This window comes from Salvelinus namaycush, chromosome 30 (genome assembly GCF_016432855.1).
Source record: "Salvelinus namaycush isolate Seneca chromosome 30, SaNama_1.0, whole genome shotgun sequence".
NCBI lineage: Eukaryota > Metazoa > Chordata > Actinopteri > Salmoniformes > Salmonidae > Salvelinus > Salvelinus namaycush.
Genome location: NC_052336.1, coordinates 16,231,689 through 16,295,165, shown reverse-complemented (window position 1 = coordinate 16,295,165; position 63,477 = coordinate 16,231,689). Strand labels below are relative to the sequence as shown.

Genomic DNA, 63,477 nt, shown 5'->3' with positions numbered 1-63,477 from the left:
CTGTTCCCAAAACGTCTTGCCTGTGTCTGTGCTCGCAAAGGTCTCCCCGAAAAGCTCCTTCACGGTCAAATTATTTTGTGGAGGAGATGCGTCTGAGTCTGCTCCTGTCGGCTCTGTGGCTTGACCCTGCAGAAAAAATGACTTGATCTATTAAACTAACTAATTATTTGTTTACATATTTCATAGAACTATAATTGTGGCAATAACATTTAATAAAACCATTATTATTCCAAATAAAAAATGGATGATTCTAATAGCACTAGCATAGACTAAGATCAGACTACAGTATATTTATTATTTAAGTAATTCACTCTTATTTTTATTTGACCTCTTCAGTGGCCACAGTCTCAGTGGTGAGATCACTGTATGTCCTCCGGTGTAGGGCAGGGTCTAGGAGAGACAGGGACTTGAACAGACAGGGACTTGAACAGACAGGGACTTGAACAGACAAAGACTTGAACAGACAGGGACTTGAACAGACAGGGACTTGAACACACAGGGACTTGAACAGACAGGGACTTGAACAGACAGGGACTTGAACACACAGGGACTTGAACAGACAGGGACTTGAACAGACAGGGACTTGAACAGACAGGAACCTGAACAGACAGGGACTTGAACAGACAGGGACTTGAACAGACAGGGACTTGAACCTTGGATCCAGTGCAGTAGCTCTATGAAGGTAGTCCTGTACATTAGGGGGGTATCTGGGGTTCAGGTCCTCTCTAATGGCAGCCTTGACATCTCTAGTGAGGGTGCCGTCTTCCTCACTTGAGGGGTTTGAGCACCTGGAGGACCTCTGCCACCTTCACGTCATCATCAGACAAGGTGACAATGTCTTTATTTTTTTTCCAGGGTCTTGTCTGTCAGTGCAGAGTATACAGCTGCCTGCTGCTCATGATAGCTTTCCAACATGTCAGAAGTGGAGTTCCATCTTGTTGTGACATGGTGTATGAGCTTGTGGGTCGGTAGCTGTAACATTTCTTGCTTGGTCTTAAGCACATGAGCGGCTGTTGTGCTTCGGTGGAAAAAGGAAACCACCTTCCTGATTCTCCCAAGGAGGCGGTCCATCTGGTTCACTGAGATTCCCCTTTGGGATGCTAAATTGATCACATGTGCAAAGCAAGCTATCTGTGGCCCCAGTCCAGCCTCTATCACTACATTTACTTGGTTCTTGGCATTATCTGTGGTGGTTGGGATATTGCTATTGGGACTCTCTAGCTTCCACTCTGCTACTGCTCCTACCTGCTCCTAGCAGTACCTGCGCCAGATTTGTGCCTGTGTGACTCTCATAGAGGGGGCGTGTCTGTAGCACCAGACTTCACATCTCCCACTCCTCTGTGGTGTAGTGAGCAGTCACAGTCACGTAGCTTTCCGTTGCCCTGGAGGACCACCCGTCTGTGGTGTAGTGAGCAGTCACAGTCACGTAGCTTTCTGTTACCCTGGAGGACCACCCGTCTGTGGTGTAGTGAGCAGTCACAGTCACGTAGCTTTCCGTTGCCCTGGAGGACCACCCGTCTGTGGTGTAGTGAGCAGTCACAGTCACATAGCTTTCCGTTGCCCTGGAGGACCACCCGTCTGTGGTGTAGTGAGCAGTCACAGTCACGTAGCTTTCCGTTGCCCTGGAGGACCACCCGTCTGTGGTGTAGTGAGCAGTCACAGTCACGTAGCTTTCCGTTGCCCTGGAGGACCACCCGTCTGTGGTGAGGCCAACAGATGATGCCTTGGATAATTCATCGACAATTTTGATCTGTTCTTGTTCATAAAGATCTGGCATGATCTTCATACTAAAGTGGGTGTGCCAGGGGATTTCCTAGCGTGGCTCAAGCACTTTCACCATATTTTAAACTCTTTGTTTTCCACAACAGTATGGCCTCATGTCTGCAGCGATAAACGTCCCAATAGATTTGGTGATGGCTTTAACCCGGTCTGATTCTGCAGCAAAGGGCTGCTCAAATGTCGCGGTGAGAACACTTGGTGAGAACCCTGACACACCAGGGTGATGATGCTTTAAATGTGTGGCCACGCTCAATGTATTTCCATGATCATACGGCTTTCTTGTGGCACAATGCCTACACACCGTAATGGTGTTGTCCACCACCCTTCTTCCGTCATCATATTTGACAGGGAAGCCAAAATGCTCCAATACATGAGACTTAAATGAAGCGGGAGGCTTTTCCAGTTCTTCAGCTCCTCCGCTAGCCATGGCTGTCACTGCTCTTTTTTCTTCTTTGCTTTTTGCTACGCGAGCATCCAGGATTGATTTGTTGGGATTCAACAGGCCCCATTCACGTGAACAGTACACACAACTACTTTTTTTAAATCATCACATCGACCTTCAGGCTTCAGAGTAAAACACAGCACACATCTGTCTTGTCTTTATCTTTTCACTGTAACTCTGCATCGAGATTTAGGGAATTATTACTTTAAAAAGTAACAGTGGCAGTAAAACTGTATTTCACACTATGATGGTTAAACTTTGCAATTGATCTGCGGTTGACATGCATGCCGAACTGTGGGGGGTGATCCGTATGGATCGCGGATCAACTACAGTCCGTTACACCACTAGTAAGAGGGGAGGTGAGGGGAGGGTGAGAGGGGAGGCGAGAGGAGGGTGAGAGGAGAGGCGACGAGAGGTTGAGGCGCGTTGGTATTTTGCTTCAATGACTGCAGGAGTCTGTTCCCGCTGCTGCCTGTAATTGCTTTTTAATTGGCAATTTAGATTCATGGCTCCATCAGAGAGGCGTAAATGAGCGCCCTCCCATACGTGGGGTCTCCCACCCCTCACCAGGGGGCTGCCAGGGCCCAGGCTTACACAGAGGGGGCAGCCTGGGTGTGAGGGTGTGTGTGATACACTGTGCCTGTGTGGCTAAATCAAAATATCCGTATCAGATTGTTTTTGTTGCACAGTGTGAGTCTGAGAAATAAGGGTCACATTTTTGGGGTGAAGCCTCCAGCAGGGCTAAAGGTCAGGGAAAGATGGTGTGTGTGGGGGTGGGGGGGTCATCCTGTCAGCCCAGCACACAAACAGCAAGAGTAGAGTCCTCCATCATCATTAGAGAGGCCCCTTAGTGACACACATACACACAGCCCAGTAGCAGCAGACACCGTGCAGTGAGTCTTTTGTCTCTCAGCCTGTGTTTGTCAGACAGTAATCTCTATTCATTTCTGTTCTGCCTCCTGTCTGCCAGTAAAGTCATCCCAACAGCTCATCAATAGTCTGTGTTGTACTGGCTGATTGCTTCTGTTCTAGTGTAGGATGGTTTAGCAGGCTCTGATAACTGGTGTTGTCTCTCATATAGAGAGTAGGAGAGAGAGAGAGAAAGAGGAGAGGGGGGGCGGAGGTCGACAGAGGGAGAGGAGTAGAGAGAGGTCTGTGGCTCAGAGGGTGTCAGTGCTCTGTGCTCTAACCCTGCTCCTGTGGACTCCTGTGGACTCTGCAGCCCGGTTTTTGGGGAGGAGGATTGGGTGAGGGGGGTGAATGTTATCCTCCACTCAGACAAAAGACACAGGATGCACAGTCAACCATCCTCTCAACACACACACACACACACACACACACACACATACACACACACACACACACACACACGCAGGTTGTAGACAGGCGCAACGGGAACCTCTTTTATTTTTGATTTGTTTTGGCCCAAGATGCATCTGCTAGCCTCTGAGACTTGACCAAGTCTGTGCGTGTGTGTGGGTGCATCCGTGAGTGTGTGTGTGTGTGTAAACAACCTGAGGAGGAGAGAGCACCCAGTCAATAGCAATAGTGTAACTTGGCCACCAGAGGGCATGTTATATTCTATTTTATATACTGTTTCTTTCTTGTTTTAGATACAGTATAACAGCCATTGTACTATAATATAGAGGAATCATTTAGACTCTTTTGACTCATCACATACTCTGCTGCTACTGCTGTTACCTGTTACCTAGTCACTTTACCCCTACCTATATGTACAGTTGAAGTCAGAAGTTTACTTACACTCCAACAATGGTTTACAGTCAAATTATTTCACTTATAATTCACTCTATCACTATTCCAGTGGGTCAGAACACTAAGTTGACTGTGCCTTTAAACAGCTTGGGAAATTCCAGAAAATGATGTCATGGCTTTAGAAGCTTCTGATAGGCCAATTGACATCATTTGAGTCAATTGGAGGTGTACCTGTGGATGTATTTCAAGGCCTACCTTCAAACGCAGTGCCTCTTTGCTTGACATCATGGGAAAATCAAAAGAAATCAGCCAAGACCTCAGAAAAAATTATAGACCTCCACAAGTCTGGTTCATCCTTTGGAGCAATTTCCAAACGCCTGAAGGTACCACGTTCATCTGTACAAACAATAGTACGCAAGTATAAACACCATGGGACCATGCAGCCGTCATACCGCTCAGGAAGGAGACGTGTTCTGTCTCCTAGAGATGAACCTCATTTGGTGCGAAAAGTGCAAATCAATCCCAGAACAACAGCAAAGGACCTTGTGAAGATGCTGGAGGAAACAGGTACAAAAGTATCTATGTCCACAATAAAACAAATCCTATATTGACATAACCTGAAAGGCCGCTCAGCAAGGAAGAAGCCACTGCTCCAAAACCGCCATAAAAAAAGTCGGACAACGGTTTACAACTGCACATGGGGACATAGACCGTACTTTTTGGAGAAAGTCCTCTGGTCTGATGAAACAAAAATAGAACTGTTTGGCCATAATGACCATTGTTATGTTTGGGGAAAAAGGGGGAGGCTTGCAAGCCGAAGAACACCATCCCAACCGTGAAGCACGGGGGTAGCAGCATCATGTTGTGGGGGTGCTTTGCTGCAGGAGGGACTGGTGCACTTCACAAAATAGATGGCTTCATGAGGAAGGAAAATGATGTGGATATATTGTACATAAACTTCTGAGCCACTGGAATTGTGATATAGTGAATTATAAGTGAAATAATCTGTCTGTAAACAATTGTTGGAAAAATTACTTGTGTCATGCACAAAGTAGATGTCTTAACCGACTTGCCAAAACTATAGTTTGTTAACAAGAAATTTGTGTAGTGGTTGAAAAACGAGTTTTAATGACTCCAACCTAAGTGTATGTAAACTTCTGACTTTAACTGTGAATCAAATAATAATTTTGAAAGGAGACATTTTAAAATACCAGTTTCAGCTTTTGCTGCCTGTTATCAACACTATTCAGGCTCACATTAAAACAATGAAAAGACATTCTTCCCAACACTCTGTGGGGTCATGATTGAATGGAGATGCATCAGAACAGCCGGATGAGAGGCAGAGAAAACACACAAAGCCTCTTTTCCTGGTGGCTCTCTAACAGATGTTGTTTAAAAATAGACGCTGCCATTTCACGGTGGTGACTAGCGAGGAGACAGACAGACAGGCAGGCACTGCCACACCAACGTAGCGTAGCCTCTCTCCTTGATTTACAGGGATATTAGGGGCTAGGCGTGGCTAGCTCTGTTCTCTCTGTGCTAATACGTAATATGGCGCTCAGTGGGAGAGGGGGGAGATGGGCTCTGTGTGGGTGCGCGTGCGTGTGCGTGTGCGTGTGTGTGTGTGTGTGTGTGTGTGTGTGTGTGTGTGTGTGTGTGTGTGTGTGTGTGTGTGTGTGTGTGTGTCAGCAAGCGAGGGCGAGATGGGCTAAATGTCAGCAGCCCTGCCACAAATAACAGTAGAGTGCCTGCTAATAGGCAGGTCTGTACTGTCTCCAGACAGCCACCGTTTACTGCTCCATGGATAGAGATGAAGGAAGAGAGGGAGGGAGGAAGCAGAGGAAGAGAGAGGGTTGAAGAAGGAGGGTGGAGGAGGATGGAGGGGGAGTGGGATGGAGGAGGAGGCAGAAGAAGAGAGAGGGTTGAAGAAGGAGGGTGGAGGAGGATGGAGGGGGAGCGGGATGGAGGAGGAGGCAGAGGAAGAGAGAGGGTTGAAGAAGGAGGGTGGAGGAGGATGGAGGGGGAGCGGGATGGAGGAGGAGGCAGAGGAAGAGAGAGGGTTGAAGAAGGAGGGTGGAGGAGGATGGAGGGGGAGTGGGATGGAGGAGGAGGCAGAAGAAGAGAGAGGGTTGAAGAAGGAGGGTGGAGGAGGATGGAGGGGGAGCGGGATGGAGGAGGAGGCAGAGGAAGAGAGAGGGTTGAAGAAGGAGGGTGGAGGAGGATGGAGGGGGAGCGGGATGGAGGAGGAGGCAGAGGAAGAGAGAGGGTTGAAGAAGGAGGGTGGAGGAGGATGGAGGGGGAGCGGGATGGAGGAGGAGGCAGAAGAAGAGAGAGGGTTGAAGAAGGAGGGTGGAGGAGGATGGAGGGGAGTGGGATGGAGGCGTCTTGCGTTTTCCTGGCCTCTCTGATTTTGAGTTCTTTTGACATATCTGAACCACTTTTCCAGTTGGCTGCTCATCGGGGAGGGAGAGCCCACCTCCCTGACGCTAACACAGCCATTAGGGCAGGAGGGGGGACTGGGGAAACGGGGCTTGGCGTGGGGGTTTGGGGCGAGGGACAGGGGCCACTGTGCCTGGCTGATCAGTGAAGCATGTTTAACAACGAGGGGCAAACATTAGAGGCATTTAATATGAACTGTTAGTGCGTCAGTGTCACCCCAGGTCATTGGCTGGGAGAGGGGGTGGGGGTAAGGGTTTGAAGGGGGGAGCATAATGGGACAGGTGGTAGGGGTAAATGGGACTAAATGGGTTGTGTTTTCTCAGTGACAGTGGAAAGAGACACACACACACACACTCACACACATACTGTACACACACACAAACATACAATACACACACAGTGATGTAGAAAAGCCTACCTCTATTCCCAGGGATCCTTGGGGTTAATTTAGCAGGACAGCTTCCTACCTCCTTCCCCTGCCTTTGTAAGTGTTTTAATGGCAACAGTACCCTAGCTCTCACCTCTCCTATTATCTGGTGTGTGGGGAGAGGAGGGTGCAGAAGAGAGGGAATAACCACTCTCTCATCCCTGGACATTCTCTACCATCGCCCTCTACCTACCTCTTTCTACCCCCTTCCTTCTCCCTCTTCTGTTTCTATCCAAGATCCCTTGAACCCAGCCACTCACATGGTGCTTTTCTCCATACCCTGGACTAAATGCTGCTCTTCTCCCTCTCTCCATACCCTGGACTAAATGCTGCTCTTCTCCCTCTCTCCATACCCTGGACTAAATGCTGCTCTTTTCCCTCTCTCCATACCCTGGACTAAATACTGTTCTTCTCCCTCTCTCCATACCCTGGACTAAATACTGTTCTTCTCCCTCTCCCTCTCTCCATACCCTGGACTAAATACTGTTCTTCTCCCTCTCTCCATACCCTGGACTAAATACTGTTCTTCTCCCTCTCTCCATACCCTGGACTAAATGCTGCTCTTTTCCCTCTCTCCATACCCTGGACTAAATGCTGCTCTTCCCCCTCTCTCCATACCCTGGACTAAATGCTGCTCTTCCCCCTCTCTCCATACCCTGGACTAAATGCTGCTCTTCTCCCTCCCTCTCTCCATACCCTGGACTAAATGCTGCTCTTCTCCCTCTCTCCATACCCTGGACTAAATGCTGCTCTTCTCCCTCCCTCTCTCCATACCCTGGACTAAATGCTGCTCTTCTCCCTCTCTCCATACCCTGGACTAAATGCTGCTCTTCTCCCTACCCCTCTCTCCATACCCTGGACTAAATGCTGCTCTTCTCCCTCCCCCTCTCTCCGTACCCTGGACTAAATGCTGCTCTTCTCCCTCCCCCTCTCTCCATACCCTGGACTAAATGCTGCTCTTCTCCCTCTCTCCATACCCTGGACTAAATGCTGCTCTTCTCCCTCCCCCTCTCCATACCCTGGACTAAATGCTGCTCTTCTCCCTCCCCCTCTCTCCGTACCCTGGACTAAATGCTGTAAGTGGATATGTAGGCAGGGACAAACCAGAGTTTCACTGCCTTCTCCCCGTTTCTCTCTGTAGGTTGCCTTTGTTGGGCTGAAACGGTGTGTGTTTATGTGTCTGTGTTGTGAACCCAGGCCTTTTGTGTGTGTGTGTGTGTGTGTGTGTGTGTGTGTGTGTGTGTGTGTGTGTGTGTGTGTGTGTGTGTGTGTGTGTGTGTGTGTGTGTGTGTGTGTGTGTGTGTGTGTGTGTGAGAGAGAGAGAGAAATCCCTCTCTACTAGAATGTAGAGGGTATTTGTGAGAGAGAGAGAGAGAGAGAGAGAGAGAGAGAGAGAGAGAGAATGCTGTGGGCTTTGTTTTCACCGCCAGTTGATGTTCTAGCATGGCTCATCTCCAGACACACACTCCTGCTCTGTTGTCAGGATCACAGTCAGTGTGCTGGGTAGAGGAGGCTCCTACTACTGCTTCAGTGTCTCCACCACACCTACACTCATATGTCCTGAAAAAGACTGTTTCCATCTGTAAAGTAAGAGAACAGTAGCAGCAGTAGAGTATGTGATGCAGTGTAAAGGAACTAGTGTCTGCTTGGTGCTGAGGAATGTCTGTGACTGTTGATTTTCCTCCATTTCACGGTGTCCTCTTCAGAGAGCAGATGACTAGCCTTGCTTAGTATGACGAGAGCTCTCCATTTCTGTGTGTGTGCGTGCGTGTGTGTGTGTGTGTGCGTGCGTGTGAGAATATGGGTGGGGTGGGGGATGTTGCCAGGAAGAGAGAAAGGAAGGAGGCAGCAGGAGATCGAGGGAGGGGCCTATTCTTCCCTCCTCTCATCCCCAGGATGTGGTCCATGTGTGTGGACAACCGTGTCGGTCACAGGCCCCCGGGAACAATTACTAAGACTGTGCTTCTCCCTCTCTCCCTCCCCTCTCGCTCTCTATCTTTCTCTTTTTCTCTCAGGCTGACTCGGGCCCTCGTGGGGTCAGTAGAGAGCGTCTGGGGTCAGAGGCGCCCCACCGGCAGGAGAAAGGTGGCCCCTCAGTCCCTGCTCACCTCATGGGAAACCCCTATGCCTTTGGCCTGAGCCCCGGAGCTGTCATGCAGGACGCACGCTTCCAGCCCCTCAAGTCAGTAACACTGCCTGTACAGTACAGTGCTGACAGTACACTCTGTCCTACCCTGTCTTTTATAAGGTGTATTTCTAATGATCAAATACAATTAACTAAGTCAATCCCCTCGCTTCCTATTTCCCTCCCTCCTTCTCTCCCTCCTCTCCCTACCCCTCATCTTCCTTCATTATTCCTATATACTTCCTTCCCTCTCTCCCTCTCCTCCCTCCTTCTCCTCTCACCAGTCTGCCCAGGCAGCTGCCCCATGGAGTGCCCCCTGGTGGTGTACCAGAGGAGTACCTGCGGGGGTTCCGCCCCTACGCCACGGCCGAGGACCTCCGCATGCCTTCTGGACTGCCCCTGGGCCTGGACCCCGCCACCGCCGCCGCCGCCGCCGCCTACTACCATCCCTCCTACCTGCCACATTCCTCCTTCGCCCCCTACAGGTGAGTCAGGACAACACTCGTTGATCTACTGCTAGGTAGCGGTGCTAACAGAACCTTTGAATTGCCTTTAGTCTTTGGTACTCTTTCAGTTTCCAGTGCTTGCTAACACTCAAGGCTAGGGATGCAAACATGCTAGCTAGTGTTTGATGTTGTTGTCAGTGGCTACTACCTCCAGGGATGCTGAAGACAGCCCCAGTTAGCCTCTAGTCCTGTTTTCTGTGGACAGACAGTTTGATGACAAGGCTTAGAATTGATGGAGACAGGTAGTGCTTAGTTATAATTCGATTCTGTCGTTTGCGGGCGTGTGTGTGTGTGTGTGTGTGTGTGTGTGTGTGTGTGTGTGTGTGTGTGTGTGTGTGTGTGTGTGTGTGTGTGTGTGTGTGTGTGTGTGTGTGTGTGTGTGTGTGTAGGTTTGATGTGCTGTGTGCCTTCGGCTATGGGACAGGGTGCATGACCGTGCTATGTCAGCAGCACAGCTGGATGAAAGGAGGGCAGAAGCCATCACACACAGCCCAGTAATGGAGTTAATGAGGAGATGAGCCACGGAGAGACAGACAGACACAGACATCAGGCTGACAACACACACACACATTTGCTCACTCTTTCTCTATCTCTCTCATCCACACACACACACACTCTCATTTTCTCTCTCTCTCTCTCTCTCTCTCTCTCTCTCTCTCTCTCTCTCTCTCTCTCTCTCTGCATGCTGGGAGTGTTTGGTGCATGCTGGGAAGTGTATGATCGAGGGAGTGCGTGTGTTGTGTAGAGTTAGATATTCAGAACTTTCTTTCGGTTTTCTCTTTCTTGGTGGCATTCTTTGTTTTCTTCTGTGCATGATTAAGATTATTATAAAAAAAATTGTGTGGTAGAATTAAGTATTTAGTTTTTTTTTCGTATCGAAATTACCTTGATTTTGGCGGGGATGGCAGCCCGAATTGGGATGCCGTCCCTGTCACTTCGGCACGGCTTTAGGTGTGTTACTGAAGCTACTGTCACGGTGGAGGAGTTTCTGGTCGCCGTAGGAGAGAAGGTAGGATATGAGAATGTTGCTTATGCGTCACGGATGAATAAAGCGGTGGTGGTATTTCTTAAAGAAGAGCGCCTTGTAGATCGTATGGTTGAGCATGGCGTACTTCTTAAAGGAATGTTTATTCAAGTTACGCTGCTTTGTTCTCCGTCAACAAGGGTAACGATTTCAAATGTACCACCGTTTATTCCAAATGAGCTATTGGAGCGCGAGTTATTGCGCTTTGGGAAGTTTGCAAGTTCAATTAAGGTTGTTCCGTTGGGTTGCAAACACCCGGCGTTGAAACAGGTTATGCCGTTTCGGCGACAGGTGTTTATGTTTTTGGACTCACCGGAGCAGACTTTAGAGATATCGTTTAAAGTCAAGTATGACAATAGACTGTATATGGCTTATGCTAGTACGGGTAGTCAACGGTGTTTTGAGTGTGGGGATATTGAACATAAGCGACATGCTTGCCCGAAAAGGGAGAAGGCAGAGGGAGGGGCGCAGGTGGTCATCATAACGCCTGGGCCCACTGATGTAGGGAGAGGTGGGCCGACAGTGGTTGAGCAGCCACAAGCACCTGTTGCTGAGGAACAAGTTATCCGTGTTGAGGGCACGGAGTTGCAACTTGTATTAGAGGGAAATGTTATGCAGCAGAAAAATATTGTTGTAGAAGGTAAGGATGGATCTGAAGAGCCAGTTCCTCAGACTGGTGAGGAGGTGCCCAGTACGAGTGCTGGGGTACAGGAGGGGGTTCATGTGGAGCTAATCTCCCAGGTAGTGGAGGAGATGCCCACTATGAGTAATGGGGTACAGGAGGGGGTTCATGTGGAGCTAGGCTCCCAGGTAGTGGAGGAGATGCCTGGTACGAGTGATGGGGTGCAAGTGGGGAGTGTTGAAAGGGATGTGGTAGAGGGGAGTCAGTGGTCTGTGGCCTCAGCTGAGGAGGATCAGGAGAAGGATATGGATATCTCTTTTGATATGACAGCAGCTGGTGAGGACTCAATTTATGATCTAGAGGAGGTGAATGGTTTTCTGGATCAGACTTTTGGGAAATCTGTCAAATTGGCAGAATATTTTGATGTTGATAAGTTTGTGAGGTCATCTGTGATGTTACAGAAGACGGTGGGGTTAGACCAGTTGAGTGAGAAGAAGCGGTTTCGCTTGAGGAAATTTGTTACTGCTGTCACAGCAGCAAAAGGTGGTGGGAAACGTGGTCAGGTTAATAAGAAAAAATTTAAATAATGATGATGATCATGCTTCATAGGGTGTCTTTTTTCTCTTTGGTTTCTCTGTGGTATCTTCTGCTTTTCCTTTCTCTTTTCTATATGGAGGTACTAAGGGTGGGCTCTCTCAATATTAATGGGGGAAGGGACAGGAATAAGAGTGCTTGGGTATTAGAAGAAATAAAACAGAAAAGTCTTAATGTAGTTTTCCTTCAGGAGACACATAGTGATGAGGCTAATGAGGTTGACTGGGGAATGTGGTGGGAGGGGCAGCATATACTCAGTCATGGTACTAATTTCAGTGCTGGGGTGGCCATCTTGTTTTCCTCAGGTTTAGGGGTGACTGTGATATCTACAACAGAGATTGTCAAGGGTCGGGTTTTATTGGTCAAGGTGGATGTTATGGGTTTTTTTTTTTTTTTTTTTGAATGTCTATGCTCCTAATGAGGGTACAGAGCGTCTTGTTGTGTTTGATCAAATAAAAGAAACCTTAAGACAGTGTGACCAAGAGGGGTGTATGGTTTTAGGGGGGGACTGGAACTGTACTGTGGATTTTACTGTTGATCGCACTGCTGAAGAACCTCACCTGCGGTCAGCCACTTTCCTGTCTGGCTTATTAACTGAGTTTGAGCTTTCTGATGTGTGGAGAGTAAGGAATGCAAAAGTTAGGCAGTACACATGGTTAAAAGTTAATGAAGGTCGTGTCAGTGCAGCAAGGTTAGACAGGTTGTATGTATCTGATCAATACTGTAGTAGGGTTGGAAGGTGTGCCATCACTCCTGTGGGTTTCTCTGATCATCATATTGTTACTGTTGATATTCACTTGTCCTGTCTACGAAGGTCATCACCTTACTGGTATTTTAATGTTAAATTGTTACATGATGTCAACATTTGTGAAAGGTTTTTGTTGTTTTGGGAAAAATGGAGGGTTACAAAAGGGAATTTTGAGTCCTTGAGACAATGGTGGGATGTTGGGAAGGCCCAAATACGATTATTTTGTCAACAGTATACTGCTTTGTCTCAAATTGAAGTTAAAGAGACTATCAAGGCCCTTGAACGGGACATCAAATCAATTGAATTGAAGCTGCTCACTCAGAATGACCCTGGACTAGTCATGAACTTACAGGACAAGAGACATGAACTGAGGTCGTTTCTGCATGAAAGAGTGAAAGGTGCCTTGATTAGGTCTCGTTTCGCTTCCCTCAAGGACATGGATGCTCCTAGTGCTTTTTTTTTTAACCTTGGACAGTCGACATTACAACGTAAACAGATGGTCTGCCTTCGTCTCTCTGATGGGAAGGTGACCACGGATGACAGTGAAATGCGTCAACATGCCGTGGATTTCTACTCTGCCCTGTATAAGGCGGAGGATTGTGACTCTCTGTGTACTGAACAGTTGTTACACGGTCTTCCTCAATTGGGACCTGAACAGAGAGTCGCATTGGACTCTGACATTACACTGCAAGAGCTGTCCACAGCAGTTATGCAGCTCTCAACAGGCTGAGCCCCTGGCATTGATGGTTTACCATCTGAGTTCTATAAGCACTTTTGGGGGTCTATTGGGGAGGATTTTTATGAAGTGGTGTGTGAATCTTTTCATGAGGGTTCTCTTCCTGTATCCTGTCAACGTGCGGTGCTTTCACTGTTGCCAAAAAAGGGGGATTTGGCTCTCATAAAAATTGGAGACCTGTTGCTTTGCTGTGTGCAGAATACAAAATAGTTTCTAAATGTCTCTCAAACAGGTGGAAAGAGTATCTGGGATTGTTGGTCCACAAGGACCAGTCCTACTGTGTACCTGATCGCTCAATTGTTGACAACTTGTTTCTGATAAGAGATGTTTTAGACATTTGTAAACTGTCTGATGTAAATGTGGGTTTACTTTCTTTGGATCAGGAGAAGGCTTTTGACCGCGTGGACCACCAGTACTTGTTTAAAACGATGAAAGCCTTTGGGTTTGGGGATGTTTTTTTGTCTTGGATGAATTTACTGTATGCTGGGGCCTCGTGTATGGTGAAGGTGGGGGGTGGTTTGAGTTGCTCCATCCCTGTCCAAAGGGGCATCAGGCAGGGATGCCCAATTTCAGGGCAGTTATATAGTCTGGCGATTGAACCAATGCTTTGTTTTTTAAGGCCGAAGCTTACTGGTTTCCCTGTGCCAGGTGTAATGAAGGGTCCCACGATAGCACTGTCTGCGTATGCAGATGACGTGACCATTTTTATTACAGGGGCTGAGGATGTTAAGGTTCTCTCAAACGCTTTAAAGGTGTATGAGGGGGCCTCCTCAGCTAGAGTCAATTGGGGAAAGAGTGAAGCGCTGTGGGCAGGTCAGCTTCAGACGGGGTCCGCTCCACGGTTACCAGGGGGGCTTCAGTGGGGCAGAGATGGGATGAAGACTTTGGGTGTTTTTCTAGGCTCTGATGTCTTTCAGAAAAAGAACTGGGAGGGTGTAGTGGAGAAAGTGTGTGCCAGACTGTCAAGATGGAAATGGGTGCTACCCCAGTTGTCTTATAGGGGAAGGGTACTGGTAATTAATAATCTTGCTGCTTCTACCCTGTGGCACAGACTAATGATTTTGCAGCCACCAAAGGGTCTGATACAAGAGCTTCAGAGGACCCTTTTCAATTTCTTCTGGTCTGGACAACACTGGATCAAAGCTGCAGCCCTGTACCTGCCACTGCACGAGGGGGGGGCAAGGTCTGGTAGACATTTCCTCTAGGATCATGGCTTTCCGGCTTCAAGCAGCCCAGAGACTGTTGTACAGTGACGGATCTAGCTGGGTCGACACAGCCTACACACTGATGAGGAGAGCAGGCTGTTTGGGCTTAGACAAGCACATTTTCCTGTTAAAGCTGGAGGGGGGTGAGTTGTCTGGCCTGACTCCATTCTATGAGTCTGTTATGCAGGCTTGGAGGGTTTTTGTCAAGTCCCGTAAGGCCGGCACGCTACCAGGTATGTGGCTTTTAGAAGAGCCTCTTTTTTATAACACTGCCATCCAGTCCAGTGCTCTGGATTCAGCCAGCCTGCGTTCATGCCTGTTAGGTGTGGGGTGCACCAAGCTGGGTCATCTGATGCAGAGCAGGAGCAGATCGTTGGAGGAGCTGGGAGAAAGAGCGGGGATCCGATCATCTCGCCTACTGAGGAAGGTCGTCGCTGAGGTCTGTGACTCCTTGCGAGTGCTTCATCGTCAGTATGTGATTGACACTTCCAATTCTGATCGGTGGAAGGAGGGACTGGATTATGTGTTCCCTGCACTGATTGTTAGTGCTGTGGCGGGGTCATTCGAGGAGGACGTGGGGATGCTGCTTTCCTTCGATACCCCGGAGCTGGGGGAGTTCAAGGAGGTGGGAAAGAAGGCCATGTACAGAATATGTGTAAAGGTGTCCCATGCCTCTTCCCTGGAAGGGGTAAAATCGACGAGGTGGGCGGGTGTGCTTGGTCCAGGTGCTTCCCCAAAAGGCTGTTGGCGATCATTATATAAACTGCCGATTGATAAGAGGACAGCTGACCTCCAATGGAGGATAATACATGGAGCTATAGCCACCAACATGCATCTGGTACACCTGGACCCTACTGTTGGGGAAGGGTGTTCATTCTGTGCAGAGTCTGAAACTCTGGCACACCTGTTTTTACTGTGTCCCAGGTTGGTCGGGATGATTGACCTGATCACTGACTGGTTCTCAACGTTGGGAGAGGTTTTCTCTTCCCAACTGTATATATTTGGGCCAAAGTACAGGTTCAGTCAAAAGGGTGTCGTTGTGTTGCTTAATTTTGTGTTAGGGGCAGCAAAATTAGCGATATGGAAGACCCGAAAGAACAGTATTCAGGGACAGGGGTCTGTGGATGTGGTGGGAATGCTGGAGGGAATGTTGGCAGCGAGACTAAGGGTTGAGTTTGCCTATTATAAACTTGTCAACAATATTGATCTGTTTATGAGTGTATGGGGAATTCAGAGGCTGTTGTGTTTAGTTACTGTGGAGGAGGAATTGGAGTTGTGTTTTTAATTGATGTGTAACTGTGGTTTTGTATGAGTATTTATTGTGTGGTGGGCTCCCAGACCCAATAAAGATTATTTAAAACTCAAACTCTCTCTCTCTCTCTCTCTCTCTCTCTCTCTCTCTCTCTCTCTCTCTCTCTCTCTCTCTCTCTCTCTCTCTCTCTCTGTCTCTCTCTGTCTGTCTCTCTGTCTGTCTGTCTCTCTCTCTCTGTCTGTCTGTCTCTCTCTCTCTCTCTCTCTCTGTCTCTCTGTCTCTCTCTGTCTGTCTCTCTGTCTGTCTCTCTCTGTCTCTGTCTCTCTCTCTCTCTCTCTCTCTCTCTCTCTCTCTCTCTCTCTCTCTCTCTCTCTCTCTCTCTCTCTCTCTCTCTCTCTCTCTCTCTCTCTCTCTCTGTCAAACACACACACATCCAAAGAGAGTGAAGTGTGGCTGCTGTCAGCAGTGTGCTGTGTGGGGTTGATTGAGGTTATTTGACAGGTTGGCTGACCCTCTAATGTCCCCTCCTATGGAGACACACAGCTCAGGTTAATGATGTAAACACTGGTTAACTGGGACACTCACTATTCTATTCTCTCTCTCACTCTTCCTTTCAAATCCCTCCTCTCCATCGCTCTGTCTCTCTCTCTCTCGCTCTTTGTCTCTCTCCCTCTCTATCTTTCCTTTCAATTCCCTCCTCTCTGTTGCTCCCCCCCCCCTCTTTCTCAGGATGGATGATCCGTTCTGTCTATCAGCTCTGAGGTCACCGTTCTACCAGCTCCAAGGAGGGGGAGGCCTGCCCCCCCTGCACCCCTCTGCTGTCCACATGCACCTGCAGGGGGTCCGCTACCCTGGGGACCTCACACACGCATCACTGTCCGCTCTGCAGTCTGAGAGACTGTCTGAAAGGTACTGTCCTCTTCTACACACTCATACATACACATATACTGTACACACCAAATGGGAAATTGTCTGTTTGATCTTTTAATAAGTCTTTCAATGTCTTTCTCGCTGAGTGTTGTAATGGTCAGCTATAATAATGCTCTCTCTTTCCTTCTCTCTCTTCTCTCTCTTTCCTTCTCTCTTCCCTTATGTCTCTCTTTCCTTCTCTCTCTTCTCTCTCTTTCCTTCTCTCTTCCCTAATGTCTCTCTTTCCTTCTCTCTTCCCTAATGTCTCTCTTTCCTTCTCTCTTCCCTTATGTCTCTCTTTCCTTCTCTCTTCCCTTATGTCTCTCTTTCCTTCTCTCTTCCCTTATGTCTCTCTTTCCTTCTCTCTTCCCTTATGTCTCTCTTTCCTTCTCTCTTCCCTTATGTCTCTCTCTCCTTTTCTCTTCCCTTATGTCTCTCTTTCCTTCTCTCTTCCCTTATGTCTCTCTTTCCTTCTCTCTTTCCTTCTCTCTTCCCTTATGTCTCTCTTTCCTTCTCTCTTCCCTTATGTCTCTCTTTCCTTCTCTCTTCCCTAATGTCTCTCTTTCCTTCTCTCTTCCCTTATGTCTCTCTTTCCTTCTCTCTTCCCTTATATCTCTCTTTCCTTCTCTATTCCCTTATGTCTCTCTCTCCTTCTCTCTTCCCTTATGTCTCTCTTTCCTTCTCTCTTCCCTTATGTCTCTCTTTCCTTCTCTCTTCCCTTATGTCTCTCTTCCCTTATGTCTCTCTTTCCTTCTCTCTTCCCTTATGTCTCTCTTTCCTTCTCTCTTCCCTTATGTCTCTCTTTCCTTCTCTCTTTCCTTCTCTCTTCCCTTATGTCTCTCTTTCCTTCTCTTCCCTTATGTCTCTCTTTCCTTCTCTCTTCCCTAATGTCTCTCTTTCCTTCTCTCTTCCCTTATGTCTCTCTTTCCTTCTCTCTTCCCTTATATCTCTCTTTCCTTCTCTATTCCCTTATGTCTCTCTCTCCTTCTCTCTTCCCTTATGTCTCTCTTTCCTTCTCTCTTTCCTTCTCTCTTCCCTTATGTCTCTCTTCCCTTATGTCTCTCTCTCCTTCTCTCTTCCCTTATGTCTCTCTTTCCTTCTCTCTTCCCTAATGTCTCTCTTTCCTTCTCTCTTCCCTTATGTCTCTCTTTCCTTCTCTCTTCCCTTATGTCTCTCTTCCCTTATGTCTCTCTCTCCTTCTCTCTTCCCTTATGTCTCTCTTTCCTTCTCTCTTCCCTTATGTCTCTCTTTCCTTCTCTCTTCCCTTATGTCTCTCTTCCCTTATGTCTCTCTCTCCTTCTCTCTTCCCTTATGTCTCTCTTTCCTTCTCTCTTCCCTAATGTCTCTCTCTCCTTCTCTCTTCTCTTATGTCTCTCTCTCCTTCTCTCTTCCCTATGTCTCTCTTCTACAGGCTCCAGATGGAAGATGAGCTCCGACAGCGAGAGAGGGAGCGCGAGCGTGAACGAGAGCGCGAGAAAGAGAGGGAGCGTGAGGCGGAGCGAGAGAAGGAGCGGGAGAGAGAAAGAGAGAGGGAGCGAGAAAGAGAGAAGGAGCTGGAGCGGGAGAGAGAGCGTGAGCGGGAGAGGGAGCGGGAGAGAGAGAAGGAGCGAGAGAGAGAGAGGGAGATGGAGAGGCAGAAGGAGAGGCAGAAGGAGAGAGTGATGAGAGAGAAGGAGCTACAGTCCAAGGCAATGGAGAGTCACTACCTGGCTGAGCTCCATGCCATGAGAGGACAGGAGGACAGAACCAAGCCTGAGAGACTCACCCTCAACCGGCCAGGTACGACACAACACCACCCACCGTCCTCCAAAACTCTCAAGCACAGTTCTGCCTATCTTTATATTGTACCACTGAAAATATTTCCATGACCTGTGTCACCTCAATAAAAACAGTTCACATCACACTGATATAGGTCTTCAATAATCAGGATAAAAATACATTTTCCCTCTCTTCTCAGACAAAACCAAAGAGCCCGCCCTCCAAGCTCCTAAGCCAATGCCACCAGGCCTCCACTCCTCCCTGAGCCAATCACATCACGGTGTTCCCGGCCTGGTCTCCGCCCATGGCCTCTACCTGGGGCCCGGCGGCGTGGGGGTGGGGCTCACCGCCGCCATGATGCTCCAGCGGACCAATGAGGAAGAGCGCTGGTTGGCGCGGCAACGGATGCTTCGCCAGGAGAAGGAGGATCGTCAGTACCAGGTGTCAGAGTTCAGACAGCAGGTCTTAGAGCAACACCTGGACTTGGGACGACCTGGGGAGGGAGGAGAGCTACGCTCAGACACACACAGGTTAGACACACACACACACACATACACACACACATACACATACACACACACACACACACACACACACACACACACACACACACACATACACGTACACATACACACACACATACACACACACAGTTCTGTGTCCATCCATCTGCCAATTTCTGTCTGATTGTCTTTTTCTCTCCCTCATCCTGAGTCTGTCTGTCTGTCAGTTGAATCTGTCTCTGTTTCATCCTGTCATGTTTGTCCGTCTGTCAGTATTCCTCTGTGTGAATCCTGTGTGTTGAAAAGATCAAAGCAACCCAGGCTGGGTGGAGAGCTGTAGAGGTGGAGAGCTGTAGAGGTGGAGAGCTGTAGAGGTGGAGAGCTGTAGAGGTGGAGAGCTGTAGAGGTGGAGAGCTGTAGAGGTGGAGAGAAGAGGTCTGTGTACTCTGACCACATCCTCCTCTCCTTTCCTCTCCACTATGCTCCGGGCTACTCTGCCTGGACCTGATAAGACCATCACAGAGAGGGAAAGAGAGAGAAGAGGGAGGGAGGTGCCTACCTATATGTGTGTATATCTGGGAGAAGGTGTATCTGTGGAGTTGAGGTGTATGAATTACAGAGGACTGTGTGCATCATGGCTCGTTGTGAGTAACACAACTCATGTGTTACAACTCAGTGCTCATTACAGTCTCTCTCTCTCTCTCTCTCTCTCTCTCTCTCTCTCTCTCTCTCTCTCTCTCTCTCTCTCTCACTCTCTCTCCCACAGATCCATACCAAATCACCACGAACCGGGTGGCCGTGACCTCCACCCCCACCTGGGTGCCCCTCCCCCCCTCATATCCCCCAAACCCCTCCAGTCGCGCGACCACCCCCACCCCCCTCTCCCCACCACCCTGTGGAACCCCGCCGCCCTCATCGATACCGCTTCAGACTCACGACGCACCACCCACCATGACCCACCGGGCTTGGGCCACTACGACCTCAGCCGCTTGCCTCCCAAACTGGAGGATGGGCTCCGGAGGGGAAGGGACCGGGACGGGGGCCTGGAGAAGTACCATCCCCCTCTCCGAGGCCCCCCGGGGCTGCCTGAGCCCAGCACCTTTCTGGCAGAGCTGGAGAAATCCACCCAGACCTTCTTCAGCCAGCAGAGGGCCTCGCTGTCCCTGCCCAGCCAGTACGGAGAGCTGGGGGGAGGGATGAAGAGCAGCGGGGCCCTGAAGAGCCTTCAGGGGCCCTCAGGGATGGGGAGACAAAGCCAGGCCCAGGGACACAGTCTGGGCCAGGGAATGGGGCCTGAGTCTGGCCTAATGTACGATGAGTTTCTCCAGCAGCACCGTAGGCCTGTCAGTAAACTGGACCTGGAGGAGAGGAGGAGGAGAGAGGCCAGGGAAAAAGGTGAAATATACCCTACTGCTGCTAAACCCATTGTTTCAGGCGTGTGTTTTTAGAGTTTAGTTGATTTTGTTTCAATGTTTAGTTTTTGTGTTATGTTGAAAATGCATTCCAAGCTAAAAGTCTAACTTGTGTAGAGATTCTGTTTTTGTGGTGTCAGTGTCAGTAAGTTCTGTTTGTGTAGTGGTAGTATGTACTGAAGTTGTTAGTTGTGTTTGTGTAGTGGTAGTATGTACTGAAGTTGTTAGTTGTGTTTGTGTAGTGGTAGTATGTACTGAAGTTGTTAGTTGTGTGTAAGTCAGTACTAACTGCCTCCTCTGGTCATTCCAGGTTACTACTACGAGCTTGATGACTCGTATGATGAGAGTGATGAGGAGGAGGTCAGAGCCCACCTCAGGAGGGTAGCAGGGCAGCCCCCTCTCAAACTGGACGACTCCACGGAGGTACGGTTTTATCCTGCACACACACTATATACACACTGTTATCTCCTGGCTTTATAATACCTTCCTGTCCCCCTGTAGAAAGTGGACTTCCTGTGTGTGTTTGGTCTGACCACGGTGTCACGACGCGACCACCTGGTGCAGCAGAAGAGGAGGAAGAGGAGGAGGATGCTGAGGGAGCGCAGCCCCTCGCCCCCGGCTGTGCTGTCCAAACGCACCCCTCCTCCCCCGGCCCCCCTCAGCACCCACTTCACCCCAGAGGAGATGGACAGAGCCCCCGAACTGGAAGACAAGAAACGCTTCCTCACCATGTTCAGCCTGTCCCACGTCTCTGTACAGCAGAGGAGAGGTATGTACCCTACATCCTAAACACTACACCCTAACCCCTACTCACCATCCAACCTCACTGCACAGAGCAACTAACCCCCTACCCCTAAAGCTGTCATGGACATGGTTATGATGTCCACTGTGCTCTGGAGACATGTACACAGTGTGACAGACACCTGACATTTCACTATCTCTATTGTACATTATAAACTGGGTGGTTCGAGCCCTGATTCCTGATTGGCTGAAAGCCGTTGTATATCAAACCGTATACCACGGGTAAGACCATTTGTTTTGACTGTTCTAATTACATTGGTAACCAGTTTAGATGCGTTGTGCCTAAGAACAGCTCTTAGCCTTGGTATATTGGCCATATACCACAGCCCTTGTGCCTTATTGCTTAATTATACGTTATATATTAAACACACTGTTGCTAGCATGCATTACACATTACACTGCCTCCCTCTTCAGTGTGACAGCTGGACTTTCTGTGAGGAGAAACAGATACACACACACACACAAACACACACACACACTGCTGTGGCGAGGCGTGTTGTGGCAGCGGCAGGTTTACGGCGATCCCGTGCTAATCCTGTGGATTTACCGCATGCTGCCTGCAGATGGCAGTGTGCAGCCTCCCACACAAACACACACACACACACACTCACAGCAGAGGTGCAGCAGGAATTACAAAGACGTGGATGAGATGTTAATGCTCTCTCTCTCTCTCTCTCTCTCTCTCTCTCTCTCTCTCTCTCTCTCTCTCTCTCTCTCTCTCTCTCTCTCTCTCTCTCTCTCTCTGTCTCTCTCTCTCTCTCTCTCTCTCTCTCTCTCTCCCCCTCCCTCTCTCCCTCTCTCTCTCCCTCTCTCTCTCTCGCTCTCCCACTCTCTCTCTATATATATACCTCTCTCTCTGCCAGATAATGAGACAGTGGTAGAATTGCTTCAGGCCATTAAACAAAAGAGCGTAACCTTGGATACCATCAGACATGCCCCTCAACCCCTATGTAAGACCCCCCAAGCACAGAACTCAGGTAAGCGCGCACGCACGCACAAACACAAACAAACACACACCCTCATTCTTTCCCTGCTGTTTGTGCTTAATCTATCAGACAGGTGTGTGAGAGACATCTCTGTAGTAATGTTACAGGCAGTAATGTTATGGGTTGTGGTTCAAATGATTGATTGCCTGCTGATGTCTTGATACAGTATATTTATATGATTCTGGGTGGGAATGTATCTCAATTCATTGACTGTGACATCCGCCTGTCCCGACAGATCCTGCCTCAACGCTTTCCAGCGAATCAGATGAGCCACTCAGTGTCAGTCCCTCCTCCCCCGGCGGACTCCTGGGGCAGTCTAAACCCCCCTCCTCCTCTGACGCACTGAGACCAAAGGACCCCCCTCCTCCACTCCCCTACCCGGAAAAGACCCGTGGGCTCCCTGAGGGCCCCCCCTCCAAGAGGACCTCGTCATCCAGCCTGCTGAATAGCCTGCGGCCCCCCATGCAGCCTAAAGACGCTCCCCCCAGCCTGAACGGCCGGACCAAGCCCTGGGAGAGCTTTACTGCTGAAGAGTTTGCCCAGCAGTTCCACGAGTCTGTCCTCCAGTCCACACAGAAGGCCCTGCAGAAGCACAAAGGTACCACAGCAGCTCTCGTTCATACTCCAGGTGCAAGTTACCCTCAGGCACAGATCTAGGATCAGCTTATACTGTGAATCTCCAGATCAAATCAAATTGTATTTGTCACATGCGCCGAATAAAACAGGTGTAGATCTTACCGTGAAATGCTTACTTTCAAGCCCTCAACCAAAAATGCAGTTTTAAGAAAAATAAGAGTTAAGAAAAGATTTACTAAATAAACTAAAGTAAAAAGAAAGTAACGCAATAAAGTAACAATAACGAGGGTATACACAGGGGGTACCGCTACTGAGTCAATGTGCTGGGGTACAGGTTAGTCGAGGTAATTGAGGTAATGTGTACATGTAGGTAGGGGTAAAGTGACTATGTATAGATAATAGATAATAAACAGCGAGTAGCAGCATTGTAAAAAAAACGGGGGTAAATGCAAATAGCAATTTTCTTAACTGTTCAGCAGTCTTATAGCTTGGTGGTAGAAGCTGTTACGGAGCCTTTTGGACCTAGACTTGGCACTCCCGTACCTCTTGCCGTGCGGTAACAGAGAGAACAGTCTATGACTAGGGTGGCTGGAGTCTTTGACAATTTTTAGGGCCTTCCTCTGACACCGCCTGGTGTAGAGGTCCTGGATGGCAGGGAGACTCCAGCCACCCTAGTCATAGACTGTTCTCACTGCTACCGCACGGCAAGCGGTACCGGAGTGCCGAGTCTAGGTCCAAAAGGCTTCTTAACAGCTTCTACCCCCAAGCCATAAGCCTGCTGAACAGTTAATCAAATGGCTACCCAGACTATTTGCATTGCCCCCACCCTCTTTTATGCTGCTGCTGCTCTCTGTTTATAATCTATGCATAGTCACTTTAACTCTACCTACATGTACATAATACCTCGATTAACCGGTGCACCTGAACATTGACTCTGTACCGGTAGCCCCTGTATTTAGCCTCGCTTGTTATTTTACTGCTGTTGTTTAATTATTTGTTACTTTTATTTTCTATTTTTTACCTAACACTTATTTTTCTTAAAACGGTATTGTTGGTTAAGGGCTTGTAAGTAAGCATTTCACTGTAGGGTCAATTTGATTAGATTAGATTTTCCTGTTGTCCATGATCATCTCCTTTGTCTTGATTATGTTGAGGGAGATGTTGTTGTCCTGGCACCACACTGCTAGGTCTCTGACCTCCTCCCTATAGGCTGTCTCATTGTTGACGGTGATCAGGCCTACCACTGTTGTGTCATCTGCAAACTTAATGATGGTGTTGGAGTCATGCTTGCCCACGCAGTCATGGGTGAACAGGGAATACAGGAGAGACTAAGCATGCACCCTTGAGGGGCACTGGTGTTGAGGATCAGTGCGGCAGATGTGTTGTTGCCTACCCTACCCTGTTTAGTCCCAGGGTCCTTAGCTTAGTGATGAGCTTTGAGGGTACTATGGTGTTGAACGCTAAGCTGAAGTCAATGAATAGCATTCTCACGTAGGTGTTCCTTTTGACCAGGTGGGAAAGGGCAGTGTGGAGTGCAATAGAGATTGCATCATCTGTGGATCTGTTGGGGCGGTATGCAAATTGGAGTGGGTCTAGGGTTTCTGGGATGATGGTGTTGATGTGAGCCATGACCAGCCTTTCAAGCACTTCATGGCTACTGATGTGAGTGCTACGGGGCGATAGTCATTTAGGCAGGTTACCTTGGTGTTCTTGGGCACAGGGACTATGGTGGTCTGCTTGAAGCATGTTGGTATTACAGACTCGGTCAGGGAGAGGTTGAAAATGTCAGTGAAGAAACCAGTTGAAACCAAAATAGATCCTAAACCTGACCATTAAGGTTGTGCAGGATTCATAGTGTTTTCTCATCGCAAGGGGTTAAATTAAAAAAAAAAAAAATACTATCGTAAGTGCCAATGTATTGCCATTAAAGTAACAGGGTTGACTGTAACAGGGTTGAGGTTTTCATCTTAAAACTTCTTGAGCCTATGGGGGCGCCATTTCGACTTTGTAAAAATGAGTTCCCAAATTAAACTGCCTCGTACTCAATTCTTGCTCGTACAATATGCATATTATTATTACTATTGGATAGAAAACAATCTCTAGTTTCTAAAACCGTTTGAATTATTTCTCTGAGTGAAACAGAACTCATTCTGCAGCACATTTCCTGTCAGGGAGTGAGATTTCAGAAATCGAGGTCCCTGTTCTGAGGTCAGTTTATAAGTCCCCATGTAAGCCATCGGGCTACATGCACTGCATACGTCTTCCTCTAGATGTCAGTAAGCGGGGAGAATTTGAATGGAGTGGATTGCGCAATCTGGGACCTTATATAAGACCGTGGAACGGAAGTACCGTCCTTTTCAACGGTGCGCCTGGCGCAAGAAGACATCACAATGGCGTCCTGCAAACGCTTTCGTTTTAGTAGTTCTATATCTCCGGTCATGTTTTTATTCGTTATAGGTGTTAAAGACATCATAAGGTAGTTAATTTAAACCGACTTATAGCAGTTTATTGCGATTTTCTGGGATTTCTTTGTCATGCGCTTTCACGAGGTGGACACCTCTCCAGTTGGTGGCTAACATTAGCGGCTATTTCGACCGGACAAGAGGACATCTTTCAACCCAAAGACGATTGTTCTGGAGAAAGGACACCTTGCCCAAGATTCTGATGGAAGCTCAGCTAATAGTAAGCAGTCTTTATGCTGTTAATTCGTACTTATGTTGACAAATGTTAAATAATAATTCCGCCATGAATTATGGGGCGGTCTCGCTTTAGCGCACGCTGTATTGCGCAGTAACGTTCATTTTAAAAATCTAACCCAGCGATTGCATTAAGAACTAATTTATCTTTCATTTGCTGTCCAACTTGTATTTTTTTGTCAAGTTTATGAATAGTTTTCGATTAGAATAGGTGCCTTTCCCAAGATTTCTCCTGACATTTTCTTTGCAGCTTGACTACTTTTCTCATTGTATAACCACGATTTGTGCCGCTAAATATGCACATTTTCGAACAAACTCTATATGCATTGTGTAATATGATGTTATAGGACTGTCATCTGAAGAATTCTGAGAAGGTTAGTGAAAAAATTAATTTATTTTGGTGGTTTATACGTAATCGCTATGTTTGGCTTGAATCAATGCTGTTGTGATGTTTGCTATTGTGGTATGCTAATATAACGCTATATTGTGTTTTCGCTGTAAAACACTTAGAAAATCTGAAATATTGTCTGGATTCACAAGATCTGTGTCTTTCAATTGCTGTACGCTGTGTATTTTTAAGAAATGTTTTATGATGAGTAATTAGGTAATACACGTTGCTCTCTGTAGTTATTCTAGTCGCTTTGGTGAGAGTTGTGATGGTGGCTGCAATGGTAAACTATGATTTATACCTGAAATATGCACATTTTTCTAACAAAACATATGCTATACAATAAATATGTTATCAGACTGTCATCTGATGAAGTTGTTTCTTGGTTAGTGGCTATTTATATCTTTATTTGGTCGAATTTGTGATAGCTACATTTACATTTAAGTCATTTAGCAGACGCTCTTATCCAGAGCAACTTACAAGTACATACATTCATACTTTTTTTGTACTGGCCCCCCGTGGGAATCGAACCCACAACCCTGGCGTTGCAAGCGCCATGCTCTACCAACTGAGCCACACGGGGCCATGGTAGTGCTGCCTTGGAGTAAAAAACTGGTGGAGTAAAAAAAGTGGTGTCTTTTGCTAACGTGGTTAGCTAATAGATTTACATATTGTGTCTTCCCTGTAAAACATTTTAAAAATCAGAAATGATGGCTGGATTCACAAGATGTGTATCTTTCATCTGGTGTCTTGGACTTGTGATTTAATGATATTTAGATGCTAGTATTTACTTGTGACGCTATGCTAGTAGCTTTTCTACTGATGGGGGTGCTCCCGGATCCGGGTTTGGGAGGTGTTAGAGGTTAAATCAGCCATAAATCCCCTCGTGACAGAGGGAATGGAAGCTTGTTCTGTGCAACAGGGATGGGCAATTGAATGCAAGTTTCCCCCCCAAAAATGTATTGTTAAAAAATGTCTCGCCTATCTATCAAATCAAATGTATTTACAAAGTGCTGTACAGAAACCCAGCCTAAAACCCCAAACAGCAAGCAATGCAGGTGTAGAAGCACGGTGGCTAGGAAAAACTCCCTAGAAAGGCCAAAACCTAGGAAGAAACCTAGAGAGGAACCAGGCTATGAGGGGTGGCCAGTCCTCTTCTGGCTGTGCCGGGTGGAGATTATAACAGAACATGGCCAAGATGTTCAAATGTTCATAAATGACCAGCATGGTCAAATAATAATAATCACAGTAGTTGTCGAGGGTGCAGCAAGTCAGCACCTCAGGAGTAAATGTCAGTTGGCTTTTCATAGCCGATCATTAAGAGTATCTCTACCGCTCCTGCTGTCTCTAGAGAGTTGAAAACAGCAAGTCTGGGACAGGTAGCACGTCCGGTGAACAGGTCAGGGTTCCATAGCCGCAGGCAGAACAGTTGAAACTGGAGCAGCAGCACGGCCATGTGGACTGGGGACAGCAAGGAGTCATCATGCCAGGTAGTCCTGAGGCATGGTCCTAGGGCTCAGGTCCTCCGAGAGAAAGAAAAAGAGAATTAGAGAGAGCATACTTAAATTCACACAGGACACCGATAAGACAGGAGAAGTACTCCAGATATAACAAACTGACCCTAGCCAACCGACACATAAACTACTGCAGCATAAATACTGGAGGCTGAGACAGGAGGGGTCAGGAGACACTGTGGCCCCATCCGATGATACCCCCGGACAGGGCCAAACAGGAAGGATATAACCCCACCCACTTTGCCAAAGCACAGCCCCCACACCACTAGAGGGATATCTTCAACCACCAACTTACCATCCTGAGACAAGGCCGAGTATAGCCCACAAAGATCTCCGCCACGGCACAACCCAAGGGGGGGGGGGGCGCCAACCCAGACAGGAAGATCACGTCAGTGACTCAACCCACTCAAGTGATGCACCCCTCCTAGGGACGGAATGAAAGAGCACCAGTAAGCCAGTGACTCAGCCCCTGTAATAGGGTTAGAGGCAGAGAATCCCAGTGGAGAGAGGGGAACCGGCCAGGCAGTGACAGCAAGGGCGGTTCGTTGCTCTAGAGGCTTTCCGTTCACCTTCACACTCCTGGGCCAGACTACACTCAATCATATAACCCACTGAGGAGATGAGTCTTCGGTAAAGACTTAAAAGTTGAGACCGAGTCTGCGTCTCTCACATGGGTAGGCAGACCATTCCATTAAAATGGAACTATATAGGAGAAAGCCCTGCCTCCAGCTGTTTGCTTAGAAATTCTAGGGACAATTAGGAGGCCTGCGTCTTGTGACCGTAGCGTACGTGTAGGTATGTACGGCAGGACCAAATCGGAAAGATAGGTAGGAGCAAGCCCATGTAATGCTTTGTAGGTTAGCAGTAAAACCTTGAAATCAGCCCTTGCCTTAACAGGAAGGCAGTGTAGGGAGGCTAGCACTGGAGTAATATGATAACATTTTTGGGGTTCTAGTCAGGATTCTAGCAGCCGTATTTAGCACTAACTGAAGTTTATTTAGTGCTTTATCCGGGTAGCCGGAAAGTAGAGCATTGCAGTAGTCTAACCTAGAAGTAACAAAAGCATGGATTAATTTTTCTGCATCATTTTTGGACAGAAAGTTTCTGATTTTTGCTATGTTACGTAGATGTAAAAAAGCTGTCCTTGAAACAGTCTTGATATGTTCGTCAAAAGAGAGATCAGGGTCCAGAGTAACGCCGAGGTCCTTCACAGTTTTATTTGAGACGACTTTACAACCATCAAGATTAATTGTCAGATTCAATAGAAGATCTCTTTGTTTCTTGGGACCTAGAACAAGCATCTCTGTTTTGTCCGAGTTTAAAAGTAGAATGTTTGCAGCCATCCACTTCCTTATGTCTGAAACACAGGCTTCTAGCGAGGGCAATTTTGGGGCTTCACCATGTTTCATTGAAATGTACAGCTGTGTGTCATCCGCATAGCAGTGAAAGTTAACATTATGTTTTCGAATGACATCCCCAAGAGGTAAAATATATAGTGAAAACAATAGTGGTCCTAAAACGGAACCTTGAGGAACACCGAAATGTACAGTTGATTTGTCAGAGGACAAACCATTCACAGAGACAAACTGATATCTTTCCGACAGATAAGATCTAAACCAGGCCAGAACTTGTCCGTGTAGACCAATTTGGGTTTCCAACCTCTCCAAAAGAATGTGGTGATCGATGGTATCAAAGGCAGCACTAAGGTCTCTATCATCTCTATCATCTATCAATGGGTAACAGTGGTGACTTGTTTTGCTTGACTCGCACGGTTTTCCAGCCAAAAAGCATAGACCCAACTCACCTGCTTTTACACGATGATTTGACTATTATTTGTTCAATGTTTATTTTGAAAAACATATTTAAAAAGGAATAGTTTCACCATATTAAAAAAAAAGTTCACTAAATTAAATGAATATTAATCTTCAGAAATTATTTTGTCAAACAAGAACATAACTAGGGCTAACAATGATGGTAATAAACTTGAAGAACTTTGGGTTAAAGACCCAATACAGTCAGAAACATGATATTCCTGTGTTTTATAAATATTTCCACACTATGAGTTTGAGATAATACTGTGAAATTGTGAAAATTATGATAATTCCCTTTTAGTGTAAGACTGTTTGGTGATTGGAGTTTTGGCCTGCCTGGTGACATCACCAGGCGGTACATTTGTTAATAAACCAATAAGAAAGAGAATAACTACTAGTTTTTAGTTTTCCCTGCCCTACTTTGACCACTCCCAGACAGTCATAGCAAAATTCTTGCTTGAGAAATTGCTCGTTGCTAAAAGGCTATTTTGGTTTATTTTTGACCATTTTAATTGAAAACAATCACAGTACGATCCTTAATTTTTACCCAGAAATTGTTTGAAATGTAGATAAAAACTGCTGCATTGGACCTTTAAAAACATGCAAAGGACATGTTCTGAAGTTTGGCACCTTAGCAAATTTTTATTCAAAAGAAAAATCTGATTTATTGAATTTCCCATGTGGTCAATATTAAAGGGCACTTCATTGAGTATAACAGGCTTATACAATTCAGTATTGGTGCACAATTTCTCCTTTAAATATCAAAGGGGCGCAAAATGTTCTCTATTTGTGGAACAACCCAAGTAATAACAGTGATGATGTGTTAATGTAATATCTTGGGCTCCCGAGCGGCGCAGCGGTCTAAGACACTGTATCTCAGTGCAAGAGGCATCACTACAGTCCCTGGTTCGAATCCATCCTGTATCACATCTGGCTGTGATTGGGAGTCCTATAGGGCGGCGCACAATTGGCCCAGCGTTGTCTGGGTTTGGCTGGTGTAGGCCGTCATTGTAAATAAGAATTTGTTCTTAACTGACTTGCTAAGTTAAATAATGGTTAAATAAATATAAATATCCCTTTCTCTCCCTTTCTCTCTACCCCCCCCCCCCCCCCCCTCTCTCTCTCAAGGTGGAGCCACAGTGATCTCAGTGCCCTCTCACCTCCAGGACTCCTCCGTGCACTACAACATTCCAGAGCTGCAGAGCACCCCCAGCCGGCCGCCCCCGCCACACACACACCCTCACACACACCCGCACGCACACTCCATCCAACACCCGCACTCACACCCGCACCCCCAGCCCAATGGGCAGCACTGCCCCCCGCACCCCCACCGAGAGCCCCCAGGAGCGAGGGAGGAGCAGTCTGCACCAGAGGACTCAGAAGAAGACGAGGAAGAGGAGGAAGAGGAGGCCCCAGTACCCAGGTGGCAGGGGATTGAAGCGATCTTTGAAGCCTATCAGGAATACATTGAAGGTAAGCAGTCAGTCACTTTTCTGTTTATTTAAAGGCCCAGTGCAGTCAAAACGTTATTATTTTTTTGGGGGGCTGTTTTAGTGGGGTGAAGTTTTGTCCTGCCTGGCAGTGAATTAGTTAATAGACCAATAAGAAAGAGAGCTCCAAACCTCTCTGCCAATAAAATATAGTTTTCAGTTTTCCCCTTCCCACTTAGAGCACTACCAGACACTCCTAGTCAAATTCTTGCTTGAGAAATTGCTATTTGCTAAGAAGCTTTTTTTTCTTCTTTTTTTGACCATTTTAATTGAAAACAATCACAATAAGGTACTTAACTGGCTGCATTGGACCTTTAATGACTAATGTCCTTGATTTTGGAATCGTTCATGTATGGTTGAAATCTAGAGACCAATGGACATTTATGACTTTTTGGTTATGAGTAGTTGTAGCGTATTCCCAACACTAGAGGGTGGTATTTATCTTTTTCTACTACTCTGTTGGTCCAACAAATAGGATGTAAACAGTCAAACATACATACACTATCTGTAATGAGTCTTGTGTAGTGAGTTGTGTGCTGCTTGCCTGAGGCAGTATGGTCTGCTGTAGCTCTAGCTGTCTGCTGCTCTCTGGTTATTGGTACATGGGGAGAGACAGGTAGGGAGTGTTAGCGTGGATGCTAATGAGAACCCAGGTCATATCCCCTCAGGCTCACTGTTATTCTCTTCTCCTTCCTCTCTCCCTCTCCTCCTCTGCCTCCCTCCTCTCCTTCTCCTCCTTCTCCTCTCCCCCCCTTCTCTTCCCCCGCCTTCGGTCCTCCCTCCCTCCTTCAGAGCAAGGTGTGGAGCGCCAGGTGCTGCAGAGCCAGTGTCGGAGACTGGAGAACCAGCACTACAACCTGAGCCTGACAGCAGAGCAGCTCTCCCACAGCATGGGGGTAAGACCCTGTCTGCTACATCTATCATCACTGAGCTTCTTTCAAATCGTTTGGAGGAAATATAGTTTCTATTTTAATCAGCTATGTTCAATTGTATTCTTCATACTGTAAAATATTATTAAATAATGCCACAGAATTCTAAGCAAATGTGTGTGTGTGTGTGTGTGTGTGTGTGTGTGTGTGTGTGTGTGTGTGTGTGTGTGTGTGTGTGTGTGTGTGTGTGTGTGTGTGTGTGTGTGTGTGTGTATACTTGTGCTGCGTTTTTGTTACTTTCTCTTTATGGTGTTGTTACATTTTTGTTAATATGGTTTTATTGACTCTACTCCCCTCTCTCTCTCTCTCGCTCTCTCTCCTCTCTCTCCTCTCTCTCCTCTCTCTCTCTTCCCCCCCCCCCTCCTTCTCTGTTTAAAGGAGTTGATGTCTCAGAGACAGAAGTTGGCGGTGGAGAGGGAGAAGTTACAGGCCGAGTTGGAGCACTTCAGGAAGTGTCTGACGCTGCCGCAGCCCCACTGGGCCAGGGGAGGGCACTACAAGGGTTACCCCCCCAGGTGACAGCTCCACAGGAGAGAGGGATGGATTCATGGATTCATTGATAGATGGATGGGGCTGCCGCCAGCCTGCCAGGGACGGTGCCACCAGCCAGTGGTCTGTGCTAACCCTGGGGTCAGAGGGAGCAACGGGCACGTCACACACGGGGCAAAGCTCTAGGACGGCATGGTCAACACACACACAAACATACAGAAGAACACACTCACACCATTCTCTTCAGCAGGCACCAGTTACTCTCTTACATTGCAGTCCCAGCCCCATCCTGGGCTCACCTCACAGCCACGCCCACACAGACAATCCTGCAACCGGAGAGCAGCTCAGCCCTAGAATGGGTGTGGTCACGTGACAGAGCGCCATCTACCACCAATCCAATGCCCTACCTCTGGCCAATCGGACAGGACTGAACCTCCCAGCATCTCTCCTGGCGGCAGGTCAGGCCAGCTTTCAAACTTGAAATGCACTTAAAGAGAAAGACCTGAAGAACTACCTGGTGGTACTGTGTTACGACAAAGAACTGTTCAAATTAGGGAAGAACTTACAAAATGCACATTTTGGAATGAATAAAGGAAATGTTTTATTTCGAGATGAGAATAAGAATTTAAAAGGTGCTTCAGCCTTGTATTGTAAATAATATTAAGACTAAAAATAATTTTGTATGTTTTTATTACTTTAATCATTGTTCTATTAAGAAGAAGAAAATAAGCCTGTCATTTTTTTATATGTTCATGCTTTTTTGGTTGAAACAGAAAGCTTTGCTTTTAGTGTTTGTTCTGCTGCTGTTCAGGACTGCCCTGTTCGGGGGTGTAGATTGAAGGAGAAAAGGAGAGAGAGAACATGCTCCATTCCTCTCCTCTCCCCCTTTGACCCAGCCATGTGTTCTGCCATAGCAGCAGCCTGAGCTCCAGCCACAGCCCTCCCTCCCCTGGCCTCCAGGCCCCGTAAGGCTCACTGAGATGGGGGTAAGACCTAACTCCAGGCCCCACAGGCCTCCCAGATCCATGCACTCCGCCAGAACACCAGCCCCACACAGAACCCCTCCTGTCAGGAACAGCATGTTTTACCACTCTCCCTGTGTGAGTAGTTACCCATGGGAAAGAGTGAGTGACAGCTACAGTTACAATGTCATCCTTTACTTTCTCTCTCTCCTTTTCCCCCCTTCAGCTCTAGTCCAGGGATGAGCCCTTAGTAGAACTGTTAACTGATAACTAGACCCGTCTCTCTGGACCTTATCATTAAGCACGAGGGGCACAACACACATTATGATGAGACATTCATATCACTGAACCCACAGAGAGGAGGGAACAATGCAGACAATACCACGTCAAGATTCTTCTCCTTTGTGTTTGCCATAAAAGGAAATAGTGCCAAAAAGTAGCCCTCCCTCGCACAAAATATCATGCGACTTTTTTAAACCTCCAAATAGAGTAATTAAACTAACTCCCTGAATTTAAATGACCATCCCACTTCTAAACATATTATATTACTACATTGATCCCACTTATCATAATGTCAAATCCCTTGCCAACAATTGGTTAATGGACAATTGTTTTTCACTTGAGGGCCTTCAAATCCAAAGTCAATGAAAGGTTCTCTTTTGCCAAGTATATGAATCCTTGTCCTGCTCTGCACTGTGCATCTATAGTGTGTGTTTTCATGCCTACATCAGTCCACCTTGCTGCTGGCCATAGCTGTCTCCTGTGCCTCAGTACCCCTGTTCCCCAGTCTCTCTATTCCCCTACCTTCCTTCTGTGGGAGTGTCTGGCCTTTTAGCCTTGCAGGAGGACCTCCGGCAGCATAGATCGCAATGCAGCGTGGGTATTGTAGTGCTGTCAGTCAGAGTTGACAAGGCTGAGTATGTAGTCCTAAACGGGTTCTGTTTGAACTCCAGTCTGATGCTGTGGATGTGAGATGGCAGGGAGGGGAGGGTGGCTGCAGGTCTGGTCCCTACATCCCTCTTTGTTCCACTCCTGGTGAGCTCTCAAAGGAACACCCAGTTAGGGAGGCGGAACCATGTTTACAGACCAGAGCAGAGCTACGATAGGAGCACCACTTGTCAATCAGACAGCAAGCGCTACCACTGAGTTAAGCAGCCAATGAGTTAGCGGGAGGACGTTAGGCCCTTCCCCAGAGCCTCCTTACTCTACCACGCACGCACACGCAATAGCCCCCTTACTCTATGGAGGATGTCTAGACTCTAGATGCTGTGAAACTCTGATTTTAAAATGTACTTGTTTGAATTAATTGTAATGTAATATATTATTTGTTGAATGTAGTAATTAGGTATTTATGAATATATTGCTGTAATTTCAGACAAAAAAATAAAAGAAAATATTTCAAAAATGTACTTGAATAGTTTAGTCTTCTCTTGGCACCATATCTTCCTGCAGGTTCACTGCATCCTTTTTCAGTATCTGAGTAAAATTCGAACTCTGATGTGTGTTTAACAGTGAGACTGAAGTCACACATGTCTGATAGAGATGGGGGTTATCAATTAAGTGTTTCTACTACATTGGATTTACCATCTGTTTATTATGAGGCAGGCAAAAACTGACAAGAGAAAATATAGTGAAATCATCAAATCACTCTTATGTCAAAACTTAATTATCTGTGATTACTGGACATAATATGTGATGGTTAGAATATGCATGGCATAGTTATAAAATGACAGTGTAGATTGTTACAGTACTTAACCACAACTGTTAGTATAGGACTCGGGAAGGACAAATCTTACCATTACATAGCATAGCTTTATATCCTTTAATAAAATGGTTAGTTCTGGCCTGGCATTATGATTATTGCAAACTAAAAGGTGTTTTCCATTGACGCTATATATCACTGTATTATATCAATAACTCTTTGTTAATATTAATTATGATTAAAACTAAAAGTTTCACAACAAAGTATTCAGTGATAAAGTTCATATGAATCATCACAGCCTGAAGGGCAGTCCTTCAGTTGCAGTCAGACAAGTTTCTCTACTCTTCCATCAAACCCTATCTACCCTACAGTAGGCTGGAAGTGGTGTGTTGGAGGACCAGTAGGGGGCACTCTTCCCTCTGGTCTAAGGAGTTCCCAATGCCCAGGGGCACTGACAGGGACATTGCCCTGCGTAAGGTGCAGCCTTTCAGACGGATGTCCTGACTGTGGTCATTAAAGATTCCATGGTACTTATTGTAACAGTAAGTGATGTAACCCTGGTGTCCTGGCTAACTTATTACACCCCTCAATCCTAATGGGTTTATACTGTGTGTTACTCCTCACCTCTACACCATGAAAGCTGATGTCTGGTGAGAATTCTGGCACAAATGGTTGCACCCATAGTTGTGTATGACTAGAGATTGATCCAGTCATAAGGTCATTTAGCAACATTTGAGTTTATGTCTTGTTCGGAAATGACATTCTCATTCTGGATTGGATAGATTTGTATCACCCTTATTACTGCTTGTAGATATTTAACACTACCTCCAACAGAGGACTTGTGGATTGGCAGTAAAAATCAAACACGGGCTACAATGGAAAACTATTACGTGTAGTTGAATTTCTCTGCACCAAGAGATACAGCCAAGCAGTCATCAACATCCACAATCTCTCAAAGGTGCCTCTGGGAATACTATCTCTTTCAAAATAAAAGTTCCCAGGGTGTAAACAATAACGGTGCCTCAACATTACAGTAAAATAAAAGTCGTAACAAAAGTAAGGCTAGAGATTTTTATATCAACATAAGTCTAGGCTTTAGAACTTCCATTACTACATATGTGTTACATCTCTGATTGTTTTGCCTGCCTGCTCTCATCCTTTTGGTTCTCAGCCTCTCTCACTTCCTTTTCTGAAATTTCTGACCCCACAAGCTGCATTACACATGCTCTTAAAGGCCTCATCATTTTCCACAGGATGTTTTGTACAGTTGTTCTCAAATTCAACTTCTGGACAAGTCAACAGTTCCATCAAGAGTTTTCTTAATTTACCAGAATGTCCTTGGCCTGTTAGTTGACTCTTTATCTCATAATGTATGTATATACTTGTTGCCCAAACTCTAGGATCATAATGTGATTGGGCAGTTGTCAGGCCATCCTTATTTACTTTACACCTTGCTGAAACAGAGGTAATTATGGGATTGCCCTTGGGAAAGACTGCTGTGAATTGTACACGTTGCTTAACGCTTCTGATCAATGTTGGTGACTCCATTGTTTTGCCTTTTCCAAGAAAGCTCTCTGTTAGTGTTTCCTCCCCATCTAGAAGTAAAACACAGAAGTTGGGCTCTGGATAGTATGTGCCTAGACTGAAGTATTTTGCTGTCTCATTTTGAATGCCGTTGTCAACCTGGCTTGGCCTCTTGAAATCCCCCTCAGGAAACTCAGTCTGTTGACATCACTGTTGGTGGGATGCCAGAGTGAGTGTTAGAGTGCTTTCTGACTATCTCTAAATAAGAGCTGTACACTTGGTTAAAGCTTCCAGTATCAGCGTCAATGAAACTGAAATAGATCAGATCGTCAGTATCCTCTCCTCTCAACTCGCTAACAAGCTGTTTAGTTTCTGCATGATTTTTTAGATATTCTCTGATATCCGTATGTGGTATTTCTTAAGGTCAGGTATGGGGCCATATTTAATGGTACTATTGGGTCCCCAGGTAAATGAAATGTTTTTTCCTCTTTTTCTACCAGTTGAGGCAGCTGCTTCCTGAGCTCAGGAGGATCTTTGCCATTGAGGCCAATGATGATGGCCACGTCTTTCAGGAGCTCCTTATCTTCCTCCTTAAAGCCTGTATCCTCGAACAACATCAGTAACCTTTGAACCTGCGACTGGATTTGCTCCAGTGGTCGGTTGTTGTCAGGTAGTGGGACCCACATGGGCACATTGATCAGAAACTTGATCTTTTGATTCTGCTTCTGCTTCTGGGTTTGTTAGGAGAAATAACAAACACAAAGCATGTAAGGTTAGAAAATGATAATACTTTTGGTTAAAGGTCACTGTTAGAAATTTGCAGTATCCCTTGGAGAGGATATATTTCAACTGAAGCACATTGACCTCTCACTGTAATTCATAGATATGAGCCCAGATGTTGTTCTACTACAATAACACTGTTGTTGGCACACCTGACTGGAACCCTGGTTGAGCTCGTTCCGTTCATCTTGTCTTCCACCCCTCCCCTGTCCCTCTTCCTACTAGAGGGCCCTGGCTGTGGGGTGTTGTTCGACCTCTTGGCACCAGGGGGCAAACCTTGCAGCTCAGTATTCTCCAAACTGCAGAACAAAACAGGAATAAATCATGCTTTGTTTAAACAGGTGTTATAACATAACTACCAGTAATAGGAATACTTACTTTGTTTTCCTCCAAAACTCCCTACATTAATAATTTTCACCAAATGGTGTCCACACTATCCCCAATCTCCCTACTGTATTATGTGGTCGCTGGTGTCTGGGTTGTTGACATGAGACTGTCTGGTGGGCGGCTTCACAGTAGAGTCTGAGGGGAGAAACAGGCTATTCGGAGACAGAGCATTTGGGGAGGGAGGTAGAGATAGTGTTAGATTGAATGTGTAGTGATAAACCATCCTCTTCTCACCTGGTGGTACTTTACAAGCTGGGATGTCTACAGATTCATCAGACGCCTTCCCCAAACAGCAGGAGAACATTGAGGAGCGGGGATATGGGGTCTTTCTTCTGATCTTTCTCATGATCTTTGTCTCTGTTGTCTGTTATTACCCTCCATGATGTCTCGGACAGACCTACTGTTATTACCCTCCATGATGTCTCGGACAGACCTACTGTTATTCCCCTCCATGATGTCTCGGACAGACCTACTGTTATTACCCTCCATGATGTCTCGGACAGACCTACTGTTATTACCCTCCATGATGTCTCGGACAGACCTACTGTTATTACCCTCCATGATGTCTCGGACATACCTACTGTTATTACCCTCCATGATGTCTCGGACAGACCTACTGTTATTACCCTCCATGATGTCTCGGACAGACCTACTGTTATTACCCTCCATGATGTCTCGGACAGACCTACTGTTATTACCCTCCATGATGTCTCGGACAGACCTACTGTTATTACCCTCCATTATGTCTCGGACAGACCTACTGTTATTACCCTCCATGATGTCTCGGACAGACCTACTGTTATTACCCTCCATGATGTCTCGGACAGACCTACTGTTATTACCCTCCATGATGTCTCGGACAGACCTACTGTTATTACCCTCCATGATGTCTCGGACAGACCTACTGTTATTACCCTCCATGATGTCTCGGACAGACCTACTGTTATTACCCTCCATGATGTCTCGGACAGACCTACTGTTATTACCCTCCATGATGTCTCGGACAGACCTACTGTTATTACCCTCCATGATGTCTCGGACAGACCTACTGTTATTACCCTCCATGATGTCTCGGACAGACCTACTGTTATTACCCTCCATGATGTCTCGGACAGACCTACTGTTATTACCCTCCATGATGTCTCGGACAGACCTACTGTTATTACCCTCCATGATGTCTCGGACAGACCTACTGTTATTACCCTCCATGATGTCTCGGACAGACCTACTGTTATTACCCTCCATGATGTCTCGGACAGACCTACTGTTATTACCCTCCATGATGTCTCGGACAGACCTACTGTTATTACCCTCCATGATGTCTCGGACAGACCTACTGTTATTCCCCTCCATGATGTCTCGGACAGACCTACTGTTATTACCCTCCATGATGTCTCGGACATACCTACTGTTATTACCCTCCACGATGTCTCGGACAGACCTACTGTTATTACCCTCCACGATGTCTCGGACAGACCTACTGTTATTACCCTCCACGATGTCTCGGACAGACCTACTGTTATTACCCTCCACGATGTCTCGGACAGACCTACTGTTATTACCCTCCATGATGTCTCGGACAGACCTACTGTTATTACCCTCCATGATGTCTCGGACATACCTACTGTTATTACCCTCCATGATGTCTCGGACAGACCTACTGTTATTACCCTCCATGATGTCTCGGACAGACCTACTGTTATTACCCTCCATGATGTCTCGGACAGACCTACTGTTATTCCCCTCCATGATGTCTCGGACAGACCTACTGTTATTACCCTCCATGATGTCTTGGACAGACCTACTGTTATTACCCTCCATGATGTCTCTGACAGACCTACTGTTATTACCCTCCATGATGTCTTGGACAGACCTACTGTTATTACCCTCCATGATGTCTCGGACAGACTTACTGTTATTACCCTCCATGATGTCTCGGACAGACCTACTGTTATTACCCTCCATGATGTCTCGGACAGACCTACTGTTATTACCCTCCATGATGTCTCGGACATACCTACTGTTATTACCCTCCATGATGTCTCGGACAGACCTACTGTTATTACCCTCCATGATGTCTCGGACAGACCTACTGTTATTACCCTCCACGATGTCTCGGACAGACCTACTGTTATTACCCTCCATGATGTCTCGGACAGACCTACTGTTATTACCCTCCATGATGTCTCGGACAGACCTACTGTTATTACCCTCCATGATGTCTCGGACATACCTACTGTTATTACCCTCCATGATGTCTCGGACAGACCTACTGTTATTACCCTCCATGATGTCTCGGACATACCTACTGTTATTACCCTCCATGATGTCTCGGACAGACCTACTGTTATTACCCTCCATGATGTCTCGGACAGACCTACTGTTATTACCCTCCATGATGTCTCGGACAGACCTACTGTATGAAAGCACAATACAAGACTCAGATGAGGAAAGGATCTGTGTCAAATCAAATTATATGTGCAATACATCTCCATTTCACAAATCTTCTTCTTAATTTGATAAATAATTGTAAATAGCAATACTTTTTTTGAGCACTTTCCTGTTACCGAGAATGGATTCTCATTTGATTACTGGCTATTGACATTTTATAAATCCAACCATACTTCATTGACACTTGAATGTTGATAGAGAATATACTAGAGCTTAGAATAGCATACTACATTTGATGAAGACATCGAGCAACCCATTCACTATTTCCTTGTTTCTTAGTGAAACTAAATGATTCAGATGAAGGTTCTTCCTAATGCCTCTAAAGATGGAGATATGATTTGACCTATGTAAAAATATATATCTGTTGGTGTTCTCAGCAATCTACCCCAGTAGTTTCCCTGTGGGACTTGTGTTGTGTTGCAGGTCACCAACATTCCTCCACCATGTTGAATATTTCATTAGAGACCCATCTTCCCTTTCAGATATGTTCGCTAGAAAACTCTTGCGTCCCTGGTACTGTTCCTTATTTACTGTACAACATGAGGAAGCATTGTTGTGAGCACATTTTGGATAACTAAGGTTCCAAATATTATTTGTGGAACTAAAACAAGTTGACTAACATTTGGGGGTGATTACTAATACTGTATTTTAATACAGACAGCAATAAGTGACTACTTAAAAAAAAATATATATATATATTCAATACAGATATCAGAAAGCCACTACTTAAAAAAAATATTTAAATTCAGATCTCAGGAAGTGATTCAGAAACAATTTAATCGGCAACCTTCAACTAATGGCAGATTAGTTGAACTAGCGTAAATTAACAAACAAATCAACCAATCAGATATTACTTCTTGAACAGCACATACAGACATCATGATACATACAGCGCATTCAGAAAGTATTCAGACCCGTTCACTTTTTCCACATTTTGTTACGTTACAGCCTTATTCTAAATGGATTAAATAAAAAATATCCTCATCAATCTACACATAATACCCCATAATGACAAAGCGAAAAAAGGTTACCTTATCGGTTACCCAGGATCGAGGGGAAAATGAACATAGCAAAGTACAGAGAGATCCTTGATGAAAACCTGCTCCAGAGCACTCAGGACCTCAGACTGGGTCGAAGGTTTACCTTCCAACAGGACAATGACCCTAAGCACACAGCCAAGACAACGCAGGAGTAGCTTCAGGACAAGTCTCTGAATGTCCTTGAGTGGCCCAGCCAGAGCCCGGACTTAAACCCGATCTAACATCTCTGGAGAGACCTGAAAATATCTGTGCAGCGACACTCCCCATCCAACCTGACAGAGCTTGAGAGGATCTGCTGAGAAGAATGGGAGAAACTCCCACAAATACAGGTGTGCCAAGCTTGTAGCGCCATACCCAAGAAGACTCAAGGCTGTAATCGCTGTCAAAGGTGCTTCAACAAAGTACTGAGTAAGGGGTCTGAATACTTATGTAAATGTGATATTTCAGTTTTTTTTTTTATATACATTTGCACACACAAAAAACTGTTTTTGCTTTGTCATTAAGAGGTATTATTGTAAAATTGACTGAATGTGTTTTTTCCCTCATCAATCTACATACAGTAAAAAAATATGTTTTTATCAATTTTAGAATAAGGATGCAATGCAAGAAAATGTGGAAAAGTCAAGGGGTGTGAATACTTTCCGAATGCACTGTCTGTTTTTCCATTTAGAAATAAAAGCATTTTATGTATCTAGTTCCCCCCCTACTTCTGCAACTACTATATTTTAGTTATAACATTTTCATGAATCTTTAAAAGAAAAATGAATTTTTCTTCCAATTTATCATTACATAATATTTAGTGTAGATCATTGACAAAAAAAATGGCAATCAAATCCATTTTAATCCCACTTTGTAACGCAATAAAATGTGAAGAAGTCCAAGTGGGTTGTAGAATTACTATAGGCACTGTATAGCCAAAATTAAAAATGTAGCTTCACTGTCCAAATTCACAGTGCTTGACTTGGGCAGGAGCTCACCGGAGCTGAGTACTGGCACTTAACATGTTCTTCTGCTTGAGCTCCTGTTCCTCTTATAGAATATTAGCACAAAAGTATTGTGGAGCTCCTGCACCAATATAAACAGTACCGACACCCAAAATGAGTACCGGCACCTATTTCAGTACAAGTCAAGCACTGCAAATTCATATGGTGAGGACTGTAAGTACAAACAAGGTGTCTTCTTGTTTCAAACATACACATCATACCAGTTTTAAAGGGATATTTTCCTGAGAATACATTATTTTACACTTACTGGTACCTTGGCTGTAGTCGATTCAACAATGCAGTGTTTGGATATTCCCTTAGATACTTAGTCTTATATTTAGTTTTGTTATTATTACCGTTAACACTTATGCCTCTGTAATAACACTAACATTTTATTAACATGTTGTGTTACATATTGCATTTTCCCGATTGCATAGCAATGTAGTTGAGTTGATCATGTACAGTAAAGGTAATTAAAGGCAATTTACACTTGAGCCTTGTACTGAATCCCCACCCTTGTCCTTTAGTGTCAGAAGAATTACATAAACAAAAATACTTTGTGTTGTGTATATTTACGCTGCTAAGTTGTCATATAGGCCTATATTCCCTGTTCCTGATAGTCAATCCTGTCAATTTAGACAAATACGTAAATATACAATAAAACCTGAAACAAAGTCTTACCCACTAATCGTCTTCTGATCACTCCACTGTCTTTACATGACTTTTTTATTCATGCTTCAATGAGTGGTCCTTTGAGGCAGAAGCTCTGTATGTGAGCTGTTGAAGGTTCCTCTTTATGAAGCCCAGAATAGGATGTGGCCTCTTATACCTCTCAAGAATGAAGTTATCTACATATTCTGCTCCTTTTCTAATAGGTGGAGGGAAGCATCTAAGAGGGAGAGGCATACTGTATAGCCTTCCCAACAGTCATCTAAGAGGGAGAGGCATACTGTATAGCCTTCCCAACAGTCATCTAAGAGGGAGAGGCATACTGTATAGCCTTCCCAACAGTCATCTAAGAGGGAGAGGCATACTGTATAGCCTTCCCAACAGTCATCTAAGAGGGAGAGGCATACTGTATAGCCTTCCCAACAGTCATCTAAGAGGGAGAGGCATACTGTATAGCCTTCCCAACAGTCATCTAAGAGGGAGAGGCATACTGTATAGCCTTCCCAACAGTCATCTAAGAGGGAGAGGCATACTGTATAGCCTTCCCAACAGTCATCTAAGAGGGAGAGGCATACTGTATAGCCTTACCAACAGTCATCTAAGAGGGAGAGGCATACTGTATAGCCTTCCCAACAGTCATCTAAGAGGGAGAGGCATACTGTATAGCCTTCCCAACAGTCATCTAAGAGGGAGAGGCATACTGTATAGCCTTCCCAACAGTCATCTAAGAGGGAGAGGCATACTGTATAGCCTTACCAACAGTCATCTAAGAGGGAGAGGCATACTGTATAGCCTTCCCAACAGTCATCTAAGAGGGAGAGGCATACTGTATAGCCTTCCCAACAGTCATCTAAGAGGGAGAGGCATACTGTATAGCCTTCCCAACAGTCATCTAAGAGGGAGAGGCATACTGTATAGCCTTCCCAACAGTCATCTAAGAGGGAGAGGCATACTGTATAGCCTTCCCAACAGTCATCTAAGAGGGAGAGGCATACTGTATAGCCTTCCCAACAGTCATCTAAGAGGGAGAGGCATACTGTATAGCCTTCCCAACAGTCATCTCATGGTCACTTTTGGAAAACAGGATTTAGCAAGTTGGTGGCCATGAATCATGTCAAGCTAAACTTTGACACACACACACACACACACACACACACACACACACACACACACACACACACACACACACACACACACACACACACACACACACACACACACACACACACATACACACACAATAATGTGTCATTACACAGTAGCCTGTCTATGTGTGTAACTGTAGTACATGCATTTGTGGGAAAAATTACAGTAAAGTGTGACTGCTTATTTTAATGAATAAAATTAGTTTTATTGAGGCAGTAGTGTAGGCTTACAGATATCTCTATAGACAGGTTTGTCACACCCTGATCTGTTTCACCTGTCTTTATGCTTGTCTCCACCCCCCTCCAGGTGTCGCCCATCTTCCTCATTATCCCCAGTGTATTTATACCTGTGTTCTCTGTTTGTCTGTTACCAGTTTGTCTTGTCTTGTCAAGCTTACCAGCGTGTTTTTCCGTGCTCCTGTTTTCCTAGTCTCTGTTTTTCTAGCCCTCCCGGTTCTGACCAGTTCTGCCTGCCCTGACGCTGAGCCCGGCTGCCTGATCATTCAGCCTGCTCTGACACTGAGCCCGCCTGCCTGACCATTCTACCTGCCTTGACCTCGAGCCTGCCTGCCCCACTGTACCTTTCAGACTATGACCTGGTTTATGAACTTCTGCCTGTCCCCGACCTGCCAATTGCCTGCCCCTTGTATTTCAATAAATATCAGAGACTCGAACCATCTGCCTCCTGTGTCTGCATCTGGGTCTCGCCCTGTGTCGTTATAAGGTTAGCTGACAACGTAACGAAAACGATGTGCACGCTTCAATGGGGCAGAAGTCCATGTGTTGTTGCCTGATAGCTAGCAACAATGACAATAAGCTGCCTTGTGGGGAATCGTAGGTGGCTCGTTTCAGCTAGTTTTAACTTGTTCTTGATACCATGTCTTGTTTTTTAGGTGTTTTGACTGTTGCCACATCTTTGCCAATATGGCAACAACTGTAAAGATATATTTGAGAGACAACAAGTGCTAATTGTGTAAGTCTATTTATGTTTTCAATAAATATTGGAGATGAAGTATAGTTTACATGCTGTCAACAATCTTAGCCAGCCCCATTGGTCAAAATGATCCAAGATTAGACCAGAAATAGATCCCACTTGTGACCGATGTAAACAGGCTCCTGCTACTTTATTACACATGTTTTGGACATGGCCGAACTGGACAGATTTCTGGATATCAATTTTTTAAACCTTTTCTAAGATACTGGAGAGACCTATAGAACCTTCTGCCTTTACTGCATAATTAAGAGTGGCACCACAGGAGGCCCCTCAACAGTTCTATGGAGTGGCACCACAGGAGGCCCCTCAGCAGTTCTATGGAGTGGCACCACAGGAGGCCCCTCAACAGTTCTATGGAGTGGCACCACGGGAGGCCCCTCTAAACAGTTCTATGGAGTAGCACCACGGTAGGCCCCTCAACAGTTCTATGGAGTGGCACCACGGGAGGCTCCTCTAAACAGTTCTATAGAGTGGCACCACAGGAGGCCCCTCTAAACAGTTCTATGGAGTGGCACCACAGGAGGCCCCTCTAAACAGTTCTATGGAGTGGTACCACAGGAGGCCCCTCTAAACAGTTCTATGGAGTGGCACAACAGGAGGCCCCTCTAAACAGTTCTATGGAGTGGCACCAAAGAAGGCCCCTCTAAACAGTTATATGGAGTGGCACCACAGGAGACCCCTCTAAACAGTTCTATGGAGTGGCACCACAGGAGGCCCCTCTAAACAGTTCTATGGAGTGGCACCACAGGAGGCCCCTCTAAACAGTTATTTGGAGTGGCACAACAGGAGGCCCCTCTAAACAGTTCTATGGAGTGGCACCACAGAAGGTCCCTCTAAACAGTTCTATGGAGTGGCACCACAGGAGGCCCCTCTAAACAGTTCTATGGAGTGGCACCACAGGAGGCCCCTCTAAACAGTTATATGGAGTGGCACCACAGGAGGCCCCTCTAAACAGTTCTATGGAGTGGCACCACAGGAGGCCCCTCTAAACAGTTCTATGGAGTGGCACCACAGGAGACCCCTCTAAACAGTTCTATGCAGTGGCACCACAGGAGGCCCCTCTAAACAGTTCTATGGAGTGGCACCACAGGAGGCCCCTCTAAACAGTTCTATGGGCAACATGCTGGCATATACTACTCTTCAAGCTAGACGTCTTCTACTATTTAAGTTGAAGGATGGGTTTCCTCCTACTTTAACCATTTGATAAAGGAAGTTATGCAACATCTCAAGCTAGAGAAAATACGCTACTCCGTTATGGGATCTGCAATGACATTGTATAATATCTGGCAACCTTTCCTATCGTTTGTAGAAGACATGGACCAGCTAATTTCACAACTCCATAAACCAAACCAAATTAGAATTTGTATCATTATTTCATTTTTTATTATTTTTTAACTTTTTGTTTTACATATCTTTGTATTTTTTTTTAAACTATTTGATTATATTATTCATTGTATATCATGCCTGCTTTCAGTCTAGTTTAGGGGTGGGGCTCTAATAGAGCATGGGGGGGTTGGGGGGGTTTGATTTGGTAGCGGATCTGTGTGTGTTCTGCCCTCTACCTGTCTGTCCATTATCTGAATATTCATTAAAAAATGCCAAATATATATATTTTTTAATTCTTAGTCAGCTCTGTCTGTTTTGCCCCATAGCTCCCACGCGTCGGTTGTGTTGCTAAAGAACCCGTCTATACTAACCTGAACAGAGGCGTCATTAGAGTTTCAGAACATTCAGGACTCAGCCCTGAAAACCTGGGGCTGACTCGCCGCGAGGGGGAAGGGTGAAATAATATTACATATAATAAAGCATTGCATGTACTACGCCACCTTTTTTATACATGAGGGGAGGTTATCACATCTAGCCATAATGGTCCTGGAAGCATAGCCATGATGGTCCTGGAAGCATAGCCATAATGGTCCTGGAAGCATAGCCATGATGGTCCTGGAAGCATAGCCAGAATGGTCTCTTCCGGGAAGGTCCCGGATGCATAGCCATTGCTATGCTTCTGGGACCATTCTGGCTACGCACTTAAATATTAACCTCTATATAGACTATAATGTGACAAGATATACATGAATTCATATTTAATATGATTAATTCAACCTGAACAACAGTAGTCATTGTGTGGGTTAACCAGAGATGGAAGAAGAAGGACTTTTCTGTGGGTGGATGACATTTCTCAAGTCGGCTGAGGTCTGATTCTCCACTCTATCATTTCTTAGGAACTGTGCAACATGCGAGAGGGCTGCCCAGTCCCACATGAAAAACATTTCCTGAGGTGTAACATCTATTCTGTCAGTAAATAGAAAGACTACACAACATTGTTAATAATAAAACCTGTAGGATTCTATTCCATGGTCTTACCAGGGCGGAAGACTCATACTAGTTCTGTCGGTGGATAGGTGTGTTGTCCTTACTAGCGCTATCTAGGGCTGTAATTCTAGTTCTGTCGGTGGATAGGTGTGTTGTCCTTACTAGCGCTATCTAGGGCTGTAATTCTAGTTCTGTCGGTGGATAGGTGTGTTGTCCTTACTAGCGCTATCTAGGGATGTAATTCTCCTGCAGTAAACCATATTTTTGTGAGGACATTATTACATGAAATCATGTCAGTTTACACTGACAAACACTGCAACACTAGACATTTTATGTAGAATGCATACGGTGAGGCAAAGTACTGTACATAGTTATTTGGACATAGACTGGCTAAAACTTTTCATTTGGCTCTATACTCCAGCATTTTGGATTTGAGATCAAATGTTTTCTATGAGGTGACAGTACAGAATGTCACCTTTTATTTGAGGGTATTTTCATACATATCTGTTTTAGCGTTTATAAATGAAAGCGCTTTATGTATCTAGTCCCCCCATTTGAATGCGTCATAAGTATTCTGAGAAATTCACTTATAGTGTATTCAATTTAGTCAAGTTAAGTATTTGGTCCCATATTCCTAGCACGCAATGACTATATCAAGCTTGTGACTCTACAAACTTGTTTCAGTTTTTCCCTGAAACTCAAAAGTACTCATTACATTTTGAACGGCTAGCATGATAGGAAAATGGTCCAATTCACACACTTATCAAGAGAGCATCCCTGGTCATCCCTATTGCCTCTAATCTGGCAGACTCACTAAACACAAATACTTTGTTTGTAAATTATGTCTGTGTTGGAGTGTGCTCCTGGTTATCCATAAATAAATAAAAACAAATTGTGCCATCTAGTTTGTTTAATATAGGGAATTTGAAATGATTTATAGCAATTACATTTACTTTTGATACTTAAGTATATTTAAAACCAAATACTTTTAGACTTTTACTCAAGTAGCATTTTATTGGGTGACTCACTTTTACTTGAGTAATTTTCTATTAAGGTATCTTTACTTTCACTTACTGACTGCGACATCATGTCAAAGAAGCAGTCCTTAGTAAAAAAAAATATATCCAGCTGGACTGCTTCATGGCACAGACATGGCAAAGCAATCACTGAATTTATCTAGAGTAGGCGGATCTAAATATACTGAACAAAAATTTTACGCAACATGCAACAACTTCAAAGTTTTTACTGAGTTACAGTTCATATAAGGAGATCAGTCAATTGAAATAAATGAATTAGGCCTGAATTAGCCCTAATCTATGGATTTCACATGATTGGGTAGGGGTGCAGCCATGGGTGGGCCTTGGAGGGCATAGGCCCACCCACTTGGCAGCCAGGCCCAGCCAACCAGAATTATTTTTTTCCACACAAAGGGGCTTTATTACAGACAGAAATACTTAATTCCCAATTTTTTTACATTTCTATCGGTTTTATTATACTTTCGTTGTGTGCTAGATCATATGGGTTGAAAAGTGTTTTTTTTCCTCAGATGAAAGCCTAAGGTCATAGCTAGATTAATAAAATATTGCCCTCTTGCTAGATTCATAACTACAGCCATAGCGAAACAGCTGTCAACTCAACTTTAATAAACTTAACTGGGAAAGCTGATATGCTTCAGTTTTCTGCCATACGACTGGTTTCACATTTTGTTTCCAGTGATTATAAGGTAAAATAGACCTAAAACAACTGTCATTTCTAACTACAATCCCATTATCCAAACGGTTTACTCATTTAGCTAGCTCTTATCAATCTGTAAATTGCAGTGCATGGAGGATGGTATTATTTCTATTGGAAACCGAAAGGTTGCTCGGCGTAATGGAGGTAGAATAATGAGGGAATTAAGTTAAAAAAACAGTGTAGAATACAGCGTATCTGTAGACACACCTCCACCACACCTTCATTTCTTTAATCGCCACCCCAAACGAATAGCGGTTATGATTAGCATGCTATTCTCAAGCTTAAATTCAAGGTCAGAATACACATAAAGAGTGTACATGCAACTGTCTTATGTATCCAGAGGAGCATACATGTAGAAATGTGGGTTATGAGGTGTTCCCTGGCCTAACATAAGGGGATGTACTTTGTCACAACACACACTTAACAAAAATATATACATATTTTAATTACACATACTGAAACATAACATGTTATAACGTTCTGTATGTTGCTTCTTTGATTTCCCAATGTAGGCCTGCCCCCCTCCATCCATAACATTATGTTGTTCCTCTTCCTCAAACTAGACTTACCAGTCTATTCAGAATCATACATGGATAGAAACCTGTTACACAAGGTATCTATCTCTAAACCATCACTGTTACCTCTATTAAGCATGACATTTATACAAATATTTTAAAAGGCATCAACCCAGATTTTTTGGGGAAAAGTCCAACCATACATGGATCAGCCAGACCAAAGCAGGGCGTTTCCTCCAGGGAGTCCATGACCTGTTGAAGAGGACTGCCAAAGCTTCAACTAGAAACAAATCCAATGAGATAACACATTGTACTAAGGAATCAGATAGTTGTGGCATGACAACTTCAGATAAGGGCTCCCACTTCAAAAGATCTGCTGGTCAGCTCTGTCTTCACTAGGACCAGACTTAGGGCCCTATAAAATCGGTTTTACTTTTTGCCTGATTCCATTAGATTTTTTTCTAAATTTCCATTTTGTTTTCCAGGTTTCGTGTTTTCACTCAAAAAAACAACACTTTTAATAGAAAAGTCCACAAGAATGATTAAACCACATCAGAAATGTACTCTTCAGAAAGTAGCAGGAAATACAAATCACTGACGCATTCTGTTCATGCCTTATGATAAACTTGGGCTAATTAATGTTCAATAAGATTCCCTACTAAGTTCAATGCATTTTAGAATTTTGTTGAATTCTGATTTAATGTCTGGATTCCATGATTCCATCCGCGTTCTCCGTATTGCAGATTTGATTTTACTTTGCAGCTGGTGCAAATGCTTAGTAAAGCTGGGCCTAAGTCTGCTCCATCTTGGAGGAGAAGGAGAGGCTGCGGCGCAGGTCTAGTCCGTAAATACAGATCAGTGGTGGTCCTGGGCTTTGCCCCCACTGGAGCCGGGCTGCAAGTTGGAGCGCAGCTTATACATGCAGTTGAGAGTGTCCAGCAGGAACGACCGTGTCGTGTTAATCTCCATCAGAGTCAGGTTGTCCAGCTGGAGAGGGAAAGACGGAGAGGGAGATGAAAAGGAGAATGTAAATAAGGGAAGAAATAATGTTTCTACACAAAGTTCATAGACAGATGCATTCATCTAACTATACTTTACTTCTATCAACATATTAATGCCACGTCTATCATGCTGCCTTGTTGACAATATGACCCGGTGGCGCTGACTACTGTTCCATTTGAGCAGGGAGGTACGCCCTTGTCGGTTTTTCCGGTCAAATGACGGGCCATAACCCGGTGTCCCCAGGTTATAATCGAACTTCCTCTGTGATTGATTGATACCTTGGCGTGTGCTTCCTGCTGGCTGATGAAGCTGTCAGCAGAGAGGCGGAGCTTGGCGATGCGCGTGTCCCAGATGTCCTTCACCAGTGTGCGGATCTCATCCGCTTTGGGAATGTTATCAGATGCACTGCAGAGAAACAGGGATATATGACAACAGCTTGAACACACCTTCCAATTCCAGTCAAATTATAAATCAATAGCTATATCCAAACTAAGACAATATATCCAAGCTTAAGGAAGTGTAGGATGATACTGACTGGTTGAGTAGCAGCTTGGTCAGCTCCATGTAGTATGGACTGGGGACAGGGGTGAATGTGTCTTCCTTCCTCTCTAGCTCTCTTATCTCCTCCAGTTTCTCTTCACACATGTGAAAAAATAAAGAAGTTCAGCTCTGACAATGGTTTAAGTAGAAGTACCATCTTTGTAGAGAATATATTAACATACATAATTTATACATATTGATATTTAACCAGGATTATGATAAACCCTCAGAGACACCGGTCTCCTTAACTTACCTACATCCATCCACTCTGGTGGCACTATCCTGCATTTCTGCCTCTGTTTCAGATTGAGGGCCAGCCACACAGGCACGTCGACAGGTAGCCCTGGGTTAAAAGGACCAAGATCACCCTGGAGACAGAAATCCACTTCTGAGTCATACAGAATGTAAACAAACGTACAGTATCAGTAGTTAGTAGCTAGTTAGCCATGTGCCATCCTCATATCTGGCATAAAAACATGGGAGTCTGGAGTGTAGCCAGCTAGCTATATGGCTAGTAAATTAATGTGGTCTGTATTAATGTAGCTAGCTAGTAGTTATGAATTAGCTAGTTATTAAACAACATCCGTGATCAGGCCACAAAAATAGCCTAGCTAGCTAGCAAGCTAGGCTAACGTCGTAACTAAACAAGAAACTGGTTAGCTATGCTAAAGACGTTAACCAACTCACCCCGATCAAGTAGATTTTGTCAAGACTGAAATTGGGGATAATCTTCACTACCTCCTTCTCGGCAAGGAATTCGACCTCAGAAGGGTCCATTATAACCTTACTTTTATCGTTTTACGTGTAACGTTATCTCCGCAGCAACAGTGCCTATAGTATCGACGTTTTCGCAAGTTCCCGCGAAATATTCAGAGTAGTGTCACTTCAAACGCGGAAGTCCCGCCTCCTCTCCAAATCAGTCAATTGCATACAATCGTCACTGGGTGGCAGTATTTACCCACATTAGAGGCACAGACGCACAACATGGCCAGAGACCGTAGAGAAAGACCTGCAGAGAGAAACAACAAACAACAGCCATCTGAAATCATTGGATGGGTTTCATAAACAATTTGGGGTCGATTCTGAATGAGAAATAAGTCCACTCAGGCTATCCGGAAGGCCAAAGTTAGTTACTTTAAGGAGCAGTTCTCTGTGAGTCTAACCCCAAGAAGTTCTGGAAAATGGTTAAAGACCTGGAGAATAAACCTTCCTCCTCACAGCTGCCCATGTCCCTTAATGTTGATGATGTGGTTGTTACTGACAAGAAGCACATGGCTGAGCTCTTTAATCAACACTTCATTAAGTCAGGATTCCTATTTGACTCAGCCATGCCTCCTTGCCCGTCCAACATTTCCTCATCTCCCACCCCTTCTAATACGACTATCCCCGATGCTTCTCCCTCTTTTTCCCCTGCCCGCCTCATAGTTTCTCCCTGCAGGCAGTCACTGAGTCCGAGGTGCTAAAGGAGCTCCTGAAACTTGACCCCAAAAAAAACCTTTCTTCTTTAAGGTTGCTGCCCCTATCATTGCCAAGCCTATCTCCGACCTTTTTAACCTGTCTCTCCTTTCTGGGGAGGTTCCCATTGCTTGGAAGGCAGCCACAGTTTGTCCTTTATTTAAAGGGGGAGATCAAGCTGATCCTAATTGTTACAGGCCTATTTCTATTTTGCCCTGTTGGAAAAACTTGTCAATAATCAAATGACTGGCTTTCTTGATGTCTATAGTATTCTCTATGGTATGCAAACTGGTTTCCGCTCAGGTTATGGATGTGTCACTGCAACCTTATAGGTCCTTAATGATGTCACCATTGCCCTTGATTCTAAGCAATGTTGTGCTGCTATTTTTATTGACTTGGCCAAAGCTTTTGATGCGGTAGACCATTCCATTTTTGTGTCCCGGCTAAGGAGTATGGGTGTCTCTGAGGGGTCTTTGGCCTGGTTTGCTAATTACCTCATTCAAAGAGCGCAGTGTAAAAAGTCAGAAAATCTGCTGTCTCAGCCACTGCCTGTCACCAATGGAGCTCTCCAAGGCTCGATCCTAGGCCCCACGCTCTTCTCAATTTACATCAACAACATAACTCAGGCAGTAAGAAGCTCTCTCATCCATTTATATGCAGATGATACCGTCAGCTGGCCCCTCCCCGGATTTTGTGTTAAATGCTCTACAACAAATCTTTCTTACTGTCCAACAAGCTTTCTTTACCCTTAACCTTGTTCTGAACACCTCCAAAACAAAGGTCATGTGGTTTGGTAAGAAGAATGCCCCTCTTCCCACATGTGTTATTACTACCTCTGAGGGTTTAGAGCTTGAGGTAGTCACCTCATACAAGTACTTGAGAGTATGGCTAGACGGTACACTGTCCTTCTCTCAGCACATATCAAAGCTGCAGACTAAAGTTAAATCTAGACTTGGTTTCCTCTATTGTAATTGCGCCTCTTTCACTCCAGCTGCCAAACTAAACCTGATTCAGATGACTATCCTACCCATGCTAGATTACGGAGACATAATTTATAGATCGGCAGGTAAGAGTGCTCTCGAGCGGCTAGATGTTCTTTACCATTTGGCCATCAGATCTTCCGCCAATGCTCCTTATAGGACACATCACTGCACTCTATACTCTTCTGTAAACTGGTCATCTCTGTATACCCATCGCAAGACCCACTGGTTGATGCTTATTTATCAAACCCTCTTAGGTCTCACTCCCCCCTATCTGAGATATCTACTGCAGCCCTCATACTCCACATACAACACCCGTTCTGCCAGTCACATTCTGTTAAAGGTCCCCAAAGCACACACATCCCTGGGTCGCTCGTCTTTTCAGTTTGCTGCAGCTAGCGACTGGAACGAGCTGCAACAAACACTCAAACTGGACAGTTTTATCTCAATCTCTTCATTCAAAGACTCAATCATGTCAGTTGTGGCTGCTTTGCGTGAAGTATTGTTGTCTCTACCATCTTGCCCTTTGTGCTGATGTTTGTGCTCAATAATGTTTGTACCATGTTTTGTGCTGCTACCATGTTGTGTTGCTACCATGTTGTTGTCATGTTGTGTTAACCCACTGTTCCTAGGCCGTCATTGAAAATAAGAATTTGTTCTTAACTGACTTGCCTAGTTAAATAAAGGTAAAATAAATAAAAAATGTGTGGATCATATTAGGGTAATGTTGTGCAATAGTGTGGGACATGTAGCCTATTAGAATAATTATGGAACTCAGACCACACATACCCATTGTCATACAGTTCCATGATTAGTGAGGATTAGGGTAGATTAATATGACTGTTGTTCAACACTTATTGTCTGCTTTTTTCCACCTTCCAATATTTAGTGGTTTAAACTCGAATTTGACAACTTTCAGGATGATTATTTTCGATTCATCAATATATTTTGTGCATAAAGGCTCTCCAAACCTGTTTTATTAATGATTCATACATACTTTCCTAACCCTAAAATCTACCAGTTGGTGCTGAAACGGTGGGATCTTTCATTGATCCCTGTATTCTGAGTCCCTTATCTCTATGTTTCCTAGTCTGTCTACAAAATTCTAATTAAAGGTACACCATATTTAAAGGGATGGCTTAAGATAAATGTACTATAAATCCTATTGAATGAAAACTCCACAAGAAAATCTGTTGGCCAAATGTATTCAGCACATGCAAGGGAATCACCTCAAATGTTCTACTACTTAAGCTCCTGTTTCGCCTACAGAATATTAGTTCAAAAGTATTGTGGAGCTCCTGCACCTAAATGTAAACAGTAATGGCACCCAAAATGAGTACGGACACCTATTTCAGTCCAAGCACTGGGTAAGTCTGATTACTAACTACTGAGAAGTGCTTAGGAAAGGCGTGTGTAAGAAAGGCTTTCCTGATAATTTCCTGTCGGAATGGGGCCCTATGGTAGTAGTTCCATTATATTCTCAGGTTATGGAAAGTTCTTCGGGGTATGTGCTCTTTCAGGAATCAGTTTTTCACCATACCATTTGTCATGGCCCCTTACTTCTACCAGAGATGGTTTAGAATGAACTTTTCTATACTGTTTCAGCTTCTATATCTTGTCTTGATGGACCCTCATAGATTGGAAAGTATTTTCCGGCCTCCTGAGTGGTGCAGCGGTCATTACAGACCCGGGTTTGATCCCGGGCTGTGTCACAACCGGCCGTGACCGGGAGTCCCATAGGGTGACTCCATTAATATCCACTGTATGCTGTCTCAACCCAAAGTGATGGAACACTGCATCCTAAATTTAACACTCAATTCATTCAGATCTATGGATCCCTCAAGTGTGTAGGGCAGCACTAGAGTAAGGGAGTGATTTTAGAAAAAGGCATTAAAAACATGCACAATATCTGAAAAGTTACATTTTATTTGTACATTGTCGATTTTTTTTTTTTTTTACAAAAAGGTTTAATATATCAAAACCTCAAATAATTTTATTTAGACTTATCTTAATTCAACCTGAAATATATAATTAATCAATAATAATAACATGGATATGCTTTTATCCCGAGTGACTTAGTTTATTACCTATCCAATAACATAATTTATTTCAGCAATTAAAGTAAAGAATAATCAGATCATCTTTTAACAAATAAATACTAAGCTATCTCTTATAAGAAAAACAGGAGGAAAACAGTTCTGAGAATATAAACATTAAGACTTAATAGGTAGTGAAATAAAACAACATATCTCATTGATTACAATTCTGTAATATTTCAATAAGTCACAGCTCAGAACAATAATTTATAATGTCTATCATCTCTGTAACACTACTATTTCTGAAGAACCTAAAGTATTCAATAAGTCAAAATAAATGATATTCATGTTTCCCCACCATTCAGAATTACACATACATCTTCATTAACTATTAGCATACAAAAACCATGAGAAAGAAAATTAACACCTTGCATTGAATGACACCAAGGTCTTGATCCTCCCTACTATGGGATCAAAGATCCCAATGGTACCGGTGTCCTGCTTGCCCATGAAAATAGACTGGCCAGTGCTCCGAAAGCTCTCTTCCCTGTGAGAGCAATTCACTAGGAACAAAGACTTAGCATTCAGCATTCCTGCGCTACAGTAGTATTAGCACGTCCAACGCCGTTTTGGCCGCAATGTCTTTGTCTAGTGCAGTGCAGTCACTCGACTGGAAGGCTTAGCACAGGTGCAGCACAGACTTGTTGATCTCAGGGTTGGTCCAGTCATTCCTGAGGTCGTCTAGGTGATTGTCGAAGTCGATTAGGCTCTCGTAGGACCTGCCCTCCAGCAGAGCCGACGTGATCTTCTGAGCCTCACACCAGTCCTCAAAGCAGTCCCTGGAACACACACAAACCAACACTCCAGAACCTCAGCTCCACCTTCGAGAATCACAAATCAAATTGCATTTGTCACAAGCGCCAAATATAACTGGTGTAGACTTCACCGTGAAATGCTCGCTTACGAGCCCTTCCCAACAATGCAGAGTTTAAAAATAAAATAGTAACACGAGGAATAAATTAAAATACACAAGAATGGAGCAATATACAGGGAGTACCAGTACCAGATCAATGTGCAGAGGTACGAGGTATTTGAGGTAGATATGTACATGAAGGCAGGGTAAAGTGACTAGGCATCAGGATAGATAATAATAGTAAAATAAATATCTACCACACTAGGTTCTATTTCACTAACAGATATAGTATACCATGTAGTTCCAAATCTTTTTCTTTGGACAGGAATAAGACACCCATCAAGAAATGATGCTTCCACAAGTCTAAAACTGCTGCAGTGTTGCAATGCGGTATGCAAGGCTGACCATATAATTACATATAGAACTCATTTTTGATCCAATCAGTAATTTCATAGGATCTCTGAGAGGTCGACAGCCTGTGTATATCATATAGCAGTTAAGACTGTCAAATGTCTGCATGTCCAAATCTATTTGGATAAATGGCTGTTCAGTAGCTTTGATATATCTAGCCCACATTACATATTAGGAAAGCTCAGGAACACTTACGCATTACAGTCCCTGCATTTCCACTTGTTTTCATGGTGGTCATATATGGCTAATATGGGCTCATAGCAGCCCATGGTGAATCTGGTGCTGTCCACCTGAGGAACACAACATTATTAGAGATACAGTGGTCAGTGTACATTACTGAATTCAGTATTGTGGCAGTTCTGATACTGGACGACTAATAGAGGATTACCATAATCATTGCTGCTTCGCTGAAGTTCTCTGCAATCCTGGCCCCAACTTTTTCAGCAACCTGGTTAGGTCTGTGGGAGTCAAAAGAAGACAGAGTACATTGTGTATCATATCAACACAACTCTACACAGAGCTTGAAAGGGATCCTGTATCAAAATATTGTTACCTGAAGTCCTTTGTGCGCTCGTTGGCTTGGTAATACCCAGCTATGACATATTTGTTCTCTTTACACCACGTGTCAATCTGGAAGTGGGGAAAGAAAAAAATGATTAGCTTGTTTGACTAGCTGACTGAACTCAACTGTGAAGGAAGTTTCTGATAAACTCCACCAATGGACAAGTTCATCAGAAACTTCCTTCACTATGATGTTGAGTTTAGCTTGACGTGTCAGCAGGACTGACAGCTGTTAATGCACTTCTACTTCAACAGCCCCAGTAACTTGCTGTGGTGAACATGCAATAGAGTAACATGAATATTTTATAAACATGATGTGAATAGAAGATAAAGACGATCAATTCACTCACCAATGTAAGTGCCACTTCCAGCATAGGTGCCAATGCAAGTGTGCCGTGGAATAGTGGTATACAATCCACACAGAGGATTGGAGTGGAGTGGCTGTCTTTTTTCTTCTCCTTCTGTTTCTCAGCAACCAGTAATCCGTTCACGGCGCAATGAGGATATTTAGCAGCATGCAAAAGCATCTTGCAATAAGCCTGAGTTGTCAATTTAATACTCATTCTCATTCCGAGATAAACACTAAACTAGCTAATTGTACAAGGATGGTCTGGAGACTGCTAGCTTGACAGCTAGCCAACGGATATCATACCCGATACAACAGAGAGACAGTGACAGCTCCGCCAGGTTGACCACGGTAATCGAGTCTCTTATAACTAGCTACCTACATTAAGGTCACTTTTCGTGAATGTTACAGTGCAGTGATGTATGTTGGTCACGACGATAACGTTATATCCTACTACAAATTCACTCTGCTTGGCTTCTCTCTAGTGGTTTGCACCGGTACTATACTACACACACACCGCTGTGAAACAGGCAAGAATAACTAAGTACTTCTGGGTCACGGATATTTGGAATCCTTCAGAATAAAAATCCAGCCCTGTATACTTATTAAAATGATGGAAAATGTGCACAATTATCGATATATTGTATACTACTTATCATACAAAGAATAATTTAAAGTAATTATATAAGACATTGTAATTTATTTGTTGATATGTTTATATTTTAAAGCCTAAATGGTCATCAATGTTTTTTGTGTGTGTACTCATTTATTGCACCTTACAAAAGTATTTGTACGTTGTGTCACAGTAAAAGGGGATTCCACTCTACTCAGGAGCACTTCTTGTTTCCAAATACACAGAGTTTACACCCAGAGGAGTGTTGCTGTTCATTTGGCGGCACTTAGAGTGGCCCGTCATCTTAAATCCAATAGTTTTTTCATATTGGACATACATATTGTACCTATCTGTACATTGTGTCACAGTAAAAGGGGGGTCATTCTACTCAGGAGCACATTTAGTTTCCAAATACACAGAGTTTACACCCAGAGGAGCATCACTGCTGATTTGGTGGCCTTTAAAGTGTGGCCCATCAACTTAAATCCAATGTCCAATATGAAAAATCTGTTTTATTTAAATTGATGGGCCACCCTATAAGGCCCACCAAATGAGCAGCGACACTCCTCTGGGTGTAAACTCTGTGGATTTGGAAACTTTGAGTGCTCCTAAGTAGAATGGATTGTGTACTACTATGCAAAAAGAAAAACGTACTGAACAGTGTTCAAACCAAATGGGTTAATTAAGAATGGTATTTACAAGTCTTTTCAAAAGTTGATTATTATAATTATTGTAATATTATTAATATTGTTATTACTATTAGTATTAATAATAGCATTATAAATCATGTTTTGTTATTTATTACTGTTCTTACCATGATAACTATTTAGACATCATTAGTTTTATCTCAATCTCTTCATTCAAAGACTCAATCATGGACACTCTTACTGACAGTTGTGGCTGCTTTAAGTGATGTATTGTTGTCTCAACCTTCTTGCCCTTTGTGCTGTTGTCTGTGCCCAATAATGTTCATACCCTGTTTTGTGCTGCTACCATGTTTTTGTCATGTTGTGTTGCTACCATGCTATGTTGTTGTCTTGGGTATCTCTTCATGTAGTGTTGTGTTGTCTGTCTTCTCATGATGTGTGTTTTTGTACTATATTTTTTATTTAATTTATTTTTAATCCCAGCACACGTCACTGGCAGGAGGCCTTTTGGTCGGCCTTCATTGTAAATAATAATTTGTTCTTAACTGACTTGCCTAGTTAAATAAAGGTTAAATAAAATTATTTGTAATGCTGTTAACAATAATGTCAATGCTATAATATTATTTGTGCTATAATGGCGATTAACTGTATTCCTTTTTCACAAAATTCTAAGTCTGCTAACATTTCCTCATAAAATGTTACGAATTTCAACCGTTTGTATTATTTTTCATCATCTTCATTGCGAAACTTTTACTTTAAAGGAAAATCTCCGAGGTCAAGGCCTTATTCTAGCTAGGTCTTGCTTATTCTTGCTGGCGGAACGAAGGTAGCACACACCCTGGTTGAATCCCACACCGTATGGCAGGCCAAATACACCATTTTGGTTAATATCAGGGCACACCGCGTGACAGGAAGAATGCCAATGCTGCGCAACATGGTAGCAAATGAACACTAGTTTCGCTACATTGTCGTAAAAGTTCAAATTCAATTGCACAGCTAAATGAATCACCACGCACATTATTTTACAAACACATTTGAATATGTATATAATAGTGTGACTACTATGACCGATTGACCTTCCATAGTTTCCCATAATCCCGCGCTAGCTACGTATTTCCGGTTAATCACATATCCTTTATGGTTTTTGGAGCGTTGGCGAAACGAGAACAAGTAAGAGATTGCGGGTGAATTTTCTAAATTATTAGACGTCTGATATACAGCTGTCATAGAAAATATGATATCGTTTTTTAATGAAGATAAACATGCTACACATGTGCTGTGTAATCAGCAATGGATTTGTCAATGTTTCCGAGAGCGGAGTGAAGAGATGTGACATTGAAGAGAGAGGCAGACAAGACAAGGGGCAAATAGGCAATGGTTGGCTAGGCTAGCTTCCTAGCTAACGTTAGCAAGGTGCCCTTTTCCTGTATATAGTCAGTTTTGTGGGTATTCCTCCTCATAGTAATGTGTAGTGTTAGTGGATTTTAGACCGGAACAGGAATATTACACAATGTTGGATGTCTGCCATGTATTTGACCTTGCGCCAGTTAGCGATGATTAGCATTGTTAGCTTGCGTGTGAGCCTTCTAGCTAGCTATCGTTTGAGCCAATGGTGTGTATAACCCCCGGATGCCTGACGGGGCGCAGTATTGAGGTCACTGCGCAGTCATCTTGGTGGTACTCCTCAATTGTAAAACATATTTTGGAAGCTATAGAAATGCATTTATTAATTTCTACATTCGTTTTTGACACGTTCATTCTATTAGACACCTTCATGCATACTTTTACATTAAGCGAGAAACAAATAATTTCCTAAAATTATATATTTGTATAGTACTAATATTACTGTCCCCAGTACAACAAAGAATATACTTAAATACATACAATTTTGTCTTTGAAACATTTAATTGAAATACTGTAGAATTCCAATCATTCCAATGGCTGACAGCTCCTACTTGTGAGTGCCAATATGGCCGACCGGTGGCTTCAAAGCATCTCAATGACCATTACATAGGTTGCAGTCCAAACACTTAAAAGACACACTATCCCCTCAGCCCTCAAATTAAGTGGACACCTCTGATGACGTATCATGACGTCTGACGAGTACACTTTCAGGGAAAGAGGCGAGGAAGGAACACATGTTTTTTTGTGTAACATCAGTTTATCACCTTTTGTGAGAATTCTGGATATTACAAATGTCTGCTTTTAAAAAATGAACAGAAAATTAAAATCAAAACCAGTAAGAAAAGGGTATCACAACCTGAGAAAGGAACTAAAATATTACCTGGATAAAAAATGGGAGAAATGCATAAACATTACGCTACATATAGGCCTTTGCAATGTTTTGAATCAATGTCATTTATCAATTTCAGAACAGAATTAACTATTTGTAAATGTATCCTGTAAACAGTAGAAACACTAGTTGTAAAAAAACAAATGAAAGGGTACATGTAAAAAAAACAATGCATGTCTATCAATGAGAAAAGCCTGTTATAATAATGTAATAGCATCGTCAATAGGAGAAAATGCTTGCCCAAGATGCTTCATGCATGCACCCTTTGCTGTGCTGATTTGCACATACATTAAAGGTGTGACTCCAATCAGCTTCAAAACAGATACACAAAGTACCCTAAAAGTCTTCTGCAAAGAGAACTACAGGGGACAAGACTGCACACTACTTTTAACACATCATTACTCGGATCAAGCTACTCGAGGAAAAATGGGAAGGGTGGGAAAGACAACTTGAGGACACGTAAATTAGGGAGGCATCTAAGCGCGCTCCCCACGGATACGACGGGCCAGCTGGATGTCTTTGGGCATGATGGTGACACGCTTGGCATGGATGGTGCACAAGTTTGTGTCCTCAAACAAACCAACAAGGTATGCCTTGCTGGCCTCCTGCAGGGCTCCAATGGCTGCACTCTGGAAAGGCAGGTCATTCTTGAAGTCCTGAGCGATTTCACTCACCAAGCGCTGGAAGGGCAGCTTGCGGATCAGCAGCTCAGTGGACTTCTGGTACCGACGGATCTCATGCAGGGCCACCGTACCAGGCTTGTGGCGATGGGGCTTCTTGACCCCACCAGTAGAAGGGGCGATCTTGCAGGCAGCTTTGGTGGCCAGCTGCTTACGTGGGGCTTTGCCTCCAATAGATTTACGGGCTGTCTGCTTGGTACGGGCCATGGCTCCTACAAATCACCTTTGATACAACAGACAATGTTAAAAATATGAATCTCGTGTCCTTATTTATTGCGTTCACACCTGGAAGGAACGATTTTTAAACGGACCGCCCTTGCCCAAAAATGTGTCACTTGTTCATCCTGCGATGATTGTTTTCAGCCACTGTAGATTGTGGGTGCTTTATACGCGCTACAGTCAATTATGATTGCATGTCTACTTATATTAACTATATAATTATCAATTTACGCCTACTGTATGATAGCTATCAAATTAATTATCTAACTAATGTTAGCCTGCCTAGCTGGAACTTCTGAAGAAGGAACATGTTTTATTTCTACAATTTCCAAAAGATAACCAAACAAAAACATAATTACTTTTACGAGATGTGTGTGTGCTGTCATGTGCATTAGTAGTACAATTTCTAACCTTTTTACATTAGTTTTTACTTACACTTGTATGTTGACTTCTCCATTGTTGTTTTTATGTTTTAGCTGACTTTTCTTAGCGGATGTACAATTGTCGCGAATTGAAATAGGGGGAGTTTCAGGCCCGGAGTGAACATAATTGTGCACTCGCCAACTAAAAACGAGTGCTGAGGTGGCTTACGTTGCAAACTATCGTTGCTTGGCTAATCATTTGGACCGCCCTCCAAGATGGTGACGAGATTCCCCCAAGGGCATAAGGCAAGGGTAAGTGGACGAGGATGTCTTTTCATGAGTTTGAACCGCAACCACGATCTTGGAGGGCGATCCAAATGATTAGCCAAGCAAGGGAAGTTTGCAACGTAAGCCCTGCAGCCCTCGTTTTTAGTCGAGTTTGCGAGTGTACAATTAAGTTCACTCCGGGACCTGAAACTCCCCATAATTCAATTTGCGTCGATTGGTTTGAACCAATACCTGGGCTTGAGGAGATGATGAATATGATGACATTTCCTCTGAAGTCCAGATCCTTCAATTCAAAGTCCCATTAACCAGTTCTGCAAATGTTATGTCAAAACGTTCAGTACTCAACAATATATGGTGCTTCATAGAGCAACTATCGTCATTACTGCCGTTACTCATGGTTTGTACTTCCAATAAAGGTCAAAGTAAAAACACATTTTTGTTGACCTTTTTTGGAAGTGCATGCCATGCGTAACATCAGTAATAACGATAGTAGTTATGCGAAACTCCATATTTTGATGAGTCCAGAATGCATTTTTGCATAATTAAAGTTTGCAGAGCTGGCTAATGGGACTTTGAACTGAAGGATCCTGGGCGTCGGAGGAAATCTCATATTCATCCCCTCCACAAGCCCAGGTACTAGTTCAGCTAACGTTAGCCTAGGTTGAATATAACAAATCATTATTTTCAACATAGATGTTAGCTAGCTATCTATTAGCCTGTCTAATGTTACCATTGAAATGTTTGGTTAATGGAAGCTTGAAATGTCCACTGCTGATGGGATGGCTAGTTAGGTTTAGTTTGCTAGGCAACTTTCTAGCGTAGACATTTTTTTATTTTATATATATATATATTTTTTTTAATTTTATCCCCTTTTCTCCCCCAATTTTCGTGGTATCCAATCGCTAGTAATTACTATCTTGTCTCATCGCTACAACTCCCGTACGGGCTCGGGAGAGACGAAGGTCGAAAGCCATGCGTCCTCCGAAGCACAACCCAACCAAGCCGCACTGCTTCTTAACACAGCGCGCCTCCAACCCGGAAGCCAGCCGCACCAATGT

At 44.5% G+C, this 63,477-nt stretch overlaps 5 protein-coding genes and 1 non-coding gene across 7 annotated transcripts in view; 2 read left to right on the top strand and 4 right to left on the bottom strand.

Annotated features, from left to right (window-relative positions):
• The first annotated feature begins 2,749 nt into the window (after nucleotides 1–2,749).
• Nucleotides 2,750–34,232, top strand: LOC120024825 (genetic suppressor element 1-like). Its single transcript, XM_038969150.1, has 15 exons — nucleotides 2,750–2,835; nucleotides 6,381–6,517; nucleotides 8,757–8,982; nucleotides 9,210–9,410; nucleotides 16,342–16,521; nucleotides 17,933–18,300; nucleotides 18,479–18,809; nucleotides 19,549–20,177; nucleotides 20,505–20,617; nucleotides 20,696–20,963; nucleotides 21,859–21,972; nucleotides 22,217–22,579; nucleotides 30,095–30,439; nucleotides 31,249–31,352; nucleotides 31,764–34,232. The coding sequence occupies exons 1-15, from the start codon at nucleotides 2,750–2,752 to the stop codon at nucleotides 31,902–31,904; spliced, it is 3,606 nt and encodes a 1,201-aa protein (XP_038825078.1). The 3' UTR covers nucleotides 31,905–34,232.
• Nucleotides 26,151–26,226, bottom strand: trnaa-ugc. The gene has a single exon. It is a non-coding gene; the product is annotated as a tRNA-Ala (tRNA).
• Nucleotides 34,233–48,978: 14,746 nt separating the features above from the next.
• Nucleotides 48,979–51,457, bottom strand: gins2 (GINS complex subunit 2). The gene is made up of 5 exons (XM_038969681.1): nucleotides 51,303–51,457; nucleotides 50,869–50,983; nucleotides 50,611–50,710; nucleotides 50,354–50,480; nucleotides 48,979–50,060 (listed from the first exon to the last, which is right to left on the bottom strand). Exons 1-5 carry the CDS (start codon nucleotides 51,390–51,392, stop codon nucleotides 49,929–49,931), a joined length of 564 nt encoding a protein of 187 aa, XP_038825609.1. The 5' UTR covers nucleotides 51,393–51,457; the 3' UTR covers nucleotides 48,979–49,928.
• Nucleotides 51,458–54,962: 3,505 nt separating this feature from the next.
• LOC120024987 (ER membrane protein complex subunit 8-like) lies at nucleotides 54,963–57,827 on the bottom strand. The gene is made up of 5 exons (XM_038969395.1): nucleotides 57,322–57,827; nucleotides 56,964–57,040; nucleotides 56,799–56,868; nucleotides 56,606–56,700; nucleotides 54,963–55,925 (listed from the first exon to the last, which is right to left on the bottom strand). The coding sequence occupies exons 1-5, from the start codon at nucleotides 57,538–57,540 to the stop codon at nucleotides 55,766–55,768; spliced, it is 621 nt and encodes a 206-aa protein (XP_038825323.1). The 5' UTR covers nucleotides 57,541–57,827; the 3' UTR covers nucleotides 54,963–55,765.
• Nucleotides 57,828–59,638: 1,811 nt separating this feature from the next.
• The window catches only part of LOC120024844, a 10,007-nt gene continuing 6,168 nt past the window's right edge, over nucleotides 59,639–63,477 (top strand). The window contains exon 1 of one of the 2 annotated variants that reach the window (XM_038969166.1): nucleotides 59,639–59,747. Coding sequence is in view for 1 of the 2 variants with exons in the window: in XM_038969165.1 (XP_038825093.1) it covers nucleotides 59,715–59,761 (47 nt within the window). In the remaining variant the exon portion in view is untranslated. Of the gene's footprint in view, nucleotides 59,762–63,477 lie in introns of both variants that reach the window. The other variant, XM_038969165.1, reaches the window with a different exon arrangement.
• Nucleotides 61,347–61,800, bottom strand: LOC120024845 (histone H3.3A-like). Its single transcript, XM_038969167.1, has one exon. It carries the CDS (start codon nucleotides 61,755–61,757, stop codon nucleotides 61,347–61,349), a length of 411 nt encoding a protein of 136 aa, XP_038825095.1. The 5' UTR covers nucleotides 61,758–61,800.

Bases quoted from the DNA above. Each gene is read 5' to 3' on its own strand.
- LOC120024825 (XM_038969150.1), top strand. From the start codon at position 2,750: ATGAGCGCCCTCCCATACGTGGGGTCTCCCACCCCTCACCAGGGGGCT. The intron at 21,973-22,216 runs GTAAGCGCGCAC...CTGTCCCGACAG, and splicing joins CCCCCAAGCACAGAACTCAG to ATCCTGCCTCAACGCTTTCC. The intron at 30,440-31,248 runs GTAAGCAGTCAG...TCCCTCCTTCAG, and splicing joins CTATCAGGAATACATTGAAG to AGCAAGGTGTGGAGCGCCAG.
- LOC120024987 (XM_038969395.1), bottom strand. From the start codon at position 57,540: ATGAGAATGAGTATTAAATTGACAACTCAGGCTTATTGCAAGATGCTT. The intron at 56,869-56,963 runs GTAACAATATTT...TGACTCCCACAG, and splicing joins GAGCGCACAAAGGACTTCAG to ACCTAACCAGGTTGCTGAAA. The intron at 55,926-56,605 runs GTAAGTGTTCCT...TGTGTGTTCCAG, and splicing joins AAATGCAGGGACTGTAATGC to GGACTGCTTTGAGGACTGGT.
- LOC120024845 (XM_038969167.1), bottom strand. From the start codon at position 61,757: ATGGCCCGTACCAAGCAGACAGCCCGTAAATCTATTGGAGGCAAAGCC.
- gins2 (XM_038969681.1), bottom strand. From the start codon at position 51,392: ATGGACCCTTCTGAGGTCGAATTCCTTGCCGAGAAGGAGGTAGTGAAG. The intron at 50,711-50,868 runs GTAAGTTAAGGA...ACATGTGTGAAG, and splicing joins ACCAGAGTGGATGGATGTAG to AGAAACTGGAGGAGATAAGA. The intron at 50,061-50,353 runs GTATCAATCAAT...TTCCCTCTCCAG, and splicing joins AGCAGGAAGCACACGCCAAG to CTGGACAACCTGACTCTGAT.